At 42.8% G+C, this 72,089-nt stretch overlaps 1 protein-coding gene across 1 annotated transcript; it reads left to right on the forward strand.

The window, feature by feature from the left end:
* Positions 1-14,904: 14,904 nt before the first annotated feature.
* On the forward strand, positions 14,905-21,050 carry LOC125525299 (protein IRON-RELATED TRANSCRIPTION FACTOR 2-like). Its single transcript, XM_048690299.2, has 4 exons — positions 14,905-15,234; positions 15,357-15,695; positions 17,552-17,554; positions 20,955-21,050. Exons 1-4 carry the CDS (start codon positions 14,905-14,907, stop codon positions 21,048-21,050), a joined length of 768 nt encoding a protein of 255 aa, XP_048546256.2.
* Positions 21,051-72,089: the final 51,039 nt, after the last annotated feature.

The following is a 72,089-nucleotide window of genomic DNA, read 5'->3' on the forward strand; positions in this document are numbered from 1 at the left end:
ATTTTAGAAGCCGGGGAAAATTTATTTCGGGATTTTTGGAGTCCGTTTAGTATTCCTTTTGTTTTTTTTTCTTCCGCCCGAAATTATTTAAAAAAAAGTCGAACCGACCTAACCGGGCCATGTCCGACTAGGACACCTGGTCCGGCCGGCCTTTATAGCCGCGAGGGCCCGACCAGAGCCGCAGCCCCAGCCGAAACCGTAGCACCAGGAGCCGTCGCCGCCTCGCCTCGAGCCGCGCGCCGCCGCCGCCTTGATCCGCGCGTCGCACCTCCCGCCGCCGCCTCCTGCCGCCGCCGCACCGGAGCCGCGCCGCCGCGCCGTCATTCGCCGGAGCTGCCGAGGTAGCCGCTGTTGCCTCGGTTTTTGCGAAGAAAACCGATCGATTTTTTTCGAAAACCTAGATCCGTTTTTTTCTCTGGTTCAGTTTATTTTTCCGGTTTAGTTTACTTAGCGAGCGTTCGCTCGTTCGTTCGTTTTAATGAACGCGTTCATCGTTTAGATCCAGATAACGAACGTTCGTTCGTTAATCTGTTCGTCGTTTTTCTTTTTCTCGGATTAAATCCACGATTTTTTTGATCGCGATTCCTGATCCGATTTTCGTTCTAGTATAACTTTTCGCTCGTTTATCGGAATCAGGTGATTCAAGCGCCTGGAGTTTCGTCTCGAAACCCTCTTTCCGTTTAACCAACTCAAACAAGTTTTTCCCGTTGTAAAATTTGACCTAGATCCAGATTAGAAAATGAAGCTTGTTTCTTTTGTCGTTTGTCTTTCGTTGCTTCGTTCGATTTGGTTCTTTTTGCCAACCGGAGTTCTTAAGTCGAACTTTCTGGTTAGATCTCTTATTTGAGTTTTACCTGTGCATTAGTTGAGTACTTATTGTATGCTTGTTTGTTTGCAATAGAGTACCCGGAGTGCGCCGCTTGCTACTTCGAATCGCTAGGTTTTGCGGATCATTAGCAAGGCAAGTAACACTTTGATCATACCTCCTACTACCTAGTTTTTATTGCATTAGATCAATCCTCACACATTACATGATTAGGATCTAAGTAAATTGTGGGTTTAGGGAGTAGATGAGGTAGTACCTATCACCTGTTTTATTATCAAACCTTTGGGAGTTACTTCTACGTTTGCTTATTTATGCCATGTTATGCTAGTAGACGTGGATTGGGTGAGTGAAATCCATGACAGATGTGAGTTTGTTAAATTAATGGTTTGTCTAAAGTGGCAACTTAAATACACATCTGGGTGGATTGAGGCACCTGGGTATTCCAGCGATTGCCTGTTTTTCTTTTGGACCGCCACCCAGGCTGAAAGGGATCATGAGATTATTCATGCTAGAAACTTCCGTGTGCAGCCACAAGCTACTATGGGCTCTAGCATAGTTGATTAAGTCGTGCAAACTCTTACAGTGGTAGACTAGCAGATGTAGGGGAAAGTAGGTGTAACGGTCTACCCGATCGTAAGGTGCTAGCGCTTCTGAAAGACTATGTCTCGGTCATCCGTTTCTCAAACACCATGTAGTGCGAGAATCCCAACGGATGAGATCGAGTCTTGTGGGGAAAAGTGTGCAAACCTCTGCAGAGTGTATAAACTAATCATGGTTAGCCGTGTCCCCGGTTATGGACATCTTGAGTATCTAGTACTTGGATTATCATGTGAATCTCATCATGTTACTCTAAATAATTTGTTGGTTTTTTTAATGATGATGCTTAATTGGGATTAAGAGGGTGTCTACACTCTCAATGTTTAACAACTACCATGATAGTTAAATAAAATTTATTCCTTTGTAGTAGGGAAAAATTGGCTTTACGCAAAACTGTAACCATAGAGCTTTCCACCAGCCAAATATGCATATAGTATAGTCTTATTTACTTCATTGCTCTCTATGTGTTACATTGCCAGCATATTCCATGTGCTGACTCGTTTCGGGCTGCAACGTTCATGTTGCAGACTTTTCAGACGACGAGTAAGGTGCCTTTTAGGTCGTGGTTCTATACTCAGTGATGCCGTTGGAGTTGATGGACTCACTTATCTTCCAAGCCTTCCGCTGTTATCGTTATTAGATGGCCTTAAGCCATATTTATTGTAATAAGTTCTCTTTTGAGACACTCGATGTAATAAGTGTGTGATTGCTACTCTGTTATAATTCCTTCAAGTACTGTGTGGTGTCAGCATTACTGATCCAGGGATGACACCTGAGCACAGAGATTGGACCGTTTGAGGTCTGGTCGCTACATCAGGGTGAGTAGAGATGCCAACTAGTGTACCCCTCTCGGAGGCCGAAGGGTGAATCCCGAAGGGACTTTCCTCTTCTTCCTCCATAACAAACTCTTCAGCTTCATCCCTTCTTAGATCTTCCTGAACCGACCTTATGTCTCCTTCTCCATTGTTGAAGGATGAGGAAGACATGATGTTGATCTAGTTGAATCTGTCAGAAAATAGCAAGAAAAGAGAACAGAGGATTTCTCTGCGATATGGTGATCAACAGGTTCGGGAAGTATATATAGATTTTTTATCTTGGGGGACAAGCATACGGAAGAAAAAGGGAGTATGGAAGGTGTCCCAGGTGGGCACAACACCCACCTGGGTGCGCCAGATGTCTTGTGCCCACTAGGGGACGCTTCCTGGAAGTTTCTTTATTTCCAAAAAATTTAAATATTCCAAAACTGATAAAAATATATTATTTCGGATTTTTTGGAGTCCGTTTACTTACCGTATCACGTACCTCCTTATTTTTCATGATTCTGGAGTGTTCCGGAAGGACTCTTTTACGTGTTCTTCCGGTGTCAAAGTATGGATAACATTGCTTTCAACATTAATGGGCATACCTAAGATATAATGCTTTATTCGTTGCCCATTGACATCCTTCGGATCAGTACCTTCAGAGTTATTTATTTTGATGGCACCAGACCGGTAAACCTCCTCGATAACATAGGGGCCTTCCCATTTTGAGAGGAGTTCTCCAGCAAAGAATCTGAAACGAGAGTTGTACAAAAGAACATATTCTCCTACTTTAAACTCACGCTTTTGGATTCTTTTGTCATGCCATCTGTTTACTTTTTCTTTGAATAATTTTGCATTTTCATAAGCCTGGTTTCTCCATTCATCTAAAGAGTTGATATCAAATAATCTCTTTTCACCAGCAAGTTTGAAATCATAATTGATCTCTTTGACGGCCCAATATGCTTTATGTTCTAACTCAAGAGCCAAATGACAAGTTTTTCCATAAACCATTTCATATGGAGACATACCCATAGGATTTTTATACGCTGTTCTATAAGCCCAAAGTGCATCATCTAATTTCTTAGACCAATTCTTCCTGTTCCTATTAACAGTATTTTGCAAAATTAATTGTATTTCTCTATTGCTAAGTTCAACTTGACCACTACACTGAGGATCATAGGGTGATGCAATTATATGGTTAACATCATACTTGGCAAGCATTTTACGGAAAGCACCATGAATAAAGTGTGAACCACCATCAGTCATTAAATATCTAGGGACTCCAAACCTTGGGAAAATAACTTCCTTAAGCATTTTAATGGAGGTGTTGTGATCAGCACTACTGGTTGGAATAGGTTCTACCCATTTAGTAACATAATCAACAGCAACCAAAATATGTGTATACCCATTAGAGGAAGGAAAAGGTCCCATATAATCAAATCCCCAAACATCAAATGGTTCAACAGCAAGTGAGTAATTCATAGGCACTTCTTGACGCTTACCGATATTACCTATTCTTTGACATTCATCACAAGATAAGACGAACTTACGAGCATCCTTGAAGAGAGTAGGCCAATAAAATCCAGATTGCAATACCTTGGAGTAGTTCTATCTCCAGCATGATGCCCTCCATAAGCTTCGGAGTGACATTTCCATAGGATTTGTCCCTGTTCATGCTCAGGTACACAACGTCTAATAATACCATCTACTCCTTTATAAAGATGTGAGTCATCCCAAAAGTAATGTCTTAAATCATAAAAGAATTTTTTTTGTTGGTATGTAAAGCTAGGTGGTAAATATAAAGCAACAATGTAATTAGCGTAATCAACATACCAATGAGTATTATGAGCAACATTTACTGTAGCTAACTGCTCATCAGGAAAACTATCATCAATATGTAGTGGGTTATCAGGAAAATTTTCAAGCCTAGACAAATTATCAGCTACTGGGTTCTCAGCTCCTTTTCTATCAATGATATGTAAATCAAATTCCTGTAACAAGAGAACCCATCAAATAAGTCTAGGTTTAGCATCTTTCTTTTCCATAAGATATTTAATAACAGCATGGTCTGTGTGAACAGTTACTTTGGAATCAACAATATAAGGTCTAAATTTATCACAAGCAAACACAACTGTTAAGAATTCTTTTTCAGTAGTAGCATAATTTCTTTGAGCACTGTCTAGAGTTTTACTAGCATAATGAATTACATTAAGTTTCTTATCAACTCTTTGTCCTAGAACAGCACCAACATCATAATCACTAGAATCACACATAATTTCAAAAGGCAAGTTCCAATCAGGTGGTTGAACGATAGGTGCAGAAATTAAGGCTTTCTTGAGTGTTTCAAAGGCTTATGAACAATCATCATCAAAAACAAAAGGGATATCCTTTTGCAAAAGATTCCTAAGAGGCCTAGAAATTTTAGAAAGGTCTTCGATAAATTTCCTATAGAAACCAGCATGGCCTAAGAAAGTACGAATACCTTTTATATCTTGAGGACATGGAATTTTCTCAATTGCATCAACCTTAGCTTGGTCCACTTCAATACCTCTTTCAGAAATTTTATGACCCAAGACAATGCCTTCATTAACCATAAAGTGGCACTTCTCCCAATTCAAGACAAGATTTGTTTGTTCACATCTCTGCAAAACTCGATCAAGATTGGTTCAACAATCATCAAAAGACCTCCCATAAACAGAGAAATAATCCATGAAAACCTCAACAATCTTTTCACAAAATTTAGAGAATGTAGCAGTCATACATCTTTGAAAGGTAGCAAGGGCATTATATAAACCGAAAGGCATACGTCTATAAGCATAGGTTCCAAAGGGACAAGTAAAAGTGGTCTTTTCTTGATCAGGTTGAGAAACAGGTATTTGTGAAAAACAGAATATCCATCAAGGAAGCAAAAGTGTGTGTGCTTAGATAATCTTTCAAGCATTTGATCAATAAAAGACAGAAGGTAATGATCTTTCCTAGTTGCTTTTAAATTTTCTAAAATAAATTACCATTATATAGCCTGTAACAATTCTTTGTGGAATAAGTTCATTCTTATCATTAGGAACAACAGTTATACCTCCTTTGTTAGGATCACAATGAACAGGACTTACCCATCTAATATAAGCTATGGAATAGATTATACCTGCTTCGAGAAGTTTTAATATTTCTGTTCTTACCACTTCCTTCATCTTCGGATTTAACCGGCGTTGGTGATCGACAACGGGTTTAGCATTAGGTTCCATATTAATTTTGTGCTGACATAGAGTGGGACTAATGCCCTTTAAATCATCAAGAGTATATACAATAGTAGCTCGGTGCTTCCTTGGAACTTTCAATAATCTTTCTTCTTCATGTTCTAAAAGGTTAGCACTAATAATAACAGGATATATCTTCTTTTCATCGAGATAAGCATATTTCAAAGTGTCTGGCAATTGTTTTAATTCAAACACAGGATCACCTTTAGGTGGATGAGGACCTCCTAGAGTTTCGATAGGCAAATTGTGTTTAAGCAGAGGTTGTTGTTCGAACAAGATTCTATTTATTTTATTTATTTCATGCATATGCAAATCATTTTCATGGTCTAGCAAATATTGTTCTAAAGGATCAGTAGGAGGTACAACAATAGAAAAAATACCAATAATTTCATCCTTACTAGGCAATTCTTTCTTATTATGCTTTCTACTAAACTTGGAAAAATTAAACTCATGAGACGCATCACCAAAACTAACACTGACAATTTGTTTCTCATAATCTGTTTTAGCAATAACGGTGTTCAAGAAAGGTCTACCAAAGATAATGGGACATAAGTCATCTTGTGGGGAACCAAGAACAAGAAAATGAGTAGGGTATTTTATTTTCCCACACAAGACTTCAACATCTCTAACAATTCCAAGTGGTGTGATGGTGTCTCTATTAGCAAGTTTAATAGTAACATCTACGTCGTCTATCTCAGCGGGTGCTATGTCATTCATAATTTCTTGATATAAAGTAAAAGGAATAGCACTCATGCTAGAACCTATGTCATATAAACCATGATAAAAATGATCTCCTATCTTAACTGAGTCAACGAGCATGCCAACAACAGGTCTTTGTTTATCTTTCCCATCGGGTTTGGCAATTCTAGCAGCTTCACCAACAAAGTAAATAACATGCTCATCAATATTATCGACCAGGAGATCCTTAACCATAGCAACTCTAGGTTCTAGTTTTATTTGTTCAGCTGGCTTAGGTGTTCTAATATAACTTTTATTAACCATAGTTGAAACTTTAGCATGTTCCTTCATCCTAACAGGGAAAGGTGGTTTTTCAATATAAGCAGTAGGAACAACTGGATCAACATTATAAATAACAGTTTCATCTTTAGCTATTACCGGTTCTTTAATTTCTTATTTAATAGGTGGGTGATATTTAAACCACTTCTACTTAGGGAGATCAACATGAGTAGCAAAAGATTCACAAAAGGAGGCTACTATCTCAGAGTCAAGTCCATATTTAGTGCTAAACTTTTGAAAAGCATCGGTATTCATAAAAGATTTGACACAATCAAATTTAAGTTTAATACCTAACTCTTTACCTTTGTCGAGTTCCCAATCTTCGGAGTTGTGTTTAATTTTTTCCAAAAGATCCCACCGGAATTCAATAGTTTTCTTCATAAAGGAACTAGTACAAGAAGTATCAAGCATGGATTGATCATTATGAGAAAGTCGAGCATAAAAGTTCTGAATAATAATTTCTCTTGAGAGCTCATGGTTGGGGCATCAATATAACATTGACTTAAGCCTCCCCCAAGCTAGAGCGATACTTTATCCTTCACGAGGCCAAAAATTATATATATAATTCCGATCACGATGAACTAGATGCATAGGATACTTTTTTTATGAACTACAATTTCAATCGATTCCAATTCCAAGATCCAATATCATCACATAGCCTATACCATGCCAACGCTTTTCCCTTCAAAGATAAAGGGAAAACCTTCTTATTAGTTTCATCTCCGGGTAAACCTGCAAGCTTAAACAATCCACCAATTTCATCCACATATATCAAGTGCATATCAGTATGTTCGGTTCCATCTCCTGCATAAGGATTAGCTAGCAGTTGTTCTATCATACCCGAAGGAATTTCATATTCAATATTTTCAGTAGGTGCGGTAGGTTGAGGGGTAACTAATTGTGGTTCCGGTTGAGGTGAAGATATCCCAAACAAACCCCTCAAAGTATTGTTCTACATAGTAACAAGTGATAATAAATTTCAGTACATAGTAATAATTTTTCCTTACCAATTTCCACTTACCAAGAGCGCTTCACTCCCCGGCAACGGCGCCAGAAAATAGCCTTGATGACCCACAAGTATATGGGATCAATCATAGTCCTTTCCATAAGTAAGAGTGTCGAACCCAACGAGGAGCGGAAGGAAATGACAAGTGGTTTTCAGCAAGGTAATGTTTCCGAGCACTGAAATTGTAAGTAACATAGTAGTTTGATAGCAAGATAATTTGTAACGAGCAAGTAATGGTAATAGTGACAAAGGTGCAGCAAGGTAGACCAATCCTCTTGAGGCAAAGGACAGGCCAAAATGGTCTCTTATGATAAGCAAAGCGTTCTTGAGGGTACACGGGAATTTCATCTAGTCACTTTCACCATGTTGGTTTGATTTGTGTTCACTACTTTGATAATTTGATATGTGGGTGGACCGGTGCTTAGGTGTTGTTCTTACATGAACAAACCTCCTACTTATTATTAACCCCCTCGCAAGCATCCACAACTACGAGAAAAGTATTAAGAATAAATTCTAACCATAAAATTAAACTTTTGGATCCAATCGGGCACTTATGGAATAGCGCATAAACTAGGGTTTAAGCTTATGTCACTCTCGCAACCCATTATCTAATAACTACTCCACAATGCATTCCCTTCGGCCCAAATATGGTGAAGTGTCATGTAGTCGACGTTCACATGACACCACTAAGGGAATCACAACATACATACTATCAAAATATCGAACACATATCAAGTTCACATGATTACTTGCAACACGATTTCTCCCGTGACCTAAAAAACAAAAGTAACTACTCAGAAATGATAATAATGCTCAAGATCATAGGGGTATTAAATAGCATATTGGATCTAAACATATAATCTTCCACCAGATAACCCATATAGTAATCAATTACAAGATGTAATCAACACTACTAGTCACCCACAAGCACCAATTTATAGTTTCTGTAACATGATTGAACACAAGAGATGAACTAGGGTTTGAGATGAGATGGTGCTGTTGCAGATGTTGATGGAGATTGCCCTCCCCAAGATGGGAGAGTTCTTGGTGATGATGATGACGATGATTTCCCCCTTCGGGAGGGAATTTCCCCCGGCGGAATCGCTCCGCCGGAGGGCAAAAGTGCTCTTGCCCAAATTCCTCCTCAAGACGGCAGCGCTTCGTCCCGAAAGTCCTCTCCCTATTATTTTTTCTAGGTCAAAATGACTTGTATACCAAAGGATGGGCACCGAAGGTGGGTTGGGCTGAGCACAGCCCACCAAGGCGCGCCCTGGTGTCTTTGCTCACCAGGTGGCCACCTTCCGGTAGTTATTTGCTCCAGTATTTCTTATTTATTCCATAAAAATTCCTCGTAAAGTTTCAGCTCATTTGGAGTTGTGCAGAATAGGTAGCCTAATGTAGCCTTTTCAGGTCCAGATTTCCAACTGCCGGAATTCTCCCTCTTTGTGTGAACGATGCATATTATGAGAGAAAAGGCATTATAATTACTCCAAAAAGCATTATTATGCATAAAACATTGTAAATAATAGTAGGTAAACATGATGCAAAATGGGCGTATCAGACGGGCAGCTGTCGGTGGCCTCGAGATGGGCCACGCCAATAGCGGGGCTGGGGCGAAGCAGGGTGCTTCGAGGAAGGGGGGAGGGTAGGGCTGTAGGAGGGATGGGGTCTTCGGCGTGGTCGGGCTGCCCGTGGCCGGCACAGTGGGTGCCAATCGTGGCCGAGGGCCGCTCCTCCCCTTCCCCTTTCCCCAGCCTATTGTTTCTTGGCCGCTGTCCTGGCGATGCATGAGGCGGGACGATCGTTGCTGGTTCCGGTGGTGGTTGGAGTTGGCTCTGTCCAAAACCATCTCCTTTTATGGTTCTGCGACGGTCTAGATGCAGGGCGGCAGCCCTAGAAGTGGGAGGCGCGTTGGTCTTGGGCAGATTGCGCAGCTCGGGCGGTTAGCAGAGCGAGGGTGCGTCGGAGAGGTTGGAGCACCGGGGTACATCACTTGCCTGGTCTTTGTACTGGCCGACGGCGACGGCGTCCACGGACGTCGTTTCCTCCTTGCAGGCTTCGTCATGGTGTTCCCTCTCTATTCGGGGTTACTTCAGGTGAAAACCTAATATGCAGGATCGGACGGTGGTAGCTACGTGGCTGTTGCCTTCTTGGAGGCATCATGTTGGAGTTCTCGCTTCGTTGTCGGCCGTCTCACCACTCCTTGGTGATCTCTCACGGTGGTCTCTGTCGACTCATAGCAGTTCTTTCATGCTTATCTGTAGCGTGCTAGCTAGTCTTTGGACTGGAGTAGTGTGTCGGTGCCAACACTTTTGTATCTCGTCTTGTGTGTGTGTGTGTGTGTGTGTGTGTGTGTGTGTGTGTGTGTGTGTGTGTGTGTGTGTTTGTGTGTGTTGTGTTGTGTGGTGGTGATGTGTATTTGTATCGGTCTCTCGGATGTACTGGTGATGGTTGCTTTATAATATAAAGCAGGGGGGGCTTTTTGGTAGCGAGTTCTGCAAAGGGATGGAGTGGGGTTAAAGTGGTTGGATGCACTTTTATTTCACTTGGTGTCTTTATTTTATTTTTTGAACTCTCCAACCTCTTTATTTATTCAGTGGTAAATAACAAAGGATCTTTTACAATAAGAGGTACCAATGCACTAGGGGCCTCATCAACCATGTGCTAGGGGGAGAGGATCTAGCCAATCTTACCAACTCATGAGCAACCGAATTTGATTCACGGTGGCAATGCTCGAATCGGACTTGACCTAGAACGCATGTCATGTGGTAGCAATCATCAATCAATGCTGCAGCCGGGCTAGCAAATAAACCACCATCTTGCATTGCTTGTATCACATCACTATTATCTGAGCTAATCACCAATCTTCACCTGCTACATTAAGTCCAAACCGGAGTGCAAGGGCTTCGGCCATTAAGGCATCCATGCATTCACCTGCTACATTATTTCCTGCCGCTAAAAGGTTTCCAGAACTATCCCAAAGTACAACAACCTCTGTGCCTTGTAGAGAGTCCAGGTCAAAGCCCGCATCAACATTAAGATTTACTGTCCCGGCGGGCGGACACACCCAAGGGTTTCTTTGAATTTTTGCTTTTGGCTTAGAGGCTGCAAATCCCGCATCAACAATGATTTTTTTTTCTTTTGACTCTGTGTCTTGATTAGTCAGGTTCATTATGCTATGATAAATATTTATTTTTAACCAAACAAAAAATAGATAATTGCCGGCAAGGGGCAGCGCAAGGCAGTGCGGTGGCTGCCGGTGCGAGGCAGTGTGGCGGCAGGCGGTGGCGCGGGAGCGAAATGGCGTGACGGTGGGCGGCGCGGCAGCGAGGCGGCAGGCAGCGCCGGCGTTTATGGAAAGTTGGGGCAAAAAAAGTTTCTACAACTGTTCCGTAAAGTGGCCATAATTTGATGGGAAAACGATCTGTTTGTAAATGCGCGGAAAGAAAAGGCCTAGTTTACGGAATCTTCTAAAATTATAGATAATTTAAGGGAACTATCGAAGAAATTTTTTACCTTAATTTTTTATAAATGATAGTACGGGAGCTGTCAGTGATGCAGCCGTCCGAGCAGCAGCACTCCCGTCCGGGAGGGACCAATCGCGGTCATCCCAACCATCCGGGGCACGCGCCAGACACGTCCCGCCACGTTCAAGGCGCGCGCGTGGCGTCACCATGTCGACACCCGACACCGCGGCAGTACGGGACGCAGCGCCAGTACGCAGTGTGATTAAGATATGCGCAGCCGGAATCCTTCCTCGAGATCGTGCCGTAATGCCTTTGATACGCGGTAATATAGTAATGCCGCAACTACTATACTAGCATAGACAAATCTTAGTGGGCCAAACAAGTTGCAGCAGCAGCTAATCACAGGAGAGATCCGATGGTGCAGATTAAGTACCCCTCTTAATCTCTTATAGTATATGCACAATTAGGCAAGCAATGTCGAATTTCACGAGCAACCTGTATTTAAAAGTATATATGTACGGCCTGAAATCATTTTCTTGGTGTTTTATCTTTAGTGGCGACCATTACCCCAATTTGCCACTGGTAACTCGTTTGGGAATCTTGTGAGGCCTCCATCTCGACCTAAAGATGCAGGCAGACGCGTCCGTGCCGTCCGTTTCCGTTCACGCCGCCAAAAATGCACTAATCTTTGTTATTTTATAATCATGCTTGTTCTAATTATGATTCTATGGACAGATGCGGACATGCCGACCCTGTCCAGTTGCATCCCTGTTGCTCTATTCACTTGGCCATAAGGGCATCTCCAGCCGCGCCCCAACCCCCAGGTCATTTTTTCGGCGTCGGCGCCGAAAAAACGGCCCAGTCGCGTCCCCAGGACGCCGAAAATCGCCGGTTCGGACCTTTTTTCTGCCCGGCGGTCACAGTCCGAACCCGGCGCGCTGGGGAGCAGTTGGGGGCTCCGGCACTAGGGAAAAGCACGCCTGGCCCACACCGACAGGAGAAAAGTCAAGGTTTTTTTCCCCCGACTCGCCTCGCACCCCCCGCGCCCTCGGCCACCACTAGCTATATCCCGGCGACGGCCGCCGCCCTACTCTGCTAGATAGCCATTCCCCACCGGAAAATAGCAGCGCTTCGCCGCGGCAGCCCCTCCCACAGCAGCTGGGCGTTTCCGGCCGCGGAGGCGCGGTTTAGCGGCGGGTACACGCCCACCGAGCGCAAGGTGTTCGGCGTTTTGATTGTCTCGGCGATGGACTCGGATGACGAGGAAGAGCTCGCCGCGCTGCTGGAAGAGGAAGCCGCGGCTGACGTCCAGGAAGAAGAGCATCTCATGGTGCTCGCCGCCCTCGCCCAGCTGCTGGCGAGCAATGAAAAACCGCAGCGAGGTGGCTCGGCGTCGGGGCGGGTGAAAGCAAAGAACCGGCATCGTCTCGAAGGCTATTGTATGCTCTACTCCGACTACTTCGCCGATGCTCCACTTCATGGCGAGAAAACATTTCGGCGCCATTATCGGATGAGCCGAAAGCTCTTCCTCAGGATTGTGAATTCCATCCGGGAGTTCGACAACTACTTCAAGTGCAAGATGGATTGCACTGGCGCTCTTGGATTCACCTCCATCCAGAAGTGCACGGCAGCGATGAGGATGCTTGCATATGGAGCTCCCAGTGATTCACTCGACGACTATGGGCGCATGGCCGAGTCCACCAGCATAGAGTGTTTCTACAAGTTCTGTCGGGCAGTGTTTGGGCCACAATACTTGAGAACACCCAATGCGGAAGACACTGCTCGGATCCTAGCTCAGAATGCAGCAAGAGGATTTCCTGGGATGCTTGGAAGCATTGACTGCATGCATTGGAAATGAAAGAATTGACCATTTGGTTGGCAGGGGATGTACAAAGGCGCCAAAGGCGGTTGCAGTGTGGTGCTTGAGACGGTAGCCACACAGGACCTCTGGATTTGGCACTCCTTCTTTGGTATGCCAGGAACTCACAATGACATCAACGTGCTGCAGTGCTCTCCTATTTTTGCCAAGCTCGTTGAGGGCCATTCTCCTCTGGTGAACTTCGAGATCAATGGGCACCAATACACTACCTAGCAGATGGCATCTATCCGAGATGGTCGACATTTGTGAAGACGATCTCAAACCCTGCGGCAGGAGGCAAGAACGCCTGGTTTGCGAAAGTTCAGGAGACTTGCAGGAAGGATGTCGAGCGGGCATTTGGTGTGCTCCAATCTCGATTCGCTGTTGTTCGGTACCCGCTCAGACCTGGTCCAAAGATCAAATGTGGGAGATTATGACTTGCTGTGTCATCTTGCACAACATATCATCGAGATCGAGCAAGAAGACCCAGTGTTTGACACTGAACCATACTACAGGCAGGGTCCTCTAGCCGAAGTTGATCACCATCTACCGGCAACTTGGACTGCCTATCTCAGTATGCGTCAGGAGATCCGAGACCCACAGGTGCATCATCAACTGCAGAAAGATCTGATTGAGCACCTATGGAGGCTTAAGGGGGACGCCGTGTGATGAAATACGAGTTTTTATTTGTTGAACTATATAATTTGTATTGAACTATTTGTTGTTGTACTATTTTGTTGAAGTATTTGATTTTTCTATGATGAAATGTCATAAGAAATAATTGTGTTGATAATTGAACGCCGAGACACGGCGAAATCACGCCGAATATGGGCCTATTCTCGCCCATATGGGCCCTTTATTCGCCGAAATTGGGCTGCAAAGTGGGCCAATTTCGGCGCCTGGGGGCGAGCTGGGGGCGACGACTGGGCGCAAAACCGCCCCCAGCGCCGATTGTATCGCCGGCTCGTCCCCAGGGGGCGATTTTTATGCGTCCTGGGGGGCCACCGGCTGGAGATGCCCTAAAGTCTCTACATCTCTAAGCTGAAAGGTGTATAATAGCATCTGTAGCCGGACGTCTTAAACCCTCTCTCATACGCCCGCGGCCCGGTCAGTGACCGGATATGAGAAGGAAGGAAAAAAGTGACCCAACTGGATCCCACATCATTCTTATATGTCCGGGCTGTCCGCGAATCCTCATATTGAGGGCAAATGTTGGGAGGATAAGAGGGCTCGCGGACGCGCCCAGACAAGCCCGGTCAGTCCGCTATGTAGGACGCAGCCCCACCCCAGACCATCTTTTCTCTTTCTTTATTCATTTTTTTTCTTTCTCTATCTTCATCTACACCAATTACGTGCAAGTGCCCGATCATATAAGAAAGAAATTGAGAAGTGTGGCTGGGCGAATGGACAAATAAGGGCTTAAAACAGACACTCCCAATCACTGACGGGGCACGTCCGTGGACGTTTAGGGGCTCATATTTGCTAAGTCTGGATGTAGACGCTCTAAGTTTGCGAAGGTGTCCCTGGACCCAAATCTCTCGTGTACATCAATTCTATGTCTGTATGGCCCTATCACACTTCAGTTATGACAGGCCTTTTGTTTTGCAATGTTCAACGCAAAATTGAATAGCGTAATTTTGCATGCATATATACACATATTTTGTTAGTTAAATTGTAGTCAAAATTAAGTTAGGCTTAATCCTAGAGGCTGCCTTATTACAAACTTAGAAGGAGAGAGTAAGATTTATGTTTCTTTATTACATGTGGACTTAGACATATTTAGCTAAATGAATTATGTGCGGTCGTATGTGACACTGACGCATGTGATGACATCAATCATTTGCATATAGATATAACTAGGATGTGACCACCTAATTGTCCCAAGCTAACTCCATCAAACATGTCATGATCTGATAGTTAATGTTTACAAATAGAGAACAATTAGGGGCCCCTCTAACCCGTTCGGGAAGATTCACACAAAATAATGCCTCAATGCCATATATAACCCGTAGGGAGCTTGCTAGCTAATAGTACTAGGCGTGATTAGGTTCCCTCTCTATCCTCTCCACAAAAAGTTCAATGGATCTGCAGCAAGTAATGGAGCATCAACAATTCGACGACGCCGTCCCGAGCAGCATGATCTGGCCGTTAGAGGCAGACAGCGGTTTCACCGACGAGCTGCTGTCTTTGCAGTTACCGGACCTGGACCTTGACTTCGACATCCACGAGTTCTCCGGACCGGCAACGGCACCGGCGAAAGCGGCCTCCTCGGGTGGCTCCGGATTGGTTGGTTCCGGTTCAGGATCGCATAAGAAGCTCAGCCACAACGCGTACGAGCGCGACCGGCGGACGCAGCTCAATCAGCTCTACTCGACTCTCCGTTCTCTCATCCCCAACGCAGATCACACTGTAAATCATTCCTTTACTCTTTGATGCGAGTTAATTAGGAGGTAGTAATAGCCCTAACGATTAAGATGAAATATTTACACATTATGACCGATGTGTATCTCCCTATCTCGTGCGGCATGCAGAAGAAGCTGAGCATTCCGACGACGGTGTGTCAGGTCCTCGACTACATACCCGAGCTGCAGAAGCAGGTCGAGGATCTGGAGAAGAAGAAACAGGAGCTCACTAGAGCCAAATGCAGAGAAAGACTGCAGCGCGTCAAGGACAACACAGGTCGTATTGTTTCTGCCACTCCTCTCGATGGCAACGAAATCATGGTCCAGGTTAGCCTGCTTAGTAACATGGCTGCAAGTCTTCCTCTGTCCAAGTGCATAAACGTATTTGAGAACGAAGGCCTTCACCTCATCAGTTCATCGACTTTCTCCACCGAGGTCAATAGAACATTCTACAGCTTCCACTTTGAGGTACATTTTTACATGCGCCCTTCATTTCCTGTTAATACTCTACTAACATGGTAGACGACACAAATGCGAGAGAATCATCTTTAATGCGTTTAAAAGTGTCAGTCTTATGCAAATATATTTTATATTTTTTACTCTTGTTAACCCACCCCCTTTCATTGCATAATACAAGGTATTTTTAACATTGGCACGTTGATAAAGGTGTAACCTTTATTTTCCCCACACAAAAAAAAAAACTTAACCTTTATTTTGTATATGAATATAGATGATGTTCCTAAAAGACAACAAGAAAACGTGAAACATTTTTTACAAAATGAAACATCAGCTCCATAGCACCGTGAACCCCATTGCAATTTGCGTGCATGCAGATAAGAGAAGACAACCTGGTATCATCGAGATTCCATTGAATCTTGAAACTCAAAAATGTGTTAGTTATCAACTGCAAACCCAATTTACGACTAGTATTCACTGTTGGCTCTTGTCTCGACGAGAGCTTAGATACAGTATCCCATATATGTGTATGTTTCAACGACAAAAATCCACCATTTCATCATCCAGTGGTTTATGTAGTTGGCATTGTGTTGGTACCACATTACCATGTGACAACTTGTTACAAAAGGCTGGTGACTAGTGTGTCATTACGTGCTAATGAAAGATTCTAAAAATGTGTTAAAGCATAAGTTAGCACCTATATAAAGTAGCGGATGTATTGGTACCAAAGGTACCACATGGTAACTTGTCGAAGAATTGGATGGTGACTAGGGTGTTATTACATGGTAACAAAAGAGTCCAAACTTTTGTTTGTTGAAATATAAACAAGGGCCAATTCCAGTTCTGCCCCTAACTCGAACCCACTACTCAGTTTTGCCCCTAATTTTCAGGTATGCTCAGTTTTGCCCCTCCGCCGTTAGTGTCACTTATAGAAATGCCCTTTTGCGCCGTTACCGTCCGGTCAAAGTACTTTGACCATCCAGAAAAAAATAGCAAAAAAAATCAAAAAAATATGAAATTTGGTGGGATCAAAGATAGTCATGTCCGCAAGGCGCGTGCACATTTTTGTGTTGGTTGGACACTCCGAGAGCTCGTGGCAAAGGAAAACAAAAATAATTTATGCCTATGAACAGTAAATTCGAAAAAAATAGCAAAAAAGTTCAAAAAAATTTGAATTTATTTGGCGTCAAAGAGGCTTGAGTGCACAAAGTGCTTGCAAGTTTTGGTGATCAAATGACGTACGGAGCGCTCTAGAGAAAAAAAACAAAATAGTGCATTTTTTCAAAGTTTTTTTGAGCTAAAATTTGTTTTTTTTCTCCACGAGCTCCTACAATGTCCAAACACAACAAAAACGTGCACACATCTTGCGCACCTGAATATCTTGAGTCCCACGAAATTTCATATTTTTTTGATTTTTTTTCTATTTTTTTTTTGAATTTACTGCTCGCATGCGTACAAAATTTATGTTTTCCTTTGACACGAGCTCCCGGAGTGTCCGAACGGCATGAAAATGTGCACGCGCCTTGCGGACATGACTATCTTCGATCCCACCAAATTTCATATTTTTTTGATTTTTTTTGCTATTTTTTCAGGACGGTCAAAGACCTTTGACCGGACGGTAACGGCAGAGAAGGGCATTTCTATAAGTGAAACTAACGGCGGAGGGGCAAAACTGAGCATACCTAAAAATTAGGGGCAAAACTGAGTAGTGGGTTCGAGTTAAGGGCATAGATGTAAATGTCCCTATAAACAAGTGAGATCTAGTTTTTTAAGCTTTTGTCAATATGGAGACAACCATGAACACATGTTGTCAATGGGGTCGACAATTTGAGCTAAATAACAATTTTTATCTCTGAAAATAAATTTAGCGTGTTGTTGTCATCACTTCTAAATTTGCTCTATGTGTATATAGCAATTTTATTTTCCTCCTTATGCGCACATAATAATTTACCTTTTTGCATGCAATCTTTTAAAACTTCGCGTGGCTGATGAATGTGTGGCATGTTCGGAATAATTGGACCATCCATTCCAGAAGTGATGTTGATTCACTTTTTCCTCGGTAATTTATTTATACAGTCAGATATCAAGGTGCGAGGGAACAAAGCAAACTAACCTTCAATTTACACCCCTAAATCAAATTTTGCAATGGTCTCTAGTGTTGGTCTATAACTATACGCCCATTTGCAATTTGTGCATAACTGTATGCCATTCGCAAGGTTGTTGATTGCATTTGCCTTAGGTTCCATTAATCAATTCTCATTTATGTGCTCGTGCGTGGATACTCATGTTGGTGCCTAATAATCATCAACCATTTTCTCTTGTGTTATTGCCCCTAACAAAATTTGTACGTTATTGATATTGATGATTATCTATAGGGGGCAAGATGGTAAGATGAGTATTTGCATTGGCTATAATTTTTTAATGATTTTCCAATCTTTTATTCACTCCTTGCACTAGATTAAAAATGGTTTTCATGTAAGATCTGTCCAAGTGCAACAATGATGTCTATGGGTTATGATTTTTCGGGGGATATGAAGATATATTTGTTATGGCCTGCTTAGATAGGACTATGAAGATCTAACATATGCTATCTAGGTAAGTACAATTATCTAGATCTAATGGATGCGGTCTATGTAGAAACATTTATATAGATCCAAGCAATGCAGTCTGTTTAGTTACACTCTATGTAGATCTAATAGATGTGATATTGCAGGTACAACTTTATAGATCTAACATATGTCTATGTTTATATATTGTTATGTACATTTAACTGTCATGATCTCTTTAAGTACAGTTATGAAGATCTAACATATGTGTTTTGTTTAGTTATGGATATATAGAACTAAAAGCTATGGTCTGTTTAGATAAGGTTATCTATATCTAGCTAATACAATATGTTTAGACACAATTATTATGTCTAACAATGTGATCTACAAATAAAGAGATGACCCACCAGATCAATATTATGAGAACTTGTAGCACATCACACAATTTGAACTATAACAGAAAACCATTCATACTTCTCTTAGAAATGAGACCCGCGTGACTTGCAAAACGTAGGTATATAAAAAGTACAATCAAGGAATTTTTTGTACTTTGAATACTCATATGATTCGTATTAAGCAAATGATGAATTTACGGAAGGGTAAATTATGCTTGTGCCACTACTTAGATCGGATATTCGGAGACTGCCACTAAATTTGTCAAAATTGTTCATGTACCACCAACTTGTGCGATGAAATTGATCAAAATGCCATGTGCGACATTAGCCCAAGATGCCACCGGGTCTTCCCTCCATCGTTGCAGTTTCCTTTGACCCATTTCTTCCTCCATGAGAGCAACCACTTTGCAATTTGATCTGTTGAGACTTGACTTCCATCTTAAACACACAACTATGGATTAACCTCTTCCCGCTAAACACACAATGGATTGTGCTCTTGTTTGCTATGTAAGACTCGTGTGCTCTATGTGATTTTACATTCACAAATCCCATCAGTTGATACATAACTTTAGAGTGTTAAGTTTTGACCGGCCATTTATATCATTTTAATAAATTAAATAATTGATAGATTAACAAATATTTTTGTTTATAGGGAGATTAACAAAGATTGCAGCCTATTATACTTTACTTGAATTGGTAGAAATTTTAGAAAAGAAAACACATTACTTGCACCCTTTAACCCTTGCCTTTTAGTGTGTCACCAAACAACCCACCCAAGTGTGTATTGACATGGTTACATATACTAATATAAATTGGATGCTCCCAAATCATTATAAACCATCAATCTTTTATGGCCCAGTGCATAATATTACCATTAGCTCTTACCACGTAAGATTGTGTTAATTATGGTCAAGGACTATTGTGGACCTTTTATTTCTACAAACTAGGAAAGATGTTATATTGTCCTCTAATCTTAAATAAATAATGAAAATTATTAAGATTCCAATTAATATTTATTCATGGAGTATCTATATTCAATTTTTGGCTTCAAAACTTAAACATGCATTCTGAGAGGGGGGTAGAGGGAGAGAGGGCATAAATTACATTCAAGACATTAAGGATGCACACAGACAAATTAATTCAAAAGGGAAAAAGAAAAATTGTGATCAAGAGAACAATTGTAGCAAACAAGAGTATGGACTAACAATGATATGGAAACCATAGGGTAACAATAGGGAACTTCAACAAAGGCACCTTCCAGGAAGGGAACGCCGTGCAAAAACCGTCATCGCTGGATCCATCCACTTACACCAAAACATCCGTTCTGGTGGAACAAATAGGTCAATGGCATTCTTTTAGAGATACACATGCGTGGAGGATATCACATATGCATGTTTTATGTACATAATTGTACATTCGATATTAATCATGTAAGTGAACCAACCTGTGGTTGGTTGGTTAGAGGGACAGTGGTATCCCCAGCCCACTAGGGTTCAATTCCTGGTGCTTGCACTATTCCTGGATTTATTTCAGGATTTCCGGCGATGCGCTTTCAGTGGGAGGAGACGTTCCTGTTGACGACGAGACGCCTACAGTGACTTAGTAAATCTTAAGATGATATGCCGGCTCGGTCAAAAAAAATTAATCACCTTAGCAAGTTCAAGAAAAAATATTCTACCTTTTGTACCATGCACATATGGAAAAAAAATGTAAATATGCATAATTAAGTACAAAACATAAGCGTTCCCTTTTTTGTGGGAGGGAGGGGGGGACATAAATATTTGATATGTAATGTAAACCAGATGAGATTTTCTTCCAACAATGTAGGACGTGATAATAGGAAAGGACCATACTTCAAGATATTATATTCACTTGTGTGATATATTTAGTTGGAACAAACATCACAGTATATATGGAAGTTACTATTTGAAATGAGCTAGCATTAGAGATGTCAAAATGTGTTGTCTATTCATCTTGTGCTTATTATTTTTCATCGGTCCAATTAACCCCTGACTACCCACAACAAACTTATCCTTGACTGATATATGGCTAGGATTAAAGTTTTCCCATCCTAAGTTGGTCATAAATTTTTTTGGAAACTGTATCAAGACCCTAAAAAAGGAATAGGAAACATATATAAGTACTAAATTTGGATCTAATTGATTCATGTCTTCACATACAACACGTAAACATGTAATCAGATGTTCTCTCTCGCAAGAAAAAGTAACCCAATGTTAAATTTAACTTGCATTTTTCGAAGTTCATAAACTGGAATTTGCTTCTTTTTTATTCATCAAGAACTAAGTTCACAAATTTTGTCTGAAAAACAGGGAAAACAAACAATAAACAAGGAGTACTGCCCAGCATTCTTCTGTCACGAGCTGGAGAAAGCCTTCAAAGAAAAAGTAGGACCATGTCTGGAGTAATATTGGATTGATATTATATTGTAATGAAGACTTCTTGTTTTTATTTACGTCACAATAAACGTACTAGTGATGCATGATGTTTATTTTTTTCCAAAAAAATACCTAAATCTATTGTAGATGTTCACATGAAGTACAAAATAGCCCAAACATAATAAACTTACATCGAGGAACCTGGTTCACCGGAGCTGGCCCGGTCTTATTGACGGGGGAGTCAGGAAGTCTCTGTACACGTGTCTATAAGAATCGGGACTCCAGAGCTGCAATCATCTCCGTTGAACCCTTGAATCGACCCGGAGGCTTCGGAACAAAAACTCGCGACGGCACATGCATGGTGAGCAACCCAAACCTCGCTGTCCAAAGGAGACAACAGTGTTTCTTGTGATATATAAGATGAGAGTGTGGTTATTGTACATAGGTGAAGTGTTCAAATTCAAACCCTTTCAACACAGGTGAAGCTGCTTCTCCATCACACTCTCGAAGGCTACTCTTACAGCTAATTAATCAGCCACCGTAGCAAGTTGCAAATGGAATTTTGAAGTCATTTGTTCCATGTGATGCAATGGTCTCCTATATATTACTAAATATATGCTTCCCACTAATAGTATATCTCTTAACATGCAAACATGCCACCTCAATATGTAACCATGCATGAGAAAAAAAGATGCACATCAACACGCAAACCATGCATGAGAACAGACTAATCTCCTATATGTGAATAAATGATGAATGAACAATGTAGATATTTGTTGATAACTGCTATTTGTACAATACCAAAGGACAAGAATGAACATGATCAACCGTGGTGACGTTTGCCAAGAGCAACTGCTAGTAGTTAGTATAGCATGGATTAAACCTGGCTTAATTAACATAATTAATTCTCAATACTCCCCTAACTACGGCCTATCCTTATTCTCATGTGAATTTTGCATATCATGAAGTCGTGTTATACCGATTTCATTAACATATTTCCGGGATGAATAAGTTGGTGAGGACTTTGTGAGCAAACCACCAAGATAATTATATGGCTTTGTTTGAATTTTTTATCTCCCCATATGTCTAAAGTTTCGGGAAGAAAAATATTTTCAGAGCAATATAGTTTGTAATATTGTTCTTTATAAATTGTTTGCATCTGTGTACATGAACAACATTATCTTTGTTGGGAAACGTAGCATGCAATATCAAAAAATTCCTACGATCACACAAGATCTATCTAGGAGCTGCATAGCAACGAGCGGGGGAGAGTGTGTCCACGTACCCTCGTAGACCGAAAGCGGAAGCGTTAGTTTAACGCGGTTGATGTAGTCGAACGTCTTCTCGATTCAACCGATCAAGCACCGAACGTACGACACCTCCGAGTTCTGCACACGTTCAACTCGATGACGTCTCTCGAATTCTTTATCCAGCAAAGTGTCTATGGAGAGTTTTGTCAGCACGACGATGTGGTGACGGTGATGGTGATGTGATCCGCGCAGGGCTTTGCCTAAGCACTACGACAATATGACCGGAGGAGTAAGCGGTGGAGGGGGGCACCGCACACGGCTAAGAAACAATTGATGTGCTTAGAGGTGACCCCCGCCCCTGTATATAAAGGAGGGAGAGGGAGGAGGCCGGCCTAGGCGCGCCCCCAAGGGAGAGGAGTCCTACTAGGACTCCAAGTCCAATTCGGACCCCCTTCCTTTTACCGGAGGGGGAAAGGGGGAAGGAGAGGGAGAGGGAGAAGGAAAGGGGGGCCATGCCCCTCCCCTTGTCCAATTCGGACTCTCCATGGGGGGCGTGCGCCACCTCCTTGTGGGCTGCCCTGTCTCTCCCCTATGGCCCATATGGCCCATTACTTCCCCTGAGGGGTTCCGGTAACCCCTTGGTACTCCGATAAATTCCTGAAACACTCCGGAACCATTCTGGTGTCCGAATACTATCGTCCAATATATCAATCTTTACCTCTCAACCATTTCGAGACTCCTCGTCATGTCTGTGATCTCATCCGGGACTCCGAACAATCTTCAGTCACCAAAACACATAACTCATAATACAAATCATCATCGAACGTTAAGCGTGCGAACCCTGCGGGTTCGAGAACTATGTAGACATGACCGAGACACATCTCTGATCAATAACCAACAGCGGAACCTGGATGCTCATATTGGTTCCTACATATTCTACAAATATCTTTATCGGTCAAACCGCAATGACAACATACGTCATTCCCTTTGTCATCGGTATGTTACTTGCCCGAGATTCGATCATCGGTATCTTCATACCTAGTTCAATCTCGTTACCGGCAAGTCTCTTTACTCGTTCCGTAATGCATCATCCCGTAACCAACTCATTAGTCACATTGTTTGCAAGGCTTATCATGATGTGCATTACCGAGAGGGCCCAGAGATACCTCTCCAATACTCGGAGTGACAAATCCTAATCTCGATCTATGCCAACCCAACAAACACCTTCGGAGATACCTGTAGAGCATCTTTATAATCACCCAGTTACGTTCTGATGTTTTATAGCACACAAGGTATTCCTCCGTTATTCGGGAGTTGCATAATCTCATAGTCAAAGGAATATGTATAAGTCATGAAGAAAGCAATAGCAATAAAACTTAACGATCATTATGCTAAGCTAACGGATGGGTCTTGTCCATCACATCATTCTCCTAATAATGTGATCCCGTCCATCAAATGACAACACATGTCTATGTTTAGGAAACTTAACCATCTTTGATTAACGAGCTAGTCAAGTAGAGGCATACTAGGGACACTTTGTTTTGTCTATGTATTCACACATGTATCAAGTTTCCGGTTAATACAATTCTAGCTTGAATAATAAACATTTACCATGCTATAAGGAAATATAAATAACAACTTTATTATTGCCTCTAGGGCATATTTCCTTCAATCTTCACTGATAATGGTGGGTGATTTCTACAAATCAATCCTACTTGAAATTTTAACAATGTTCATAATTACATAACGTCATACACATTCACACGATGCTTCATACGAATCAACGATTTAATAATGTTTAGTGGATGTTGTCGGATTACGGGTTTCGGCAAACCCTTGTGAGGTTCGAACTCTAGGGTGCGCATGAAGAACACTCTCTTCCTAGCTCGCCCGCTCAACAATCCCACAGCCTAGCTCGACAGACCCAAAGAACAAGAGACACGGGGGTTTATACTGGTTCGGGTCACCTTGCGGTGTAATACCCTACTCCAGTGTGTGGTGGATTACCTCCAGGGGCTGAGGATGAACTAGTACAGTGGATGAACAGCCTCAGTAGGTGAGGTGTTCTTGGGCTCGATGAGCTTATGTGTGTGAGGATGATCTAAATGATCCGTCTCTGCTACGGTGGTGGCTAGGTCCTATTTATAGTGGCCTTGGTCCTCTTCCCAAATGTTAGGCGGGAAGGGATCCCACAACGGCCAAGTTTGAAGGGGGACAACTAGTACAAGATCCTAACAAAAGGTGGTCTTCGCCTGCCAAAGGCTCTGGCGGTGATGCTATTGTGGGCTCCGCGATGACCTCCGTCCTGGCGGTCTTGGTCTTGTCGCACCGATATGGAAACCTTCGACTGATGCCTCGGGACCCCGCGCCTGCGCTTGCCTCCTTAGCACAAAAGAGGAAACTATTGGAAATATGCCCTAGAGGCAATAATAAAATGGTTATTATTATATTTCTTTGTTCATGATAAGTGTCTATTGTTCATGCTATAATTGTGTTATCCAGAAATCGTAATACATGTGTGAATACATAGACCACAACACGTCCCTAGTGAGCCTCTAGTTGACTAGCTCGTTGATCAAAGGATAGTCATGGTTTGCTGACTATGGACATTGGATGTCATTGATAACGGGATCACATCATTAGGAGAATGATGTGATGGACAAGACCCAATCCTAAGCATAGCTCAAAGATCGTGTAGTTCATTTGCTATAGCTTTTCTGAATGTCAAGTATCATTTCCTTAGACCATGAGATTGTGCAACTCCCGGATACCGTAGGAGTGCCTTGGGTGTGCCAAACGTCACAACGTAACTGGGTGACTATAAAGGTACATTACAGGTATCTCCGAAAGTGTTTGTTGGGTTGGCACGAATCGAGACTGGGATTTGTCACTCCGTATGACGGAGAGGTATCTCTGGGCCCACTCGGTAATGCATCATCATAATGAGCTCAATGTGACCAAGTGGTTGATCACGGGATCATGCATTACGGCATGAGTAAAGTGACTTGCCGGTAACGAGATTGAACTAGGTATTGGGATACCAACGATCGAGTCTCGGGCAAGTAACGTACCGATTGACAAAGGGAATTGTATACGGATTGATTGAATCCTCGACATCGTGGTTCATCCGATGAGATCATCGTGGAGCATGTGGGAGCCAACATGGATATCCAGATCCCGCTGTTAGTTATTGACCGGAGAGGCGTCTCGGTCATGTCTGCATGTCCCCCGAACCCGTAGGGTCTACACACTTAAGGTTCGGTGACGCTAGGGTTGTTGAGATATTAGCATACGGTAACCCAAAAGTTGTTCGGAGTCCCGGATGAGATCCCGGACGTCACGAGGAGTTCCAGAATGGTCCGTAGGTAAAGATTTATATATAGGAAGTCAAGTTTCGGCCATCGGGAAAGTTTCGGGGGTAATCGGTATTGTACCGGGACCACCGGAAGGGTCCCGGGGGTCCACCGGGTGGGGCCACCTATCCCGGAGGGCCCCATGGGCTGAAGTGGGAGGGGAACCAGCCCCTAGTGGGCTGGTGCGCCCCCCTTGGGCCTCCCCCTGCGCCTAGGGTTGGAAACCCTAGGGGTGGGGGGCGCCACCCTTGCCTTGGGGGGCAAGGCACCCCTTGGCCGCCGCCCCCCTAGGAGATTGGATCTCCTAGGGCCGGCGCCCCCCCCCTAGGCACCCTATACATAGTGGGGGAAGGGAGGGCAGCCGCACCCAAGCCCCTGGCCTCTCCCTCTCCCTCCTGTGACACTCCTCCGTCTCCCTGCGCTTGGCGAAGCCCTGCCGAGATCACCGTTGCTTCCACCACCACGCCGTCGTGCTGCTGGATCTTCATCAACCTCTCCTTCCCCCTTGCTGGATCAAGTTGGAGGAGACGTCTTCCCAACCGTACGTGTGTTGAACGCGGAGGTGCCATCCGTTCGGCACTTGGTCATCGGTGATTTGGATCACGTCGAGTACGACTCCATCAACCCCGTTCTCTTGAACGCTTCCGCGCGCGATCTACAAGGGTATGTAGATGCACTCCTCTCTCCCTCATTGCTAGATGACTCCATAGATTGATCTTGGTGATGCGTAGAAAATTTTAAAATTCTGCTACGTTCCCCAACAGAAACTGGTACACTGCGCCCGCTAGCGCCCACCTGGCCTTGGTTGTCATGGCTCACGTCATGTGAACCTTGCGAGATTCCCCTTGCATAGATATCTCCGCTCCCGGGAGCCAGCCCGGTGAGGCCACCCCCAGGGAGGTCTTGGTGTCGTCCACCTCACGAGGGTCTTGAGTTGTTGCTGCTGAAGATGGGTCGTACCGGGCCATTGATGGAGCCACGCTCGCGGGCTGCAGGCATGCAAGTCTAGGTACCCCCGTTCACAGGACACCGACAGATGCAGCCACTAAAATATGTCTTATCAACTTTCAAGACAAGATTTTTTCTCCATTCATGAAGACAGTGGAGGATGTGGCCTCGCGCCTTGGCTGTCGTGGGCGGGCTGCCGCCCGCACATGTTACGGCAGGGGAAGGGGGAGGGGGTGAGGCAGGCCGGCCAATCCGGGCGTAGCAGCACCCAATTTGGACGCTGTAGTTGCGTGCCGGCAATGCTAGCTCCTCCTTGACATGGTGTTGATCTGGACGTTGATACGTCTATGTCATATCTATAATTTTTTATTGTTTCATGCCAATATTCTACAACGTTCATATACTTTTGGTAAATTTTTATATTATTTTTGGGACTAACATATTGATCCAGTGCCCAGTGCCAGTTCCTATTTGTTGCATGTTTTTTGTTTCGTAGAATATCCATACCAAATGAAGCCCAAACGCGATAAAACTTACGAAGATTTATTTTGGAATATTTGTAGTTTTTGGGAAAAAGAATCAACACGAGACGATGCCTGAGGGGCCAACAAGCCGTAGGGGCGCGCCTGTGAGGCTTGTGTCCACCCTGTAAGGTGGTTGGTACCCTTCTTCGGCCGCAAGAAAGCTAATATCCGGATAAAAATTGTGTTAAATTTTAGCCCAATCAGAGTTACGGATCTCTAGGAATTTAAGAAATGATGAAAGGTCAGAATACAGGAACGCGGAAATAGAAGCGAATAGAGATAGAGATCCAATCTCAGAGGGGCTCACGCCCCTCCGCCGCCATGGAGGCCAAGGATTAGAGGGGAAACCCTCATCCCATCTAGGGGGGATGCCAAGGAAGAAGAAGGAGGGGGCTCTCTCCCCCTCTCTCCCGGTGGCGTCGGAACGCCGCCAGGGCCATCATCGTGATGGCGATCTACACCAACAATTTTGACACCGTCATCACCAACTCTCTCCCCCTCTATGCAGCGGTGTAACACCTCTTCTCCCCGCTGTAATCTCTACTTAAACATGGTGATCAACGCTATATATTATTATCCAATGATACGTGGCTATCCTATGATGTTTGAGTATATCTACTTTGTCCTATGGGTTAATTGATGATCGTGATTGGTTTGAGTTGTATGTTTTATTATTGGTGTTGTTCTATGGTGCTATCCATGTCGCGCAAACGTGAGGGATCCACGTTATAGGGTTTGCAATATGTTCATGATTCGCTTATGGTGGGTGGCGTGAGTGACAGAAGCACAGACCTGAGTAAGTAGGTTGTTTGCGTATGGGAGTAAAAAGGACTTGATAACTTATAATGCTATGGTTGGTTTTTACCTTAATGATCTTTAGTAGTTGTGGATGCTTGCTAGAGTTCCAATCATAAGTGCATATGATCCAAGTAGAGAAAGTATGTTAGCTTATGCCTCTCCCTCATATAAAATTGCAATAATGATTACCGGTCTAGTAATCGATTGCCTAGGGACAAATAACTCTCGTGTGATAAAAAGCTCTCTACTAAAACTAAATAATTTTTTCTTTATCTAAACAGACCCTAATTTTTATTTATGTGTTCTTTATTATCTTACAAACTATCCTATCACATCTACAAAGTACTTCTAATTTCATACTTGTTCTAGGTAAAGCAAACGTCAAGTGTGTGTAGAGTTGTATCGGTGGTCGATAGAACTTGAGGGAATATTCCTTTAGCTCCTCGTTGGGTTCGACACTCTTACTTATCGAGAAAGGATACAATTGATCCCGTATACTTGTGGGTTATCAAGACCTTTTTCTGGCGTCGTTGTCGGGGAGCAATTGCGTGGGGTGAATATTCTCGTGTGTGCTTATTTGCTTTATCACTAAGTAGATTTTATTTTCTGCTCTAAGTTGTTCTCTATCTTTAGTTATGGATATGGAACACGAAATACCAAAAAAATAGGTGTACTTGCTACTCATGGATATGGGGGACCTCCTAAAACCCTCGATGCTCGTTATGTGGAAAATATTGAACACTACTTTGATAATCCTGAGAAAACCCCATTCAACTTGATAATGGGAGACATGTTGGATCAACGTGAATACTTTAGGGGTTATCGCTTGAATCTTAAAGGGAAACTGTTATGGGATCAAATTCATATGTTGTAATGGTATGCTTGGAATTTATGCTTGAGATATGATTATACTTGTTGCTCTAGGATGAAAGCTCAACACCTTCCCTTTTGATGTGAATTTAATGATAATGAAACATTGGCTTCTTATGCCAATGGTGTATATGATTACTATGATGTGGAACGAATAGAAGAATTCGTTGCTTTTAAGGGTGCTTGTGAAATTGAATCTTTGTTTGAAAAGTGTAAAAATTATGATGATGTTGTTTACAGACCTGAAAATTATGCTATACTTAAATATTTCTATGAGAATTATGAATATAATGTTGATATTAATGAGTTTATTGACAAAGTCTCCGCTTTCCAAGAAGAGAATAATATTTTGCAGGAATCTATGGAAGAAGAAATTGATGACACTGTGAGTTCATTAGATGAAAAAGATGACGAGGAGAGCGACGAACAAAAGGAAGAAGAGCGGATTAGCTACCCGTGCCCACCTTGTAATGAGAGTAACTCTTCAACTCATCATTGTTTAATTTCCCTTCGTGTTTACCGAAGGATGATTGCTATGATAATTGCTATGATCCCGTTGATTCGTTTGAAATATCACTTTTTGATGAAATTGATGCTTCCTATGCTTGTGGCCATGATGCCAATTTGAATTATGCTTATGGATATGAAGTTGCTATAGTTTCTTGTGTTAAGAATGAAATTGTTGCTATTGCACCCACACATGATAGTCCTATTATCTTTTCGAATTCTCCCAACTACACTATATCGGAGAGGTTTGCGCTTATTAAGGATTATATTGATGGGTTGTGTTTTACTACTACACATGATGATTTTGATAGATATAATATGCATGTGCTTGCTGCTCCTACTTGTAATTATTATGAGAGAGGGACTGCATCTCCTCCTCTCTATGTTTCCAACACATTAAAATTGCAAGAAACTACTTATGTTATGTATTGGCCTTTACTTGATGTACATGAATTGTTCTTTTATGACATGCTGATGCATGGGAAGAGAGTTAGACTTCGTTGTTGCATGATACATGTTGCTTTGTGCTCAATACTAAATTACATATCATTGCTAATTAAAATTGGCTTTGATATACCTTGGGATTCGGGTGGATCCATTACTTGAGTACTTTATGCCTATCTTAATGGCTTTATAGAAAGCGCTACCAAGGAGACAACCCGGCAGTTTTAGAGAGTCATTTTCTTCTGTTGAGTGCTTTTGTAAAGTTTAAAAACAAAAAATATAGAGGGGAACTTCAAAACTTTTTCAAAAAGAAAAGCGAAAGTGAGAAAGAGGAGCATTGTTAAAGTGGGAGCTAGCCTTGAACTTTGTTTATGCCCATGGAAACTTTGTGAACCTTGATTACAGAAACTTTTCAACAAAAATAATTATCCTTTTGTACAAATCCATTGTATTATAAAAAATAATGTGCCAAGATTTGCCTTTAGGATGATTAGATTGCTTGTTTTCTTTGTGCAGTGCAAAAACAGAAACTTTGGCTGTAGTGCGTGAATTTACATTTTTTACTGGAACGTCAAAAGTTTATGAAATTTTTACAAAGTACTGCTATGAAAAAAATGTCATAATTTTTCAGAATTTTTTGAGTTACAGAAGTATATGCACCATCTGCATCTTTACAGACTGTCTTGTTTTCACAGATTGTTGTTATAGTTTCGTTATTTGCTTATGTTTGAAATCTTGTTGAGCCTCCTTTGACTTGGGGCTACAGAATTGTGATATCATACATTGGATAATGATTGATTATAATTATACAATAATGTGACGGCAGGACATGATGGGATTTGTTGTTTTATGTACTAACCCCTCTAACAACAAGTTCGGTTATGTTTTGTGTGGATGAAGTGTTCGAAGATCGAGGAGGTATTGACATGAGAAGAATGAGGAGAGGCAAGAGCTCAAGCTTGGGGATGACTAAGGCACCCCAAGTAAATATTCAAGGAGACTCAAGTGTCTAAGCTTGGGGATGCCCCAGAAGGCATCCCATCCTTCTTCAACAATTATCGGTATGTTTCGGTTTTTGTTTTGTTCACATGATATGTGCAAATTCTTGGTGCGTCGTGTGCTTTTTATTTTTCTTTTAATAATGCACCATACTGGTATGAGAAAGTCCTTGGTTGATTTATAGAATGCTCTTTTCACTTCACTTATATCTTTTGAGTATGGCTTTATAGAATGCTTCATGTGCTTCACTTATATCATTTGAAGTTTGGATTGCCTGTTTCTCTACACATAGAAAACCATCATTTGTATAATGTTATTTTGCTTCACTTATATTTGTTAGAGTGTGGGCATATCTTTTGTAGAAATAATTAAACTCTCATGCTTCACTTATATCTATTTAGAGAATTGACAGGAATTGGTCATTCACATGGTTAGTCACTAAATCCTACATAAAACTTGGAGATCAGTGAATATGATATGTTTGATTCCTTGCAATAGTTTTGCGATATAGAGATGGTAATATGTGGGAGGTACTAGTGAATGATTGTGGTTTAGTAAGAATATTGGTGTTAAGGTTTGTGATTTCCGAAGTATGCACGTATGGTGAACCGTTATGTGATGAAGTCGGAGCATGATTTATTTATTTTTTGATTGTATTCCTTATGAGTGGCGGTCGGGGACGAGCAATGGTCTTTTCCTACCAATCTATCCCCCTAGGAGCATGCGTATTAGTACTTTGCTTTGATGGCTAATAATTTTTTGCAATAAGTATGTGAGTTCTTTATGACTAATTTTGAGTTCATGGAGTATACGCACTCTCACATTTCCGCCATTGTTAGCCTCTCTAGTACCACGCAACTTTCGCTGATGCATAAACCCTTCTTATACCTTCCTCAAAATAGCCACCATACCTACCTATTATGGCATTTCCATAGCCATTTGGAGATATATTGTGATGCAACTTCCATCATCATCATATACCTGACTTGAGTGTTCATTATCATATTGCTTTGCATGATCGTAAGATAGCTAGCATGATATTTTCATGGCTTGTCCGTTTTTTTATATCTTTGCAATGCTAGATCATTGCTACACTTCCAGAGGCATTCATATAAAGTGTTCATGTATTAGTTTTATCGAGTTGTAAGTAAATAAAAGTGTGATGGTCATCATTATTAGAGCATTGTCCCATGTGAGGAAAGGATGATGAAGACTATGATTTCCTCACAAGTTGGGATGAGACTCTGGACTTAAAAATAAAATAAAAGGAGGCCAAAGATCCCAAAATAAAAAAAGAGCCCAAATCAAAACAAAAATAAATAAATAAAAAATGAGAGAAAAAGAGAGAAGGGGCAATGCTACTATCCTTTACCACACTTGTGCTTCAAAATAGCACCATGTTTTTCATATAGAGAGTCTCCTATGTTTTCACTTTCATATACTAGTGGGAATTTTTTATTATAGAACTTGGCTTATATATTTCGATGATGGGCTTCCTCAAATGCCCGAGGTCTTCATGAGCAAGCAAGTTGGATGCACACCCACTTAGTTTTCAGTTTGAGCTTTCATACACTTATAGCTCTAGTGCATCTGTTGCATGACAATCCCTACTCACTTGCACCGATATCAATCGATGGGCATCTCCATAGCCCAGTAATTTGCCTAGTTGATGTGAAACTTTCTCCTTTTGTCTTCTCCTCACAACCTCCATCATATTCTATTCCACCTATAGTGATATATCCATGGCTCACGCTCATGTATTACATGAAAATTGAAAAATCTTGAGAACATTAAAAGTATGAAACAATTGTTTGGCTTGTCATTGGGGTTGTGCATGATGAAATATTTTGTGTGATGAAGATGGAGCATAACCAGACTATATGATTTTGTAGGGATAACGTTCTTTAGCATTGATATTTTGAAAGACATGATTGTTTATTGGGATGCTTGAGTACTGATATCTTTATGTCAAATGATAGACTATTGCTTTGAATCACTCATGTCTTAATATTCATGCCATGATTAGATTATGTGATCAAGATTATGCTAGGTAACATTCCACATCAAAAATTGTCTTTTTTATTATTTACCTACTTGAGGACAAGCAGGAATTAAGCTTGGGGATGTTGTACGTCTCCGTCGTATCTATAATTTTTTATTGTTTCATGCCAATATTCTACAACTTGCATATACTTTTGGCAGCTTTTTATATTATTTTTGGGACTAACATATTGATCCAGCGCCCAGTGCCAGTTCCTGTTTATTGCATGTTTTTGTTTTGCAGAATATCCATACCAAACGAAGTCCAAATGTGATTAAAACTTACGGAGATTTATTTTGGAATATTTGTGATTTTGGGGTAAAAGAATCAACGTGAGACGATGCCCGAGGGGCCCATAAGCCGTAGGGGCGTGCCCCATACCAAGGGCGCACCTGGGAGGCTTATGGCCACCCCGTAAGGCGGTTGGTGCCCTTCTTCGTCCGCGAGAAAGCTAATATCCGGATAAAAATCATGTTAAAATTTCAGCCCAATCGGAGTTACGGATCTCCGGGAATTTAAGAAACGGTGAAAGGCCAAAAAAACAGGACCGCGGAAACAAAAGGAAACGGAGAGAGAGAGAGAGAGAGAGAGGGAGAGATCCAATATCAGAGGGGCTCGCGCCCCTCTGCCGCCATGGAGGCCAAGGACCAGAGGGGAAACCCTCCTCCCATCTAGGTGGAGTCCAAGGAAGAAGAAGGAGGAGGAGGGGGCTCTCTCCCCCTCTCTCCCAGTGGCGCCGGAACGCCGCCAGAGCCATCATCGTGACGGAGATCTACACCAACAACTTCGCCACCGTCATCACCAACTCTCCCCCTCTATACAGCGGTGTAACACCTCTTCTCCCCGCTGTAATCTCTACTTAAACACGGTGCTCAATGCTATATATTATTATCCAATGATATGTGGCTATCCTATGATGTTTGAGTAGACCCATTTTGTCCTATGGGTTAATTGATGATCGTGATTAGTTTGAGTAGTATGGTTTATTATTGGTGATGTCCTATGGTGCTCTCCGTGTCGCGCAAGCATGAGGGATCCCTGTTGTAGGGTTTGCAATATGTTCATGATTCGCTTATGGTGGGTGGCATGAGTTACAGAAGCACAGATCCGAGTAAGTAGGTTGTTTGCGTATGGGAGTAAAGAGGACTTGATACCTTACAATGCTATGGTTGAGTTTTACCTTAATGATCTTTAGTAGTTGCGGATGCTTACTAGAGTTCCAATCATAAGTGCATATGATCCAAGTAGATAAAGTATGTTAGCTTATACCTCCCCCTTATATAAAATTACAATAATGTTTACCGATCTAGTTATCGATTGCCTAGGGAAAAATAACTCTCTTGTGACAAAAAGCTCTCTACTAAAACTAACCTAATTGTTTCTTTATCTAAACAGCCCCTAAGTTTTATTTACGTGTTCTTTATTATCTTCCAAACTATCCTATCACATCTATAAAGTACTTCTAGTTTCATACTTGTTCTAGGTAAAGTGAACGTCAAGTGTACTAGATTTGTATGAGTGGTCGATAGAACTTTAGGGAGTATTTATTCTACCTTTAGCTCATTATTGGGTTCGACACTCTTACTTATCGAGAAAGGCTACAATTGATCCCCTATACTTGTGGGTTATCAGACGTCGCCGCGGTTATGTGTGTGTGGGGGCGGGGCGGGGGGCTCCTCCTTCATCCGCCAGAGAGAGGACGCCGGCTCCTGCTTCACGCAGTAGTGCGGCGAGGACGGCTGCTCCTCCGTGATCGGACGCGGCGATGAGGGTGGCACCGGGCCACGCTTCCAGAGCGATCGCTCCGTCCTGAGCTCCGTCTGATGGATGCATTCCTCGTCCGTCCGAGCAGCTCCTGCTACGGCCACTGCTCCTGTGGCGACGCCCGGTCCTCATCATCAGAGGAGATGACGATCGTCTCCTCCTTGCCGGAGGAGCCGGCCGCCGTGGATTTCGAGGGGCCCGGAGAGCGAGGGCAGCGGCGCCATAAGCTGTCTGACAAAGAACTACTGCCGCTTCCGCCTGCCGGCATGTAGAACCATGACCTCAGCATCGGCGGAGTTGGAGAGGCTCGAGGAGGAGGAGGAGGAGGGGCGTGAAGAGGATGAAGTGTGGATATCCATTGTCGGCGTATGGCTTAAATAGCCACAGCCAGGCCATGCAAAGGATCGGTCAGCCCGCTTTAATGCGGGGCAGCGGCCGAAGTTGGTTTCTTGGGACGGCGTACGCATTAAGCGGCGACACTCGATAGGTCTTTGATATTCCTTGGAAAAAGCAAACCAGAGGAGAAGCAGTGAAGACTGGTGGTCTTAGGCCACCCTAAAAATTATACATTAGAAACCCCTAACCGTCACTTAGGCCAACAATATCCCTTGAATTCGCATTTAAAAGGAGTTTCTAATGTATAACTTCTATAGCATACTTATTATATGGAGTATATCAATGGTTAAAATAAACCTTAAAATACATACTACGTCATGTATATCTGGATAGAGGAAGTACATCATTGTTCGGAGCAACATTTAGAGCATCTCTAATAACATCCCTAATTTTGGCCATGAGGCGTCTTTAATGCGAGGGGGCAAAAATTGGCCGCCAACAGTTCTACTCCTTCGCATATTTTTTGCAAAAAAATAAAATTTGAGTGGCCCTAAAATACATCTCCGAGTCCCAAAAATATACTGCAGTTTGGCGGTTGCTGCAAAACCAAAACAGCATCCAGCCACGACGCAACCACTTTCTTCCCCACCCAGCCGCACACCCTCGCCACCGCTGGCCACGGACCCGTGGCTGCTGAATCCTGCCCAGCTAGATCCGCTCCCCCATCGCACCTGCATTGGTTCTTCTTCGAGCCACCGCTTGCTTCCCTGGCACCGCCACCTCCTTGCCATGCCATCGAAGAGAAAGGGTGTCGCCGGATTCAAAGGAGTGTGTCGGTGGCCGTCCGACAACTACGACGTCGAGTTTAAACACGCCGGCCAGACGTATTGTCTCGGCACGTACTCGACGACCGACCTGCTGTCTGCGTGTACGACGTCGCGGTGTGGAGGCTCGGCCTCCCCGCTCGAACCTCAGTTTACCAAAGATTGAATCTCAAACAGATGTGGAGCTCATCGGCCCGCCGGTGACAATCGAGTCGAGCCCGATCAAGTCGGCTCCTCCCATTGTTGTCGTCAAGTAGGACAACATCCGAGAGAGCGACAGGAGGCCATGTCGGCGTTTGCTAGGGCACATCCATAGTATGTGCAACATGAGTTGGAGTTCTACTCGGAGAGGGATGCCGAGAAGCGCAAGAACGACGACGAGGTAGAGCCTTTGTCATCACAGGGCAAGAAGAAGAAGAATGCAGGAGGCTCCAGTGTGGTCGACGACGATTCGTACGATGAGAGTGATGGGTCGGATAGTATCGATTGGGACAATCTTTAGTGCTCGTAGTAGTGCTTGTCGTAGTTTGAGTTGGTAGTTTAAGTGGCATGTAGTATTTGAACTGTGTTTGCAGGTTGCATGTTTAAACTTGGGTCAAACTTTCTTTGAAATATGAAATGTGACCGAAGTAGTTCAAATGTTAGTTAAAAAAAATTGATTGTGTTGATCTTGGTGCCTTATTTTACACGGTGGAGTAAAGAAACATTTTCGTGTTCAAATTTTTTTTACTCCACTATGTTTTTGTGCCAAAAATAGGCCGCTATTGAAGATGCTCTAGCTGCTACCGCACTGAGCCAAATACAAATTTGCAACAACCTGCAAAGCTGATAAGACAAACAACTCCACTTCATTACAGCTGAAGAACAAGAGGAAGAAGAAAGTAAAATATGACAATTGTCAAAAAAAAAATGAGCAAAAGATGACGGCGAGACGGCGGCGGCTCCCTGAAGATGGAATAAAGGTCTCCCTGCCTAGACCTGTTCCGATGATGCGTCTAGCATCATTGATGGGCGTGCAGAGGTTCCGGTGCAGCGCCGTGGAGTCAGAGTGGAAGAGCGCGGCACACGCCGCCGGCGAGCGGACCTTCAAAAAAAGTTCCTGTTTTTAAATTTTGTCCATAACTTCAAAAAAATATAATTACAAAATATTTTGCTTGTTTCCAAAAAACTTAGAATTTAACATTTTCAAAAAAAGTTCCAGTTTTCAAGAAATGGTTCAAAATTTGTTAGTGGAATTTCAAAAATTCCCGTGTTTTCAAAAAAATTGTTTGTGATTTTAAAAAATGTTTGAGTTCTTTAAAATTTGTTCACAAATTTGGAAAGTGTTCGCGTTTAAAAAATATTCACATTTTACAAAAAAGCAAAATTTCTTTTAAATTTTATTTCATTTTTGAACTATCGCAGCTTATAGTTCTGATATACCATGTGATGCCTGTTTAGACATCGAAACTTAGCAACTTCAGTGGCTAGTGACGAAGATCACCAGGGAGAGGTCTGTGGTTCGGTCCGTCGTGCACGCATGACTTTTTTGGAGAATTTTTGCACTGTTTGCGCGATAACACGCCACCCCAGATGGGTGAGCCCCTGTGCGGTGCACGTCTGTTGGACACAATGTACGACAGATACGAGGTCCCACACTCCCACTCCTTCCAAGGTCAGTCCCACATCCTCTGTAGTGACAAGTGACACATTGCATGTGTCACGCTTGTCGTAAACTAGAAAGTTTTTGTGCTTTTTTCATTCATTTTTTCAAAATGTTTTTCTCTTGAATCGTGTGTCTAAATTTCAAATCATTTTCATTGTTGCATTTCTCCCGCCAAGATCTTGAAAACTAGGTCCCATGTTAATAGGTTTGGCCGAATTTATTTTAAGAAAAGCATAGGAAAACCGGAAAATAAAAAAATATCAGAAAACAAAAAGCAGGGTAAAAATAAAAACTAAAGAGAAACCGGGAAAACCGGAAATAAAAAACTGAAATCAGAAGTACAATCGTGCTTTTCACTTTTTTGAAAGCACACATTCATAAGCACAATTGTGCATTTTACTTTCATAAGCACAATTGCGCTTTTTCACTTTTTCTGAAAGCACAACTTGCACTTTTTCGTGAAGCACGGTTGTACTTTTCACTTTCAAAACCACATCTCTACTTCACGCGGAAGCACAGCTGTGCCTCACCGTGAAGCACGACTGTGTTTTTACCACGGTGTGCTTTACGCCAGAAAAAAATTAGGAAAACCCAAGCAAAATCCAGAAAAACCTAAAGGAAAAAGAGGATGCAAAAAAAATTGTGATCCTCAGGTGTGGACGGCTGGGCGCACCATGCGGCATGCATCCGCACGCCCTCATGCGTCCGTTGAGATCCCCTCATAGGGATACCCGTTGTTTAGGTGCTCCTGCGCTTCAGGTGCCCCGTATGGTCACGGTTGCTATATATCGCCCTTGCGATCCCTATGGCTACTATTGCTAGCATAGGTGTGGGCCCTGAACCAGCCGCCGGTAAGATTCCTAGCTCGTTTTGGAAACCTCGTAGAAGATCCTAAACCAATTTTTTGCTGGTAGTCTAATTTTGTTTTTCTGTTTTTCTTCGTCATTATTTTTGAAAATTGTTCTCATTTTTACAAAATGTTCACACATTTCAAAAGGATTCGGGTTTTAAGAGGAATCCAGAAATTCAAAAAGGTTTCACTTTTTTTAATTTGTTGAAAAATGCTCTAGCTACAAATTATGCTTGCGTATTCAGAAAGTGTTCGTGTAATTTCCAAAAGTAGTTTCAAAGTTTATTGTTTCTTCAGAATTTCAAAAAAATCCCGTTTACAAAATTTGTTCATAGATTAAAAAACGTTCGAGGAATTTCCAAAAGTGTTCACCTCTCATAAAACTTGTTAAGAATTTTAAAAAAAACCATTCTTTTATCCAAAATTTGTTCACATATTAAAAAAATTGCATTTAAAAAATGTTTGGTAATATAAAAAGTGTTCGTGTTTTCTATTTTTTTCAGGATTTCAAAATATGTTCATGTTTACAAATTTTGTTCTCATAATTGAAAAAATTCACGTTTTCAAATGTTCAAGGAATTTCAGAAAAAAACATTCCTATTTTTCTAAAATTATTTGAAATATCAAAAATGTCCCTGTTTACAAATTTGCACATATTCAAAAGATGTTCATCTTTTTAAAAATGTTTAAGAATTTCAAAAGGTGTTTTCGTTTTTAAAAACTAGTTCAGAGTTTCAAAAATTGTTGCCTTTTACATAATTTGTCCGACATTGAAAAGTTTTTTGTGTTTCCAAAAATACTCTTGTTTTTTCAAAATAAAAATAAGAACTTCAAAAAATGTTCTTGTTTTCGCCATCTACTAGCTAGGTCCTGTGCCTACTACTATTTCTTCCTTCCTGCCCGTGAACGGTCGATGCAATTGTTGCCTCTACCACCCAGTACTTCCGGTGCTTGTATGAGGAGTTTCCTCACCTACTCCGACTGCTGTTCAGAGGTCCGACCCCGGAACCAAACCGGACTTGCCTAGAATTTGATGGGCCGAATAAAGAAAATAAGAGAGCTTTGCATGAATAAAGAAAGACTTGTGGCCTAGCTGGTATTTAATAGTCGGGGACAAGTTTGAAATCTATGGGACCTGATATAGAGAGCTTTAGCGAAATTACTAATTAGAGGGTATCCTTTGCGGAAAATCCAATTTGAGATGTGTTGTGTCAAGTACTCGGAACTTCGCATAGCAGCGCCCATGAATGTGCGGGCCATTTTCAATTTTTTTTCTTTCTATTTTAATTTTTTTTCGTTTCCTTTCATGTTTCTTTTTATCAAGTTTATTTTCTTTCTCAAAAAATGTTCAGAATTTTTTTTAAACGTTTCCATTCCTTAGATTTCTTCAAAATTTTCACAAAATGTTCTTTTTAAAATTTTGTTCATAATTTCAAAAAAGGTTTAGAATTGAGAAAATACAAATTGTGAATTTAAAAAAAATGCTCCCCTTTCAAAAGTTGTTCATAAATTCCAGAAAGGTTCATGCTTTCAAATTTTGTTTGAAAACACATAGGTTATTTCTGAAATTTCAAAAAAAACACATTTTTGAAAAAAACCATAATTTTGAAAAATATCCGGGTTTCTAGAAAAATCACAAAATTTGATAAATGTTAGTGCTCCAAGAAAATTCAATTTTTTTAAAAAAGTTTGCTCTTCAGAATTTCAAAAATATCTAAATATATCGTAACTTATTGTTCTTATACCATGTGCCGCCCTATTTAGATAGCGAAACTTAGCAACTTCAGTGGCTAGCAATGAGGATCACCAGGAGGTTTGTGATTCGATCTCTCGCGCACACTTGACTTCTTTAGGTAATTTTTGCACTGTGTGCAGACTGCTGGACCAACCCAGTTGGGTGAGCCCTTGTGCGCGCACGTCTGTTGGATGATACCTCTCCATCGTATCTATAATTTTTGTTTGTTTCATGCCAATATTATGCAACTTTCACATATTTTTGGTAATAATTTATATGATTTATTGGACTAACATATTGATCCAGTGCCCAGTGTCACTTCCTGTTTGTTGCATGTTTTTTGTTTTCCGAAATATCCATATCAAACAAAGTACAAACGCGATAAAACTTTATGAAGAAGGGGGGATCTCTCCCCTCTCTCTCGGTGGCACCGGAGCGCCGCCGAGGCAATCATCGTGATTGTCGGCGTCATCGGCGGATCTCGGGTAGGGGGTCCTGAACTGTGCGTCTAAGGTCGATGGTAACAGAAGACAGGGGACACGATGTTTACCCAGGTTCGGGCCCTCTTTATGGAGGTAATACCCTATGTCCTGCTTGATTGATATTGATGAATACGAGTATTACAAGAGTTGATCTACCACGAGATCGTAATGGCTAAACCGTAGAAGTCTAGCTGGTATGGCTATGGTAATGAATATTTGTCTTTTTCGGACTAAGTCCTCCGGTTTATATAAGCACCGGGAGGATCTAAGGTTACACAAGGTCGGTTACAAAGAAAGGAATCTACATATCCGGTCGCCAAATTTGCCTTCCACGCCAAGGAGAGTCCCATCCGGACACGGGTGCAGTCTTCGGTCTTCGTATCGTCATAGCCCATCAGTCCGGCCCATGGCTAGCAGGCCGGACGTCCGAGGAGCCCTTAGTCCAGGACTCCCACAGTAGCCCCTGAACCAGGCTTCAATGACAAGGTATCCGACGCGTAGATCTGTCTTCGGCATTGCAAGGTGGGTTCCTCCTTCTAAACTCCAAGATAGTCTTCGGACGAAACAAACATGTCCGGATCTACAACACAAAGCCGTAGAGAGTATAGTATTTCACGAATCCGATCTGTTGACAACTTTAGTAATGTGACGTCACGCTTTCCCGGTCATTATTTCAAACCGTTTCCCGTCCCGCCGTTCCATGTTTCGGGGCGTGGTTTTTATTGGCACGTCTTGTCGAAGCAGAGATCGTGTCCCCTTATTGCGGGATTTTCATCAATACGAGCATGGGTAACCCAACCGTCCTGCGGGAAAGATTCCTTAGGAATAGGCAGGTTCTTAGGCTTAGGAGGAGGTGTTCAATACCCGCTGCCTTTATAAAGGAACCAAGGGTCGTCTTTTTTTATGCCAAACTTCTCCTCAGCCTTCCCAACCTCGAGTTCTAGCACCCAAGGTTCGACTTCATTGCTTCAAGCCTCCCCATTATGTCCGGACCCAGCCCTCAAGGCCGATGGGTAGCTTCCTCCATTACAGAGGAGGATATTACAAAGCTTCGGGAGGCTAGATAATTGACCGCGGAGATACACCACAGGCTTCCTGCTCAAGGACAGGTTATTCCGACCCCCAGATCTGGCGAGAGGGTCGTATTCATCTCCCACTTCCTCCGAGGGCTAGGGTTCGCTCTTCACCCCTTCGTCTGGGGGCTAATGTTTTATTACAGACTATATTTTCACGATCTAGCTCCAGACTCCTTCCTCCACGTCTCGGCGTTTATCATCACATGCGAGGCCTTCCTCCGAATCCTCCCACACTTCGGCTTATGGCTCAAGACCTTTAGTGTGAAGCCGAAGGTAATTGACGGGGAACAGGTAGAGTGCGGTGGTGCTGCAGTGAGCAAACTTACCAACACTCCCTGGCCAAAAGGCTCTTTCACCGAAACCTCCAACCAATGGCGGCGAGAGTGGTTTTATGTCACGGAACTCCGTAGTACCAAGTGGGCAGCTATACCTGCGTTCCGTTCCGGCCCTCCGCCATAGCTTGCATCATGGATTAACAAGGGGCTGGACTGGGGATCAGTTGATGAAGTGCAGACTCTACAGAGCCGCATCCGAACCCTCCTTGAGAGAGCCATCGTTCTTGTCAACGTGATTTAAGTGATGCTAGTTTGCCGAATCCTGCCATGCCAGCGCAGGTCTCACCGTATGTGGGAGCTTAATCTAGAAGGATCACGAACCCTCCAACACTTATTCGGCATTACGCACGAAGGGATGTGGAAGTTGTTTTTTCGGGAAGCGAAAACATTGGCCGGACACTACCGAGGACGCTGGCCTTAACTGCAACCGTCCGGATACCCCGGTAAGCACTTGTCTCCCGAACACTTTGTAATTACGCATACCGTAATATGGTACTGAGCAAGCTATCTTCTTCCAGGGCTGAATAAAGAAGGCGGAACTAATTATGTGTTCGGCCCCTCTTCCTGAAGGCCCCGCGAATCCTGTTCTAACAAGGATGCTGGCCCTGGCACCATACCAGATGCCTGTAAAGGAGGGCGAGACGGAGTGGGAGAACCAAAGATGGCCCCTATTCCAAGGGTACATCAGACATTGTGTCCTGAGGAATCAAAATTCCCTCATCCGAAGACAAAAGTGAAGGGGTGGGGGCACTGTCTCCTCCCCTCATGGGAAGAAAAGGGCCGCCTCCGAAGATTTGGAGAAACGGGCTCCTAAGCGAGGCAAGATGCCTCTGTTGTGTGGCTCGGGCTTGGAGGACGTCGAAGCACAGTCGCATGACGAGGACAAGCCTCAGGCCAAATCGTAAGTGAACAAGGATGTTTTATACATATCCTGTTTTTTCTTGTAATGCCTGGAATATATGCTTTTTGCAGCTCGGCACGCAGTCTTGTACAACAATCCTCTTCTTCAGGGGACCTTCTCCCCAAGATGATGGAAAGCGAGACGCCTCCACCGGCTTCTCCGCCTAATAGGGCGGACGACTTCGAGGTGTCGTCGCGGAGGGTCTCCCCCTACCAACAGGTGGTGCAAGGGATGATGAAGACATTACCCGAAGGTGATACTTCGGTGGCCCAGGGCCCGGGGACCAATAATGAAGGCCCCGAACAATCTGGTATATAGCCGGATACGAATAAACGGATCCCTTCAAAGGGTGGCCGTACTCCTACGAGAGCCTCCGGAGACCCGGAGGCACCGGATATCTTGACGAACATGTTGCGGCAGGCGTCCGTCTCAGAGGAACATCGTACTTTGATGTGCACGGTGGTTAAAAAGGTCCTGTCCGCGAAGAGCGGATTGAATGAGGCCTTTGCGAGCCTACTAAGAGGCTTCGAGGTTTGTACTGTAATATGTGCAATTGTGTTTTATTCACAAAATACACCTGTGTATAGATAGTAGCCCCTGAGACTCTTATTGGCTTCCCGAGGGAGGCGATCAGAGATCAAAAGAAATGCACAGGGAATGACCTGATTAATTGGAACACAGGCGGTGACTTCTCCGGTGACTGCCCGAACTATAGAAGTTGCAGATTTGCAACATAAGATTGATGAGGCGGATAATGATATCGCGCTTATCAACAAGCGACTTGATGAGGCGCAAGGTATGATTTTGGGGCAGTTATACTATGCATATGTTTAAAATATAAGCAATATGCGAAGAATTGTGTAATAAGGTGTACATATCTGTAGATGGTGCTGTCGCAGTCAAGATCCTTCGAGCTGAGCTAGCCCGGGCCAAGGAGCAGGCCCGGATTAGTAATGCGGCTGCCAAAAAGGCATCGGCTGAGTTAAAAGCCGAACAAGCTGCTCGGCGCCAAGATGAGGAGAAGATATCCACGATGGCGCTCGAACTAAAAAATGCTGCTAGCCACTGTGAACTTCTTGAGAAGGAAAATAAAGCCAAAACGGTTGAACTTGACAAGGCCTTACGAGAGGCGAGAGAAGCGCGGTCTGAATCCAGAGCAGCCCGTGAGGAGATCCAGCAAGCTGGGGAGATTGCGGCTGGTAAGCCCTTTTTGCAACAGACTAAGTTCGGCGATCCGAACTATGCTCAGCTTAACGAAGTGTGGAGTTCTCCGGACGAGTTTTTAGACTTGCCGAAGAGTTCTTCTGATGCGGCGCAGTTTTACCAGACGCGAAAGGGGTATGCAACGGAGAAGCTTTTCTGGTCACAATTTGGCGCGTCGAAGCGCCCTCTATTGCTGAATGAACAGATGTCCCAATGGGCCGAGATTCATAGGATATCCGGCGCTGCCATGAAGAATGTCATAATCCGGTTGTGGCCAACTGAGCCTGTTCCGAATAGCTACTTCGGCTTGGTGCAATGGCTTGTTGATGCGGCGCCACATATCGACGCTATGAAGCGGTCGGTGTGCATTGAGGGTGCACGGATGGCATTTGCCCGAGTCAAGACATTCTGGGGGAAGATGAAGGCCATCGATGTTGCGGCGAAGAGTCCACCCAAGGGCAAGGACCATTACGAACCGGAGCATTATTTTGAAGACGTCCTAGAGGCCGCCCGCTTGATAGAGGGTCAATGCTCGAAAGACATAATGTTCGAGTAAGGTGTATGAGAATTGTAAAAGACAATTTTATAGTTAATCTATTTTATATTTTGCTCGAAAGCTTGTGTTCCTCCTGTGCGGCCGTTTTAATATAATCTGAAAGTTTTCCAGTCGTCGGCTTCAGCCCCCTCGTAGGAAGTACGGGGGTGTTCGAAAAAGCATTTAATCACTCTTGATCCAACATCATGGTCCATGAAGGAGGTGATAATGCGGCGAACCAGGCAATCAGACTATAGGGCGTTAACACTTTCACTTAGCCATAGGAGTTTTATAGGGGGGGGCTACGATATAGCCTTCGGTATGTATACGGCTTATTCCAATATGGTGCGTTACATATATGACCTGAAAAAAAGGTCCTCTGTGTGATACGGAGGGAATTGCGACAGATTCTGATAAGTCATCGAGTGGTTGACCAGCTCGCGCAGCATCATGACAGTCGGTTTTCGGCTTTCTCTACTGAGGTGCTTGACCAGATGAACTGGAAGCACAATAGCAGTAGTTCTCCCTTTACTACCCTAGCCGATAGAGCAGAACGTAAGGTAGCATGCATAGGAGTTGGGCAACCCAACCATTGACCCAAGACATGATTCAGAGCTGATGCATATAAGGCCAAACTCGCGGCGCCGAATTACACTGTAAAGCTGTTCGGACTTTGTTGGCAACTCATTGGTTCCCGTACCGAGCCCCTGGCAGGTTATCCCAAGGTATATCTGTGAAACGACCATAGGAGCCATATTCATTTGCGAAAAGACGCGAATGATTAATTCGGATAATGTTTACTGGGACCTGTGTGATATGCCAATGGTTACTTTATATATAAAAAGAACTCAACCCCGGCTATTTGACATGCCCGGGGTCGAAGGCGGAGGAAAAGGCATATTACAGGCTTGAAATAAAGAGTGCGGTCTGCAAAAAGTTTATTTTGGACCTCCTGTCGCACGTCTGTGCCGCCTGTCTTCGGGGAGGGTAATCCTTGACGGAAGTAGCCTCTTAGGTGAGTGTACGGATCCGAACTCCGATGGAGTCAGTTTAGATGCTTGTCCTTTGCGTCACCTATTTTTAAGAGATAATGAAGAAAGAAAAAAGGAAGTAGATAAAAAATGTTACGGGAATGCTTGCCGGCTTTTCCGTATTGTGCTCCCGCCAATGCCCATGGTATCTTAAGTGCGTAGTGATGTATGCGTGGTACAAATTTTGCGGGTATATGAGGTGGGCGGCGGAAGCCGAACTGCTATTTCCGCTCCGGGGTTGATCAATCCTCGGTGGGAATTGCTTCTGACCCCCAGTATGTGGTTAGTGAACCTCTCCGTCGTCCCTATCGCCTAGCGGCCTCCTCCCCTTGTGTTCGGCGTTGAGCTTGCCAGCCTACTTGAAGACCCAACAACTTCTGTTGGTATGATTAGCTGGTTTGTCGGGGTGGCCGTGAATCTGGTAGGGTCAGTCCAGTATCCTGTCTAGGTTGGATGGTCCATCTCGGTTCGCCTTGAATGGCTTTTTCCGTTGACCGGGTTTTGGATTGATGAATCCGGCATTGACCGCTGTGTCGCGTGATCTTTCATTATCATTGCGACTGTTGTGTTTGCTTCATCGTGGCTTGCCATTGCCATCTCGGATTTCGGAAGTGCCCGAGTCGCTGGCGTTGTTGCTTCTACGAGCGAGCCAGCTGTCTTCTCCCGCGCAAAAGCGGGTCATTAGAGCGGTAAGGGTTGTCATGGATCTAGGTCCTTCTTGATCGAGGTGGCGTGCAAGCCATTCATCCCGGACGTTGTATTTGAAGGCCGCAAGGGCTTCCGCGTCCGGACAGTCGAAGATTTGGTTCTTTTTAACTAAGAACCTAGTCCAGAGCTTCCTGGCTGACTCTCCGGGCTGCTAGACAATGTGACTTAAGTCATCAGCGTCCGGTGGCCGAACATATGTTCCTTGGAAGTTGTCGCGAAAGGCGTCTTCCAAATCTTCCCAGTTGCCAATAGAATTTTCCGGCAGACTGTTTAACTAGTACCGAGCTGGTCCTTTGAGTTTTAGTGGTAGGTATTTGATGGCATGAAGGTTATCTCCGTGGGCCATGTGGATATGGAGGAGGAAGTCCTCGATCCATACCGCGGGATCCGTTGTTCCGTCGTATGATTTGATATTCATGGGTTTGAACCCATCTGGGAATTCATGCTCCATTACTTCATCTGTGAAGCAAAGAGGGTGTGTGGTGCCTCTATGTTGGGCCACACTGCGACGTACCTCTGATGGAGTCCATTTGCGGTTTTCGGCCCGGGCGTGGTTAGGTTTGTCACGTCCGAATAGGTGGCCGTCGTCGTGTGTCGAGGCATGTCCTCGCGATCCGTAGATCGATCTTGCATGTCCTGCTCTACTATCCAAGTCCTGTTGAAGGTCGTATGTACAACCCCGAGCTATTCTATTCTTGCCTTTACGGTGAGGTGGGCGGTCTGGTGTTCGGCTTGAGTTGCTGCTTTATCCGGACCAAGTTGTGGTCGACCTGCCGCATTGTGCGATGATGGTACGGGCTCCAGCGCTTTGTCGTCGCACTGAGGTAGCAATCTATGCTTCGGGTAGCTTTTGGCTAGGCCACTAAGGCCGTATACTTCGGCGGCTAGGACTTTGGTCCATCTATCATTGAGCAGATCTTGGTCTGCTTGAAGCTGCCGCTGCTTCTTTCTCAGGCTCCTTGCAGTGGCTATTAGCCGGCGTTTGAAGCGCTCCTGCTCGAGAGCAGGCATGATGAAATCCTCGTTATCGAGGCTCTCCTCTCCCTCGGAGAGCGGAAGATAATTACTGTCCTCCAAGTTTCCGTGTATGGCCTGTTCATCACGGCTAACTTGCCCATTATCCCGTTCCCCCTATTTGGAGGTTATCTTGACGGTGTCTTCATTATTTTCGGCATCGTCCGGAGTATTATTTTTTTCCGGTGCCCGTACTGCAGTCTTTAGAACGATGTGACTTAGAGCGGCATCGAGGAAGTTGGCGCTTGGGCTGTCTCTCAGGAGGTTTATCCTCAACTGGATCCTCTTTGTGATCGTTGTTAATTTTTCCACGCGTGTCCACCATGTATACGTCGTAGGAAGAAGAGGTTGTCCGTCGTCCAGTGAATGGCGGGTTTTGGCCTTGCTCCTTCTCGGCATCTGATAACCCACAAGTATAGGGGATCGCAACAGTTTTTGATAAGTAAGAGTGTCAAACCCAACGAGGAGCTAAAGGTAGAACAAATATTCCCTCAAGTTCTATCGACCACTGATACAACTCTACGCACGCTTGACGTTCGCTTTACCTAGAACAAGTATGAAACTAGAAGTACTTTGTAGGTGTTGTTGAATAGGTTTGCAAGATAATAAAGATTACGTAAATAAAAAGTAGGGGTTGTTTAGATAAAGACACAACTAAATTAGTTTTAGTAAAGAGCTTTTTGTTACAAGAAAGTTATTTGTCCCTAGGCAATTGATAACTAGACCGGTAATCACTATTGCAATTTTATATGAGGGAGAGGCATAAGCTAACATACTTTCTCTACTTGGATGGTATGCACTTATGATTGGAACTCTAGCAAGCATCCGCAACTACTAAAGATCATTAAGGTAAAACCCAACCATAGCATTAAAGTATCAAGTCGCCATTATCCCATACGCAACAACCCCCTTACTCGGGTTTGTGTTTCAGTCACTCATGCAACCCACTATAAGAGAATCATGAACGTATTGCAACACCCTACAGCGGGGATCCCTCTCGCTTGAGCGACACCGAGAGCACCATAGGACATCACCAATAATAAAACATGCAACTCAAACCAATCTTGATCATCAAATAGCCCATAGGACAAAATGGATCTACTCAAACATCATAGGATAGCCATACATCATTGGGAAATAATATATAGCGTTGAGCACCATGTTTAAGTGGAGATTACAGCGGGTAAGAGAGAGGTTACACGGCTGCATAGAGGGGGGAAGAGTTGGTGATGATGGCGGTGAAGTTGTTGGTGAAGATTGCGGTGATGATGATGGCCCCCGGTGGCACTCCGGTGCCACCGGAAGCGAGGGGGAGAGAGCCCCCCTCCTTCTTCTTCTTCCTTGACCTCCTCCCTAGATGGGAGAAGGGTTTACCCTCTGTTCCATGGCCTCCAGGGTGTGGGAGGGGCGAGAGCCCCTCCGAGATTGGATCTGTCTCTCTGTCTCTCTCTGTTTCTGCGTTCTCAGATTCTACCCTTTCACCGTTTCTTATATTCCCGGAGATCCATAACTCCGATTGGGATGAAATTTTAACACGGTCTCTATCCGGATATTAGCTTTCTTGCAGCGAAAGAAGGGCACCAACCGCCTTACGGAGTGGCCACGAGGGTCAGGGGCGCGCCCCCTGCCTCGTGCCTCCCTCGGGCACCGTCTCACGTGGATTTTTATTCCCAAAAATCATATATATTCCAAAAAAATCTCCGTCAGTTTTTATCCCGTTTGGACTCCGTTTGATATGGATATTCTGCGAAACAAAAAACATGCAACAAATAGGAACTGGCACTGGGCACTGGATCAATATGTTAGTCCCAAAAATAGTATAAAAAGTTGCCAAAAGTATATGAAAGTTGTAGAATATTGGCATGGAACAATCAAAAATTATAGATACGATGGAGACGTATCAGCATCCCCAAGCTTAATTCTTGCTCGTCCTCGAGTAGGTAAATGATTAAAAAAGATAATTTTTGATGTGGAATGCTACCTAGCATAATCTTGATCACATATCTAATCATGGCATGAATATTAAGACACGAGTGATTCAAAGCAATAGTCTATCATTTGACATAAAAACAATAATACTTCAGGCCCACTAATAAAGCAATCATGTCTTTTCAAAATAACAAGGCCAAAGAAAGCTGTCCCTACAAAATCATATAGTCTGGCTATGCTCCATCTTCACCACACAAAATATTCACATCATGCACAACCCCGATGATAAGCCGAGCAATTGGTTCATACTTTTTAACGCGCTTCAGCTTTTTCAACCCTCACGCAATACATGAGCGTGAGCCATGGATATAGCACTATAGGTGGAATAGAATGGTGGTTGTGGAGAAGAAAAAAAAAGGAGAAGATAGTCTCACATCAACTAGGCGTATCAACGGGCTATGGAGATGCCCATCAATAGATATCAATGTGAGTGAGTAGGGATTGCCATGCAACGGATGCACTAAGGGCTATAAGTGTATGAAAGCTCAGACTGAAAACTAAGTGGGTGTGCATCCAACTTGCTTGCTCATGAAGACCTCGGCCATTTGAGGAAGCCCATCATCGGAATATACAAGTCAAGTTCTATAATGAAAATTCCCACTAGTATATGAAAGTGATAACTCAAGAGACCCTCTATATGAAGAACATGGTGCTACTCTGAAGCACAAGTGTGGTAAAAGGATAGTAACATTGCCCCTTCTCTGTTTTTCTCTCATTTTTTTATTTTTTTTATTTTTTTTGGCCTTTCTCTTTTTTCTCGTCCGGAGTCTCATCCCGACTTGCGGGGGAATCATAGTCTCCATCATCGTTTCCTCACTGGGACAATGTTCTAATAATGATGATCATCACACTTTTATTTACTTACAACTCAATATCTAGAACAAAGATATGACTCTATATGAATGCCTCCGACGGTGTACCGGGATGTGCAATGATCTAGCGTAGCAATGACATAAAAAACGGACAAGCCATGAAAACATCATGCTAGCTATCTTACGATCATGCAAATCAATATGACAATGAATGCTCAAGTCAGGTATATGATGATGATGGAAGTTGCATGGCAATATATCTCGGAATGGCTATGGAAATGCCATGATAGGTAGGTATGGTGGCTGTTTTTAGGAAGGTATATGGTGGGTTTATGGTACCAGCGAAAGTTGCGCGATACTAGAGAGGCTAGCAATGGTGGAAGGGTGAGAGTGTGTATAATCCATGGACTCAACATTAGTCATAAAAAACTCGCATACTTATTGCAAAAGTTTGTTAGCCCTCGAAGAAAAGTACTACTACGCATGCCCCTAGGGGGATAGATTGGTAGGAAAAGACCATCGCTCGTCCCCGACCGCCACTCATAAGGAAGACAATCAATAAATACCTCATGCTCCGACTTCGTTACATAACGGTTCACCATACATGCATGCTACGGGAATCACAAACCTCAACACAAGTATTTCTACTAATCCACAACTACCCACTAGCATGAATCTACTATCACCATCTTTATATTGCAAAACTATTGCAAGGAATCAAATATATCATATTCAGTGATCTACAAGTTTGATGTAGGATTTTATGACTAACCATGTGAATGACCAATTCCTGTCATCTCTCTAAATAGATATAAGTGAAGCAAGAGAGTTTAATTCTTTCTACAAAAGATATACCCACGCTCTAAAAAATATAAGTGAAGCAAAAGAGCATTCTACAAATGGTGGTTTTCTATGTAAAGAGAAACAGGCAATCCAAGCTTCAAATGATATAAGTGAAGCACATGAAGCATTCTATAAAGCCATACTCAAAAGATATAAGTGAAGTGCATAGAGCATTCTATAAATCAACCAAGGACTATCTCATACCAGCATGGTGCATAAAAGAAAAATGAAAACTAAATGCAAAAGACGCTCCAAGATTGCACATATCGCATGAACGAAACGAATCCAAAAACATACTGATACTTGTTGAAGAAAGAGGGGATGCCTTCCGGGGCATCCCCAAGCTTAGACACTTGAGTCTCCTTGAATATTTACTTGGGGTTCCTCGGGCATCCCCAAGCTTGAGCTCTTGCCTCTCTTCCTTCTTCTCACATCGAGACCTTCTCGATCATCGAACACTTCATCCACACAAAACTTCAACAGAAAACTCAGTAAGATCCGTTAGTATAATAAAGAAAATCACTATTCTAAGTACTGTTGCAAACCAATTCATATTTTGTTTTGGCATTGTTTCTACTGTAATATAACTTTTTCATGGCTTAATCCACTGATATAAATCGTTAGTTTCATCAAAACAAGCAAACTATGCATCAAAAACAGAATCTGTCTAAAACAGAACAGTCTGTAACAATCTGAACATTCACCATACTTCTGATACTTGAACAATTCTGCCAAAATTAGGAAAAAAATAAAAAATTTGCATAGAAAGATAGTTCAAAAAGAATCAGAACCATTTGACGTTCCAGCTAAAAATGTAAAATCATGCACTACAGCCAAAGTTTCTGTCCTGCACCGTACAAACCAACAGGCAAAGTAAACATTCTAAAGGCAAATCTTGGCACATTATTTTTATAATACAATGGAATTGTAAAAGGGGATAATTATTTTTATTGAAAAGTTTCTGTAATCAAGATTCACAAAGTTTCCGTGAGCATGAACAAAGTTCAAGGCTAGCTCTCACTTCAACAATGCTTGTCTTTCTCGCTTTCGCTTTTCTTTTTTTTTGAAAAGTTTCGGGTTCCCCTCTTTATTTTTGTTGTTTTTAAACTATATTAAAGCACTCAACAGAAATAAATGACTCTCTAAAACTTCCGGGTTGTCTCCCTGGCAGCGCTTTCTTTAAAGCCATTAAGCTAGGCATACAGTGCTCAAGTAATGAATCCACCCGGATCCCGAGGTATATCAAAGCCAATTTTAATTAACAATGATTTGTAATTTAGTAGTGAGCACAAAGTAACACATATCATGCAACAACGAAGTCTAACTCTCTTCCTATGCATCGGCATGTCATAAAAGAACAATTCATGCACACATAGTAAAGGCCAATGCATAGTATAAACAGATTCTTGCAATTTTATCATATTGGAAACATAGAGAGGTGGAGATATAGTTCCTCTCTCATAATAATTTCAAGTAGGAGCAGCAAGCACATGCATATTATATTCATCAAAATCATCATATGCAACGGTAAAAGGCAACCCATCAATATAATCCTTAATAAGGGCAAACTTCTCCGATATAGTGTAGTTGGGAGAATTCAAAAAGATAATAGGACTATCATGTGTGGGTGCAATAGCAACAATTTCATGTTTAACATAAGGAACTATAGCAAGTTCATCTCCATAAGCATAATTCATATTGGCATCTTGGCCACAAGCATAGCAAGCATCATCAAAAAGGGATATTTCAAGAGAATCAACGGGAACATAACAATCATCATAGCAATCATCCTTCGGTAAGCACGAAGGGAAATTAAACAATGTATGAGTTGAAGAGTTACTCTCATTAGAAGGTGGCACGGGTAGCTAATCCGCTCTTCCTCCTTTTGTTCTTCGCTCTCCTCATCATCTTTTTCATCCAATGAGCTCACAGTTTCATCAATTTCTTCTTCCACAGGCTCCTGCAAAATATTAGTCTCTTCTTGGACAACGGAGTAGTCCTCAATATATGGTTCAACATAGGCATTAGAAGCATAATTATCATAGCAATATTTAAGTATGGAAAAAATTTCAGACTTGTAAAGAGTAGCATCATACTTTTCAATCAAAGAAGCAATTTCGTAAGCACCCTTAAAAGCAACAAATTCTTTAATTTGTTGAACATCATAGTAATTATAAACACCCTTAGCATACGAAGATACGATTGCATTATCACTAAACTCACATTGATAGGGAAGGTGTTTCTTAGGGTTTTCAAAACAACAAGTAAAATCATATATTTCACATAAATTCCAAGCATAGTATTGCGAACGATGAATTTGACCCAGTAAAATTTTCCCCTTTTCAGATATTCGGTGTCGCACATAACAAGCATGCTCATCTAAAGATTTGCCCTCAACTAAGCTAGTTGGGGTTTCAGTACGAGCACATGGGGATCGAAGATGATCCAAGTAATAAGCTTCAGCAGTGTGATAGATTTTGAGTGGTTCTTCAACCAATGGTTTAGTAGGTACAACTAATTTTTTTGGTATTTGCGTTTCCTACCCATAACTAAAGATAGAAAACAACTAAGAACAGCAAATAAAAATTACTTAGTGATAAAGCAAACAAGCACACACGAGAATATTCACCCCACGCTATTGCTCCCTGGCAACGGCGCCACAAAAAGGTCTTGATAACCCACAAGTATAGGGGATCGCAACCATTTTCGATAAGTAAGAGTGTCGAACCCAACGAGGAGCTAAAGGTAGAACAAATATTCCGTCAAGTTCTATCGACCACTGATACAACTCTGCGCACGCTTGACGTTCGCTTTACCTAGAATAAGTATGAAACTAGAAGTACTTTGTAGGTGTTGTTGAATAGGTTTGCAAGATAATAAAAATTACGTAAATAAAAAGTAGGGGCTGTTTAGATAAAGACACAACTAAATTAGTTTTAGTAAAGAGCTTTTTGTTACGAGAAAGTTATTTGTCCCTAGGCAATCGATAACTAGACCGGTAATCACTATTGCAATTTTATATGAGGGAGAGGCATAAGCTAACATACTTTCTCTACTTGGATCATATGCACTTATGATTGGAACTCTAGCAAGCATCCGCAACTACTAAAGATCATTAAGGTAAAACCCAACCATAGCATTAAAGTATCAAGTCCTCTTTATCCCATACACAACAACCCCCTTACTCGGGTTTGTATTTCAGTCACTCACGCAACCCACTATAAGCGAATCATTAACGTATTGCAACACCCTACAACGGGGATCCCTCATGCTCGCGCAACACGGAGAGCACCATAAGACAGCACCAATAATAAAACATGCAACTCAAACCAATCTTGATCATCAAATAGCCCATAGGACAAAACGGATCTACTCAAACATCATAGGATAGTCATACATCATTGGGAAATAATATATAGCGTTGAGCACCATGTTTAAGTAGAGATTACAGCGGGTAAGAGAGAGGTTACACCGCTGCATAGAGGGGGGAAGAGTTGGTGATGATGGCGGTGAAGTTGTTGGTGAAGATTGCGGTGATGATGATGACCCCCGGTGGCACTCCGGTGCCACCGGAAGCGAGGGGGAGAGAGCCCCCCTCCTTCTTCTTCTTCCTTGACCTCCTCCCTAGATGGGATAACGGTTTCCCCTCTGGTCTATGGCCTCCATAGCGTGGGAGGGACGAGAGCCCCTCCGAGATTGGATCTGTCTCTCTGTCTCTCTCTGTTTCTGCGTTCTCAGATTCTACCCTTTCATCGTTTCTTATATTCCCGGAGATCCGTAACTCCGATTGGGCTGAAATTTTAACATCATCTCTATTCGGATATTAGCTTTCTTGTGGCGAAAGAAGGGCACCAACCTCCTTACGGGGTGGCCACGGGGGTCAGGGGCGCGCCCCCCGCCTCGTGCCTCCCTCGGGCACCGTCTCGCGTGGATTTTTATTCCCAAAAATCATATATATTCCAAAAAATCTTCATTAGTTTTTATCCCGTTTGGACTCCGTTTGATATGGATATTCTGCGAAACAAAAACCATGCAACAAACAGGAACTGGCACTGGGCACTGGATCAATATGTTAGTCCCAAAAATAGTATAAAAAGTTGCCAAAAGTATATGAAAGTTGTAGAATATTGGCATGGAACAATTAAAAATTATAGATACAACGGAGATGTATCAGCATCGTAGTCCATACTGGCATGTCTTCGGAGCCATAGTCAAGCATGTCGGTTAAATCCTCGACGGTGGCTATGAAGTGGGTGGCGGGTGGGAAGCAAAATTCCCCATCATCAGCCTCTAGTTCGAACCGTACATAGTTCGACTGTGAGTCCCCCTCCAAGGACAAGTTCTTTAATGAGTTCAGCACATCGCCCAAGGGCGAGTGCTGGAGTATGTCTACGGCGCTGCTCGAAGATCGATAAGCGATCAAATTCGATATCCGTGGACTGACATGGTTCAGAACTTACACCCGGAGGAGAGTCCGGAGTTCCAGTGACACGATTATTGCATGAGGTTAAGTCCATGTGTGGCTCCAACGTCGGGGAATCTGTGGCCTTCGTGGTGGGGTTGGGCCTCCAATCCTTGGATGCCACAGCGTGCTCTGGATCTAAGGCCAGAGTGGTCACATGAGCTATCTCTTGGATGCGGTCTGACGACAGATTTAGGTCATGTTCGTCAAGGTGACCAGGAGCGGTTGTCGCAGTCTCGAATCCGGTGAAGATCAAATCTCCAGGATGTCCGCAACATAATTCAAGCTCCCAAATCTGACCGGATGGCCAGGGGCGTAGCTATCGATCTGCTCCAGGTGGCAAAACGAGTTGGCCCGCACCACGAAGCCGCCGAAGACGAAGATCTGTCTGGGGAGGAAGGTTTCTCCTTGGACAGCGTCACTATCGACGATTGAAGGGGCCATCGAACCTTTCGTTGATGGCACAGTGGAACTCTCAATGAAAGCACCAATGTCGGCGTCAAAATAGGCATATCTCAGGTAGGGGGTCCCCAACTGTGCGTCTAAGGTCGATGGTAACAGGAGACAGGGGACACGATGTTTACCCAGGTTCGGGCCCTCTCTATGGAGGTAATACCCTATGTCCTGTTGATTGATATTTATGAATATGAGTATTACAAGAGTTGATCTACCATGAGATCGTAATGGCTAAACCCTAGAAGTCTAGCTGGTATGGCTATGGTAATGAATATCTGTCCTTTCCGGACTAAGTCCTCCGGTTTATATAAGCACCGGGAGTATCTAGGGTTACACAAGGTCGGTTACAAAGAAAGGAATCTACATATCCGGTCGCCAAGCATTCCTTCCACGCCAAGGAGAGTCCCATCCGGACACGGGTGCAGTCTTCGGTCTTCGTATCTTCACAGCCCATCAGTCTGTTGGGGAACGTAGCAGAATTTTAAAATTTTCTACGCATCACCAAGATCAATCTATGGAGTCATAGCAACGAGGGAGAGAGGAGTGCATCTACATACCCTTGTAGATCACGAGCGGAAGCGTTCAAGAGAATGGGGTTGATGGAGTCGTACTCGACGTGATCTAAATCACCAAAGATCCTAGCGCCAAATGGACGGCACCTCCGCGTTCAACAAACGTACGGAGCGAGGACGTCTCCCGCGTCTTGATCCAGCAAGGAGGAGGGAGAGGTTGAGGAAGAGGGCTCCAACAGCAGCACGACGACGTGGTGGTGATGAAGCTGCAGTACTCCGGCAGGGCTTCGCCAAGCTCTTATGGAGGAGGAGAGGTGTTGGGGAGGGGAGGGGCTGCGCCTTGGATGTCCTTTGCAGCCCTCCACTCACCCCTCTATTTATAAGGGAAGGGGGGAAGGGGGACGGCCCCCTCTAGATGAGATCTAGAGGGGGGCGGCGGCCAAGGGGAGGGGGGCTTGCCCCCCAAGCAAGGGGGCGCCCCCCCTTAGGGTTTCCACCAACCCTAGGCGCATGGGCCCTAGGGGGGTGTGGCGCCCCAGCCCACTTGGGCTTGGTTCCCTTCTCCATACAGCCCATAAGGCCCTCCGGAAGAGGTGGATCCTCCCGGTGGACCCCCGGAACCCCTCCGGTGGCCCCGGTACAATACCGACATGCCCCCAAAACTTTCCGGCGACCATATGACAACTTCCCATATATAAATCTTTACCTCCGGACCATTCCGGAACTCCTCGTGACGTCCGGGATCTTATCCGGGACTCCGAACAACATTCGGTAATCACATACAAGTCTTCCTAACAACCCTAGCGTCACTGAACCTTAAGTGTGTAGACCCTACGGGTTCGGGAGACATGCAGACATGACCGAGAAGCCTCTCCGGTCAATAACCAACAGCGGGATCTGGATACCCATGTTGGCTCCCACATGCTCCACGATGATCTCATCGGATGAACCACAATGTTGAGGATTCAATCAATCCGTATACAATTCCCTTTGTCAATCGGTACGTTACTTGCCCGAGACTCGATCGTCGGTATCCCAATACCTTGTTCAGTCTCGTTACCGGCAAGTCACTTTACTCGTATCGTAATGCATGATCCCGTGATCAACCACTTGATCACATTGAGCTCATTATGATGATGCATTACCGAGTGGGCCCAGTGATACCTCTCCGTCATATGGAGTGACAAATCCCAGTCTCGATTCGTGCCAACCCAACAGATACTTTCGGAGATACCTGTAATGTACCTTTATAGTCACCCAGTTACGTTGTGACGTTTGGCACACCTAAGGCACTCCTACGGTATCCGGGAGTTGCACAATCTCATGGTCTAAGGAAATGATACTTGACATTCAGAAAAGCTACAGCAAACGAACTACACGATCTTTGAGCTAAGCTTAGGATTGGGTCTTGTCCATCACATCATTCTCCTAATGATGTGATCCCGTTATCAGTGACATCCAATGTCCATAGTCAGGAAATCATGACTATCTTTTGATCAACGAGCTATTCAACTAGAGGCTTACTAGGGACGTGTTGTGGTCTATGTATTCACACATGTATTACGATTTCCGGATAACACAATTATAGCATGAACAATAGACAATTATCATGAACAAAGAAATATAATAATAACCATTTTATTATTGCCTCTAGGGCATATTTCCAACAGTCTCCCACTTGCACTAGAGTCAATATTCTAGTTACATTGTGATGAATCGAACACCCATGCAGTTCTGGTGTTGATCATGTTTTGCTCTAGGGAGAGGTTTAGTCAACGGATCTGCTACATTCATGTCCGTATGTACTTTACAAATCTCTATGTCTCCATTTTGAACACTTTCACGAATGGAGTTGAAGCAACGCTTGATATGCCTGGTCTTCCTGTGAAACCTGGGCTCCTTGGCAAGGGCAATAGCTCCAGTGTTGTCACAGAAGAGAGTCATCGGGCCCAACGCATTGGGTATGACTCCTAGGTCGGTAATGAACTCCTTCACCCAGACTGCTTCTTGTGCTGCCTCCGAGGCTGCCATGTACTCCGCTTCACATGTAGATCCCGCCACAACGCTTTGCTTGCAACTGCACCAGCTTACTGCCCCACCATTCAAAATATACACGTATCCGGTTTGTGACTTAGAGTCATCCAGATCTGTGTCGAAGCTAGCATCGACATAACCCTTTACGACGAGCTCTTCGTCACCTCCATAAACGAGAAACATTTCCTTAGTCCTTTTCAGGTACTTCAGGATATTCTTGACTGCTGTCCAGTGTTCCATGCCGGGATTACTTTGGTACCTTCCTACCAAACTTACGGCAAGGTTTACATCAGGTCTGGTACACAGCATATCATACATGATAGACCCTATGGCTGAGGCATAGGGGACGACACTCATCTTTTCTCTATCTTCTGCCGTGGTCGGGCTTTGAGCCGTGCTCAATCTCGTACCTTGCAATACAGGCAAGAACCCCTTCTTTGACTGATCCATTTTGAACTTCTTCAATATCTTGTCAAGGTACGTACTCTGTGAAAGACCAATGAGGTGTCTCGATCTATCTCTATAGATCTTGATGCCTAATATATAAGTAGCTTCTCCAAGGTCCTTCATTGAAAAACACTTGTTCAAGTAGGCCTTTATGCTTTCCAAGAATTCTATATCATTTCCCATCAACAGTATGTCATCCACATACAATATGAGAAATGCTACAGAGCTCCCACTCACTTTCTTGTAAATGCAGGCTTCTCCATAAGTCTGCATAAACCGAAACGCTTTGATCATCTCATCAAAGCGAATGTTCCAACTCCGAGATGCTTGCACCAGCCCATAAATCGAGCGTTGGAGCTTGCACACCTTGTCAGCATTCTTAGGATCAACAAAACCTTCCGGCTGCATCATATACAATTCTTCCTTAAGGAAACCATTAAGGAATGCCGTTTTGACGTCCATTTGTCATATCTCATAATCATAGAATGCGGCAATTGCTAACATGATTCGGACGGACTTCAGCTTCACTACGGGTGAGAAAGTCTCATCGTAGTCAACCCCTTGAACTTGTCGATAACCCTTAGCAACAAGCCGAGCTTTATAGATGGTCACATTACCATCCGCGTCTGTCTTCTTCTTAAAGATCCATTTATTTTCTATGGCTCGCAGATCAACGGGCAAGTCAGTCAAAGTCCATACTTCATTTTCATACATGGATCCTATCTCGGATTTCATGGCTTCCAGCCATTTGTCGGAATCTGGGCCCGCCATCGCTTCTTCATAGTTCGAAGGTTCACCATTGTCTAACAACATGATTTCCAAGACAGGGTTGCCGTACCACTCTGGTGCGGAACGTGTCCTTGTGGACCTACGAAGTTCAGTAGCAACTTGATCTGAAGTTTCATGATCATCATCAACTTCCTCTCTAGTCGGTGCAGGCACCTCAGGAACATTTTCTTGAGCTGCGCCACTTACCGGTCCAAGAGGTAATACTTCATCAAGTTCTACCTTCCTCCCACTTATTTATTTCGAGAGAAACTCTTTCTATAGAAAGGAACCATTCTTGGCAACAAAGATCTTGCCTTCGGATCTGAGGTAGAAGGTATACCCAACAGTTTCTTTACGGTATCCTATGAAGACGCATTTTTCCGACTTGGGTTCGAGCTTTTCAGGTTGAAGTTTCTTGACATAAGCATTGCATCCCCAAACTTTAAGAAACGACAGCTTAGGTTTCTTCCTAAACCATAATTCATACGGTGTCGTCCCAACGGATTTCGACGGAGCCCTATTTAAAGTGAATGCGGCAGTCACTAAAGCATAGCCCCAAAATGACAGCGGTAAATCGGTAAGAGACATCATAGATCGCACCATATCCAATAGAGTGCGATTACGACGTTTGGACACACCATTATGCTGAGGTGTTCCAGGCGGCGTGAGTTGTGAAACTATTCCACATTTTCTTAAGTGTGTGCCAAATTCGTGACTCAAGTATTCTCCCCCACGATCTGATCGCAAGAACTTGATTTTCTTGTCACGTTGATTCTCAACCTCACTCTGAAATTCCTTGAACTTTTCAAAGGTCCCAGACTTGTGTTTCATTAAGTAGACATACCCATATCTACTCAAGTCATCAGTGAGGGTGAGAACATAATGATAGCCACCGCGAGCCTCAACACTCATCGGACCGCACACATCAGTATGTATGATTTCCAATAAGTTGGTTGCTCACTCCATTGTTCCTGAGAACGGAGTCTTGGTCATCTTACCCATGAGGCATGGTTCGCACGTGTCAAATGATTCGTAATCAAGAGACTCTAAAAGTCCATCTGCATGGAGCTTCTTCATGCGTTTGACACCTATGTGACCAAGGCGGCAGTGCCACAAGTATGTGGGACTATCATTATCAACCTTACATCTTTTGGTATTCACACTATGAATATGTGTAGCATTACGCTCAAGATTCATTAAGAATAAACCATTCACCATCGGAGCATGACCATAAAACATATCTCTCATATAAATAGGACAACCATTATTTTCGGATTTAAATGAGTAGCCATCTCGTATTAAACGAGATCCTGATACAATGTTCATGCTCAAAGCTGGCACTAAATAACAATTATTGAGGTTTAAAACTAATCCTGTAGGTAAATGTAGAGGTAGCGTGCCGACGGCGATCACATCGACCTTGGAACCATTCCCGACGCGCATCGTCACCTCGTCCTTCGCCAGTCTCCGCTTATTCCGCAGCTCCTGCTTTGAGTTACAAATGTGAGCAACCGCACCGGTATCAAATACCCAGGAGCTACTACGAGTACTGGTAAGGTACACATCAATTACATGTATATCACATATACCTTTCGTGATGCCGGCCTTCTTGTCCGCTAAGTATTTGGGGCAGTTCCGCTTCTAGCGACCACTTCCCTTGCAATAAAAACATTCAGTCTCGGGCTTGGGTCCATTCTTTGGCTTCTTCCCGGCAACTTGCTTACCGGGCGCGGCAACTCCCTTGCCGTCCTTCTTGAAGTTCTTCTTACCCTTGCCTTTCTTGAACTTAGTGGTATTATTCACCATCAACACTTGATGTTCCTTTTTGACTTCTACCTCTGCTGATTTCAGCATTGCAAATACTTTAGGAATGGTCTTTTCCATCCCTTGCATATTGAAGTTCATCACAAAGCTCTTGTAGCTCGGTGGAAGCGACTGAAGGATTCTGTCAATGACCGCGTCATCCGGGAGATTAACTCCCAGCTGAGTCAAGCGGTTATTCAACCCAGACATTTTGAGTATGTGCTCGCTGACAGAACTATTTTCCTCCATCTTACAGCTGAAGAACTTGTCGGAGACCTCATATCTCTCGACCCGGGCATGAGCTTTAAAAACCATTTTCAGCTCTACGAACATCTCATATACTCCGTGTCGCTCAAAACGCTTTTGGAGCCCCGGTTCTAAGCTGTAAAGCATGCCGCACTGAACGAGGGAGTAATCATCAGCACGTGTCTGCCAAGCGTTCATAACGTCTTGGTTCTGTGGGACGGGTGCGTCACCTAGCGGTGCTTCTAGGACATAATCTTTCTTGGCAGCTATGAGGATGATCCTCAGGTTCCGGACCCAGTCCATATAGTTGCTGCCATCGTCTTTCAGCTTGGTTTTCTCTAGGAACGCGTTGAAGTTGAGGACAACGTTGGCCATTTGATCTACAAGACATATTGTAAAGATTTTAGACTAAGTTCATGATAATTAAGTTCATCTAATCAAATTATTCAATGAACTCCCACTCAGATAGACATCCCTCTAGTCATCTAAGTATAACATGATCCGAGTTAACTTGGTCGTGTCCGATCATCACGTGAGACGGACTAGTCAACATCGATGAACATCTTCATGTTGATCGTATCTTCTATACGACTCATGCTCGACCTTTCGGTCTTCTGTGTTCCGAGGCCATGTCTGTACATGCTAGGCTCGTCAAGTCAACCTAAGTGTATTGCGTGTGTAAATCTAGCTTACACCCGTTGTATTCGAACGTTAGAATCTATCACACCCGATCATCACGTGGTGCTTCGAAACAATGAACCTTCGCAACGGTGCACAGTTAGGGGGAACACTTTCTTGAAATTTTACGAGGGATCATCTTATTTAAGCTACCGTCGTTCTAAGCAAATAAGATGTATAACATGATAAACATCACATGCAATCAAATAGTGACATGATATGGCCAATATCATTTGCTCCTTTGATCTCCATCTTCGGGGCTCCATGATCATCGTTGTCACCGGCATGACACCATGATCTCCATCATGATCTCCATCATCGTGTCTTCTTGAAGTTGTCACGTCAACTATTACTTCTACTACTATGGCTAACGCTTTAGCAATAAAGTAAAGTAATTACATGACGTTTATATTGACACGCAGGTCATAAATAAATAAAGACAACTCCTATGGCTCCTACCGGTTGTCATACTCATCGACATGCAAGTCATGATTCCTATTACAAGAACATGATCATCTCATACATCACATATATCATTCATCATATCCTTTGGCCATATCACATCACAAAACACTTGCTGCAAAAACAAGTTAGACGTCCTCTAATTGTTGTTGCAAGTTTTTACGTGGCTGCTATAGGTTTCTAGCAAGAACGTTTCTTACCTACGCCAAAACCACAACATGAATTGCCAATTTCTATTTACCCTTCATAAGGACCCTATTCATCGAATCCGATCCGACTAAAGTGGGAGAGACAGACACCCGCCAGCAACCTTATGCAACTAGTGCATGTCAGTCGGTGGAACCGGTCTCACGTAAGCGTACGTGTAAGGTTGGTCCGGGCCGCTTCATCCCACGATGCCGCCGAATCAAGATAAGACTAGTAACGGCAAGATAATTGACAATTTCGACGCCCACAACTACTTTGTGTTCTACTCGTGCATAGTAACTACGAATAGACCTAGCTCATGATGCCACTGTTGGGGAACGTAGCAGAATTTTAAAATTTTCTACGCATCACCAAGATCAATCTATGGAGTCATATAGCAACGAGGAAGAGAGGAGTGCATCTACATACCCTTGTAGATCACGAGCGGAAGCGTTCAAGAGAACGGGGTTGATGGAGTCGTACTCGACGTGATCTAAATCACCGAAGATCCTAACGCCGAACGGACGGCACCTCCGCGTTCAACACACGTACGGAGCGAGGACGTCTCCCGCGCCTTGATCCAGCAAGGAGGAGGGAGAGGTTGAGGAAGAGGGCTCCAACAGCAGCACGACGGCGTGGTGGTGATGAAGCTGCAGTACTCCGGCAGGGCTTCGCCAAGCTCTTATGGAGGAGGAGAGGTGTTGGGGAGGGGAGGGGCTGCACCTTGGATGTCGTTTGCAGCCCTCCCCTCACCCCTCTATTTATAGGGGAAGGGGGGAAGGGGGCCGGCCCCCTCTAGATGAGATCTAGAGGGGGGGCGACCAAGGGGTGGGGGGCTTGCCCCCCAAGCAAGGGGGCGCCGCCCCTTAGGGTTTCCCCCAACCCTAGGCGCATGGGCCCTAGGGGGGTGTGGCGCCCCAGCCCACTTGGGCTGGTTCCCTTCTCCATACAGCTCATAAGGCCCTCCGGAAGAGGTGGACCCTCCCGGTGGACCCCCGGAACCCCTCCGGTGGCCCCGGTACAATACCGACATGCCCCCGAAACTTTCCGGCGACCATATGACAACTTCCCATATATAAATCTTTACCTCCGGACCATTCCGGAACTCCTCGTGACGTCCGGGATCTTATCCGGGACTCCGAACAACATTCGGTAATCACATACAAGTCTTCCTAACAACCCTAGCGTCACCGAACCTTAAGTGTGTAGACCCTACGGGTTCGGGAGACATGCAGACATGACCGAGAAGCCTCTCCGGTCAATAACCAACAGCGGGATCTGGATACCCATGTTGGATCCCACATGCTCCACGATGATCTCATCGGATGAACCACGATGTCGAGGATTCAATCAATCCGTATACAATTCCCTTTGTCAATCGGTACGTTACTTGCCCGAGACTCGATCATCGGTATCCCAATACCTTGTTCAGTCTCGTTACCGGCAAGTCACTTTACTCGTACCGTAATGCATGATCCCGTGATCAACCACTTGATCACATTGAGCTCATTATGATGATGCATTACCGAGTGGGCCCAGTGATACCTCTCCGTCATACGGAGTGACAAATCCCAGTCTCGATTCATGCCAACCCAACAGATACTTTCGGAGATACCTGTAATGTACCTTTATAGTCACCCAGTTACGTTGTGACGTTTGGCACACCCAAGGCACTCCTACGGTATCCGGGAGTTGCATAATCTCATGGTCTAAGGAAATGATACTTAACATTCAGAAAAGCTATAGCAAACGAACTACATGATCTTTGAGCTAAGCTTAGGATTGGGTCTTGTCCATCACATCATTCTCCTAATGATGTGATCCCGTTATCAATGACATCCAATGTCCATAGTCAGGAAATCATGACTATCTTTTGATCAACGAGCTAGTCAACTAGAGGCTCACTAGGGACGTGTTGTGGTCTATGTATTCACACATGTATTACGATTTCCGGATAACACAATTATAGCATGAACAATAGACAATTATCATGAACAAAGAAATATAATAATAACCATTTTATTATTGCCTCTAGGGCATATTTCCAACACAGTCTGGCCCATGGCTAGCAGGCCGGATGTCCGAGGACCCCTTAGTTCAGGACTCCCTCAGTGATGGCGATCTACACCAACAACTTCGTCGTCGTCAACACCAAATCTCTCCCCCTCTATGCAGCGGTGTAACACCTCTTCTCCCCATTGTAACCTCTACTTAAACATGGTGCTTAATGCTATATATTATTATCCAATGATATGTGGCTATCCTATGATGTTTGAGTAGATTTGTTTTGTCCTATGTGTTGATTGATGATCGTGATTAGTTTGAGTTGTATGTTTTATTTTGGTGCTGTCTTATGGTGTCGTCCGTGTCGCGCAAGCATGTGGGATTCCCACTGTAGGGTGTTGCAATACGTTCATGATTCGCTTATGGTGGGTGGCGCGAGTGACTAAAACACATACCCGAGTAGGTGGGTTGTTGCATATGGAAGTAACGAGGACTTGATACTTAATGTTATGGTTGGGTTTTACCTTAATGATCTTTGGTAGTTGTGGATGCTTGCTAGAATTCCAATCATAAGTGCATATGATCCAAGTACAGAAAGTATGTTAGCTCATGCCTCTCCCTCATATAAAATTGCAATAATGATTACTGGTCTAGTTATCGATTGCCTATGGACAAATAGCTTTCTTGTGTCACAAAAATCTCTCTGCTAAACAACGAACTTTAATTATCTTGTAATTTATTCATAGTTTTATTCTTGCGAAATACTTCTAGTTTTCTTCTTGTTCTAGGTAGAGCGAACGTTAAGCGTGCGTAGAGTTGTATCGATAGTCGATAGAACTTGAGAGAATATAAATTCTACCTTTAGCTCCTTATTGGGTTCGACACTCTTATTTATCGAAAAAGGCTATAAACGATCCCCTATACTTGTGGGTTATCATTGAACACAATGTGCGGCAGATAGGAGGTCTCAACCCTTGCAAAAATCACTCCTACCTCCTCATGTGGTGACAAGTGGCGCAATTCATGTGCCACACTTGTCGCAATATGGAAGTTTTTGCGCTTTTATTGTTCATTCGATTTTTAAGGTTTTATCTCTTCAATCATGTGTCTAAATCATCAATCTTTTCATTGTCATATTTCTCCCCTCAATATCCTCAAATTAGATCTCATGTTAATAGGTTTGGCCAAACTTGTTTTAAACACAGGGAAAACCAAAAATCGGGATTTTTTTTGGAAAAAACTGGAAATTTAAAATTAAACAGAAATCGGCAAAAACAAGAAACAAAAAAGAGGGAAATTGGAAGCACATTTGTGCTTTTCACTTTTTTGGGGGGAAAGCACACATGTGCTTTTTCACTTTTCTAGGGGAGCACGGCTGTGTATTTCACTTTTTCGAGAAGTACAGTAGTGCGTTTTTTCATGAAGCAAAATTGAGCACGGCCCAAAGCACAACTTATGTTTTCCCCTGAAGCACAATTGTGGTTTTCACTTTCAGAAGCATAACTGTGCTTTTCACTTTGAGAAGCACAAATTATGCTTTTCCGTGAAGCATAATTATGCTTTTTCACTTTCAAAAACACATCTCTGCTTCAGGTGGAAGCACAATTTGTAGTTCATCATGAAGCACAACTGTGTTTTTTAAAATTGTGTGCTTCAAGCGAGAAGAACAGAAAAAACTACGAAAACCTTGGAAAACCCAAGCGAAATCTAAAAAACCTGAAAAAAACATGAAAATTTATTGTAATCTCACGGTTGGCGGTTGCTGGGCGCACAAGCGAGCGCGTCTCCGCACGCCCGCGAGTGTTGCTGGGATCCCCTATCAGGTGTAATTGATGCTTAGGTGCTCCCATACGGTCGCAATTGCTACGAATCACCCGTTGCGATCCCTATCGCTAAGATTGCTAGCATAGGTGCGGAGCCTGAACGAACCGCTGGTTTTTTAAAGGTTCTAGAAGGATCATCACTAGTTTCAGAAACCTTCAAGAAGATCCTAAACATTATTTTCTATACTGGTTTTTTGGGTTTTTTTGCATTTTATAAATTTTTATATTTTCTACATTTTTTAGAACGTTACCATTTTGAAATTACATTGACACATTCAAAAACCGTTGGGACTACAGCTTCGCAGTGACAACCTTGATCGAATGTGTAGGATAGGTGGGAGGTGGTGACACACAACGATCAATCCTGAAAGGCCACTCTTTCGTCTAAGGATATCTAACCGCCGCACTGATCATTAGGGGGGAGGGGGGGGGGGGGACACAGCGAGTTTTTTTAAATGTTCTAGTTCATAAATTATGCTCACATCTTTAAGAAATGGTCGTGGGATTACACAACGTGTTTGCTTAATATAAAATATATTCAGAATTCAGAAAAATGTTCCCATTTACAAAATTTGTACACATATTAAAACCAAATCGAGAAATTTTCAAAAGTGTTCATTCATACAAATTTAAATGGGATTTAACAAAAATGTTATTTTATAAAAAATTTGTTCGTGAATTATAAAATAGTTCACATTTAAGGAAATGTTTGGGTCATTTTTTTAAAATTACATTTCCTTACAAATTTCAGATTTGCAAAAAATCCATTTACAAATACAATTTACATGTTCGAATATTCACATTTTAAAATGTTTGGGGAATTTCAAAAGGCATTCATGTTTTAAAAAATTTGCATGCAATTTCAAAAATCTTCCTGTTCACAAATTATCATCACATAATTAAAAAATGTGCGAGGAATTTTAAAACTGTCCACATTTTTCAGAAAATAGGATAAAAAAATAAAAAAATTGTCACATTTTCAAAAGATGTTTTACAAAAAATGTTGTCATCTTTTGTAAAAATAATCATAATTTCGAAAACAAATCCTGTTTTCAAAACAAAAAAACCTATTCATGTTTTCAGAAGATCATCATATTTACAAAAACTATTGAATATTAAAAGTTGTTCCTATTTTCAAATTCAAAAAATGTTTAGGTTTCAAAAACATCACATTTTCCGAAATTATTCATGCTTAAAAAATCATTTTTCCTGAAAAAGGCATGAAATTTTCCTGAAAAAAATCAAAATTTGAAGAAATGTATACAATTTGGAAACTTGAAGAAACATTTTTCATATTAAAGAATATTTTATGAATTTTTTGAAGTATTTTTGAATTCTTAAATCCCTTATTGAATTCATGAATATTTTGTGAAGCAGCAAATTGTTATTGAATTATTGACACAAAATTTGTATATTTTGTATAATAATATAAACCCAGGGAAAAATATAAAAAAGTCGATAAAAAGACTTACGCATGTTGTTGCACATGTATGTGGTGGCGACGTTAGCGATCACGAGCGCTATAAGTGGCCGGCCATATTCGAGCGTTGTAGCGTCGGGAATGGTTTGCACTATGAGTGATCCAGGAGGGAGGAGAGCAACTATTTGACTAGCGCTCGCTCGCAGCCTCCTCAAGGGTTATTTGGAGTGGGTTGCGACTCGCCATCACGTGTCGTGTTCTAAGTGCTCTGTCTGGATTTTTTTCACACATGTTTTCGGCTTTTTAGATGGGTTATTTTTTGACTTTTTGGTTTTCCACGGGTCTTTCTTAGCTTTTGGACAACAAATATATTTTTGTGCAAAAACACGTGCTTTCTTTTTTCTTCTTTCGCGGCAGGCACAAATTTGCTTTCGCGAGAAGCACGACGGTGCCTCTCAGAAATGAAAAAAAATGTTTTCAATTATTTTTTCCTTCTGAGAGAGGCACGAATTGCTTCCGGTCGTGCCTCTCGAAAACGAAAAATACGTGTTTTTTTTTCCTTTCACAAAAGACACGGATTTGCATGATCGTGTCTCCCGAAAGCGGAATGTGTTTTCTTTTTTATTTCCTTCCGCGAGAGACATGGTTTTGGTTCCGCGAGAGACACTCATTTGCTTCCATAGAAAACAGAAAAAAATTGTCTTTTCTTTTTTCCCTTTCGTGAGACACACGGTTTTGCTTCTAGCAGAGGCACGGATTTGCCTCCACGAGAGGCATGGCCGTGCCTCTCAGAAATGAAAAAAAAACATATTTTTTTCCTTCGGTGATAGGCATGGTTTTGCTTCCGCGAGAGCCACGGATTTGCTTCCACGAGAGGCTACCTCTCGGAAACGAAAAAACATGTTTTCCCTTCCGCGAGAGGCACATGTTTACTTCTCGTGAAGGCACGAATTTGCTTCCACGAGAGGCACAGTCGTGCCTCTTTTCGGAGAAAAAAAAAGCTTGCTTCCGTTCGGTTTTTTGCCCCTTCTGTCCGGTTTTCGTGAAAAAAAGTATGAAATAAATATGGGAGAATCTCTCTAATGTAATAAGATGATTCAATGAAGGGATTTTAAAAATATGCATCTATGTGTCCTCGGCAAAAATAATAAACATTTCAGCTCACTGCGACATAAATATATACTGAACTATTTGTTTTTTTTGTCCAGGACACATACGGTCGTATTTTTTTAATCCCTCCATTGGATCATGTTGTATTATAGGTGTGTTGGTTTAGTATTTTTTTCAGAATTTTTAAGAACTTTTGCACCATTGAAACCCTTAACTAGTTCTGTGGCAAGCACTTATACAAAAACAGTATAAATTAATTATTTCAAAAATGTTAAATGTGTACAAAATAAAAGTCTCTAATGTATACAAAAATGGTACAATACATATGGGAAAAAGTAGACATTAGAAATAATAGCGAACCAAGCTATGGTTGAATAGTTAGAAGGACAATAATATCTCAGCGCACTAGGGCTTAATTCCTGGTACTCGTATTTATCCTGAATTTATTTCAGGATTTTCGGCGATGCATGTTCAGTGGGAGGAGACGTCCCCGTCGACTAGGAGGCGTCTATGAAGACTTCGTAAAATCTCAAGATGATATGTCAGCTTAGTCTTTTAGACGTGCATATTGGGATAGAATGTGCGTGTGTACGTTCATAGGGGGTGAGTGTATGCGTGTATATATATGAGCGCTTGCATCTGTAGTAGGTTAAAAAACATTAAAATTATATAAAAATGTATTTGGAAAAAATAAAACATGCATATACAAAAATCTGACGTATACAAAAAATAATTTGAATGGAAAAAATAAACATCCAAAAAAATATGGTTTCAAAAATGTTAATCATGTATATGAAAAAAATTAACCATGTGCATATAAAACTTTAAATATTTATAAAAATAATATATCTGATTTACAATAAAAATGTATGATGTGTACGAAAAATTTAGACACCAAAAAATATATTTGAAAAAATGTTAACCATATATATGAAAAGTTTAAACCTGTATTGAAAATATTTTAGATGTATAAAAAAATCATACAATGTGTGTGAAAACTAAAGCTATAATAAATAAATGCAGAATACAAAACCAATGTAAAAAGAGAGAGAACAAAAAAACGAAAAAGGAAAAAATATAGAAAACCTATAGCGAGCGAGTCCTAAGTTAATGGCCGGCCCCCTCGCGTTGCGCCTGAACCGAGAGCAGCTTCCATCTCGCGTGAATCTCGCCTGTCGTTTGATGAATCAACCACTCACGTGTGGAGCTTAAAGACTAAAAAAAGAAACTGTGGAGCTTAATAACTAGACCAGACCACGTCCTGTTCTGCTGTTTTTTTCTTCATTTATTAGCTTTATTTATAATCCCAAAATGGAAAGATAATTTACTTAAACTTTTACAAACATTCATCATGCGTTTCAAAAATGTTCATGCAGTGTAAAATAATGTCTGTGCAATTATAAAAATGCTGACAACATTCAAAGAAATGTTCACTCATTTCAGAAATATATTTAAAAATGTTAACACAATGTAAAAAATAAAGTATTTTAGAAAAAAATGTTCATAACAATAAAAAATTGTTCATGAAATTTTATACAAAAATGTTTACCTTCTTAAAAAATATGTTCATGACATCTTTCCTAAAAACAATTATATAATATAAATAAAATGTTCTGTACCATTCCAGAATATGTTCATGATTTTTTTAATGTTATTGCAATGTCAAAAAAATGTTCGTGTAATTTGAAAAGCAATATTTTGTACCGTTGAAATAAATGCTCAACGTGTATTTGAAAAATGCTTATCGTGTAATGTCCAAACATTGTTTGGAAAAAAACTTCTTATATTTGGAAATTTTCAACGTGTATAAAGAAAATGTATAAATGACATTAAAATAAAAGTAGACATGTATTTTTTTTTTAAAATATATAAACAGAAGAAACCAAGATAAAACTAATAAATAAACCTAACAAAGGCCACGCATTGAGCAATCGTGATTATTTAGAATTTAGGCTTGCCACAAATGACTCTACCTAGCACAGCACCTTCTTCTGCCTGCCTCTAGATTGCTGGTAGTACTAATGACTATTCCTACCATAATCAGTTAGTTAGAAATGGGTGTGAATTTTCTGTGATAACGTGATAATGGGTGTGAATTTCGTGCTAATGACAATTTCATACCATAATCAACATGTTCTTGAAGCTAAAGCAGACGGGTGTCTTTACAAAGAAGAAATGCATGGCCTAGTACTATATGCACCTCATATACAATTCTTCGTCCATGATATTTTTACAATAATATACAGGTTAAATAAAAATCACAGCCGTCCTAGAAGTCTTTTCGACAATCAAGGCACGGATATAGTGAAGCTATTTACGTATGGTGTAAAAAAATTACATTTTAAATTTTTCTGTAATGTGAAACCTAAGAGCCGCCATCTCCCTTGCCCGTAGCCACCTATGTCTCCCTTCCTCACAGTTGTCGCCTCTTATCTATCTCCCTCCCTCTCCTTCCGCACCGCTAGAGAATAGTGGTTGCGCTAAGCCTCGACACTGGCCAATGATGGCGACGACGGTAAGGTCTGTGCTCGGTAGCCTTCCGCGACGAGATGGAGAGGGCTAGGATGGTTGCGTAATGGTGGCAGTGGCGGTGGTGGTCCTAACCGTGTCGACGACATCTGGTAGTGAGGCATCGGTGGCCATGATCCTATCTGCAGGTATGCGACATCAGCGGCAGGATTCTACGTCCCAACGAGGAGGTCCTCTGCTTGGGGTGAGGGTGGCCTTTTCTTTTTTTCCAGAATTGAACAAAAAAGAAATTATGGAAGATTCGTGGTCCTGTGGTGGTAGGTGGTTTTCGCAAGGGCTGAAGGGTCTTGGACCTTCAAATCCGGCGACAAC

Source organism: Triticum urartu, chromosome 7A (genome assembly GCF_056163025.1).
Source record: "Triticum urartu cultivar PI428250 chromosome 7A, HENAU_Tu73, whole genome shotgun sequence".
Classification (NCBI taxonomy): Eukaryota; Viridiplantae; Streptophyta; class Magnoliopsida; order Poales; family Poaceae; genus Triticum; species Triticum urartu.

Bases quoted from the DNA above. Each gene is read 5' to 3' on its own strand.
- LOC125525299 (XM_048690299.2), top strand. From the start codon at position 14,905: ATGGATCTGCAGCAAGTAATGGAGCATCAACAATTCGACGACGCCGTC. The intron at 15,235-15,356 runs GTAAATCATTCC...TGCGGCATGCAG, and splicing joins TCCCCAACGCAGATCACACT to AAGAAGCTGAGCATTCCGAC.